A 72,089-nucleotide genomic window follows, 5' to 3' on the forward strand; every position below is an offset into this window, starting at 1 on the left:
GTGCTTTATGTTTTTGATATGTTATTTGAATTGTGATCATTGTTATTGCTCACCTTTCTTTTCTTGGATTTGCCTTCTCTATATTGTGGACCGCACCCTAGAATTTAACAACTTCAGTGTTTGTTATTGTACACATATGCATGTAGTTTTGTTGTTTAATCAACCGTGATATAGTGATATAGTTCTCTGACATAGTGTCATCTAAAGTTGCATACTTCACTTTATTATTCCTGACCCTATTTTATTAGTTATAGCATCGTATTGAATGTTTTTTTAATAAGATATATACAAATTGAATAGTTCTAAATAGTTAGTGTATATTTTTAAAAAAAAATTGTATATTGGAAAACACAAAAAACCGTTTGAATTAATTTTTTGAATAGGTAACTGGATTTAAATTTAAGGCATTTATAAAAAAAATCACATGTTGACAAAAAATATGAAGAAAAATACAACAAGTTATCCAAGCACATGTTGACCTTTTTAAATTTTAGATTTGATTAGGATTTAAGTTGTTTATTTCTTGATTTTTTCTTGGGTATTTTTTATTTTATTTTGAGAGTATTAATTCGTTTTTATCGTATTTTTATTGAATTTTCGGATTTTTATTTAATTCAGGATTTTATGAGTTTTTATTGTGATTTGCTAGATTTTGGTAGTTTTTATCTATCTTTATTTAGTACCTTTTTAAATTTTAGATTTGATTAGGATTTAGGTTGTTTATTTCTTGATTATATCTTGGATCTTTTATTTTATTTTTGATTTATTTTGAGGTTATTAATTAATTTTTATGGTGTCTTTATTGAATTTTTCAGATTTTTATATAATTTATGATTTTATAAGTTTTTTGTTGTAATTTGCTAGATTTTGATAATTTTTATCTATCTTTAATTAGTACCTTTTTAAATTTTAGATTTGATTAGGATTTAGGTTGTTTATTTCTTGATTTTTTCTTAATTTGTCTTATTTTTATTAAATATTAATTCCATGAAAAGGGAGCTGATCTGGTGCCGAGGGTCCACAGAGCTACCGTGGACACGCAGAGATTTGATGGTTGCTAGGTGAATTTGGCAGAGTTTCTCATTAGCTGCGGACTGCGATGATTTCTATGTTGTTTTCATTTATCACCTAAGAGAAGTGTGTTTACTTAAATTTTCAAACTCATGTAAGGATGTAACAGAAGGGGAAATTAATCAGGGACTGCTAAGTTAGTTACATGTTATTATAGTAGTTACTTAGTACTAGGACGAGATGAGTTATAAATAGAGGGAAATCAAATTAGAGGAACACATTATGTAGCATTATATATCTCTCATTAAGTATGTTCTTTAGTATCTAAATATATTGCTAAAGTATGGTATTGAACATGTCTTAAGCACAAGAGAAAGTTCTTCGTGCAACACACAGATAAAAAGTGATTGTTTGAACTTATAGGTCGAAATCTAATTTCTATGAGTGGTAAATAAAAAATCAATATGATGTCATTACTTTTTTTGATAATTTTTTGAAAGTTTTAAAAAGAAATAAATAGAAAGGCATGATAATTTGATGATTAAAATGTGTTGGCGGAGATTAAAAAACATTAATACATATATAGTGTATTTTTGTTTAAGTTAAACTATAGGGTTAAGAGTTCCCACGGGGATGAACATTTTACATGAGAATTCATGTAAAATTAACAGAAAAAGCTCATATGGGGCAAAAAGCTAGAAATAAACCAAGGTATTGATCCATGCCTCAAACACAAGAGAAAATTTCACCGTAAAAACACTAGAAATATTTGTTCTGGAGATGCACACAATTTTCTACTGCTTATTTTTCTGAAACCTAAAAGCGGCTGTTGTTTGTATTTGCGTATAATTTTCAATTGATATGTTTTAATTTTAAACTACTATAATGCTACCTACGTGAGATTTTATTTTATATAAAAAGTATCATTATACTTTTTTATACAATCATTATATTCTAAACTAAATGATTGATATTATTTTAATAGAAAAATTTAATATAATTAATTTTAGTATTGTTTTCAAAATTTTAAGAGTGTATATTTATATATGTTTATAACTATAATAATTGGATAGTAAGAAAAGTATGAGGAATAAAAAATATTAATACATATGTACTATAAAATTATGACATAAATTTTTTAGTGCTAACAAATTAGAGTTACGAGATTTCACGAGGATGAACATTTTATATGTAAACTGAAAAATTGTAGGAGTTAAAAAAAATAATTCATTTTTTCTATAACTTAAGTGTATTTTTAATAATTTAAACAATAATTATATATTTATGTATTGTTACATATCTAAAACACAAAAGCATTACCCTTTATACAACACGAGCATACATCTTCACAAACAAAATTCAGTTATACCTCACATATGCAAAACTTAAAGCTTTTGGCTTATTAACTTCTGTGTTTTTCAAAATCTTTATATTAGTTAATGAAGTGCATGCTTACAAATAAACTAAAATAAGTGTCTGAATTTGTGCTCTTTAAATATCTATATCTTTATTATAATTGATCTTACATTCTTAGCATCTTAAATATTTTATAATTTAAAATCCTAATCGATGTATCAAATACAATAAACAAATTTCCCGTGCAAATCGCGGGTAAAAAACACTAGTTCTACTTGAAAAGAAGAACTTCTATCAGGCTGATTTAGTGACGTGTCATTCCTATTTTAATTCTCAGTGACGTGTCATTCTCACATTAATTTTCATAAAAAAATTCCACGTGTCATTCTCATAAAAAAATTCCACGTGTCATTCCATTAGATAACTTCTCTTATGTTGTGTTATTTTATCTTGAAACCGAATTTTAAAAAATTTGCCCGAATTATCTAAGATTTACCTGGATTACTCCTTACTAAATTTATTTTCAAAACAAATCTTGAAACCTAAAATATATACTACTGAGATTATAAGCCATTAAAATTTTAAAAGGTTTTCCCTATTTTTAGATTATTAATTAAGTTTTATTGAATTTTCATTTTTTTTATTTAATTCAGGATTTTATGAGTTTTTATTGTGATTTGCTAGATTTTGTTAGTTTTTATATATCTTTAATTAGTACATTTTTAAATTTTAGATTTGATTAGGATTTAGATTGTTTATTTCTTGATTTTATCTTAATTACTTCTTTTAAACCCTTTTTTTCTATATCTTTACCAAATTCTACTTCAATATACAGCTAAAATATATACTACTGAGATTATACGCATTAAAATTTTAAAAGGTTTTTCCTATTTTTAGATTATTAATTAATTTTAATTGAATTTTCGTTTTTTTATTTAATTCAGGATTTTATGAGTTTTTATTGTGATTTGTTAGATTTTGTTAGTTTTTATCTATCTTTAATTAGTACATTTTTAAATTTTAGATTTGATTAGGATTTAGATTGTTTATTTCTTGATTTTATCTTAATTACTTCTTTTAAACCCTTTTTTTTCTATATCTTTACCAAATTCTACTTCAATATAGAGCTTTGATACAATAGTCCTCCATGATATAATGAATTTAAGCATACCTCAAATTTTAGGTTTGTATGATCAATAGCATTATGATCCAAAAGTTCGGTTCCAAAATCCCTTATTTAGATCAAGCTCTATATCAAGGTAGAACAACCTCTTTTTTTATAAGTTCCAGCCTTTACAAGATAGTGTCACTTTCTTCTTTATTTTCAGGTTCTCTACTCTTTTTGTTTACATGTTGTTTTCTTTGCCAAGACTGTGTTTATATTCAACTACTAATCCTCAATGATAGAAGCCTGTGGTTAGATAAAAGATAGTAAGTCAGGTTTTATTATTTCTCCCAATACAAATTTTGGAGCAAAATTGCTTGAAGCTTTAAATTTGACATGAAGCAGCAGAGTATATATGAATCCCAATGATGAAACTACATTGTCTCGGTTTAAATTCTCCCTTTATCTCATTTGTTATCAGCTTCTTTTCATGTTACTCCTCTAATAATATTTTTATTTCAGAGACTGGGTACGAGGAAGATGTTGATTGAAGAGGTAAAAAGAAATTTAGATAGACAGAAAGACAGAGTAAAAGAAGAGGATCATAGCCATTTGGACATAGTTATTTTCACAGGCTGAATTTGAGCATGCTTGAAGCTGCTCTAAGTAAGCTGTAAACATAAGATTTCCTTTATGTTTAATCCTTCATTAAATATATTTTCAAGTTGGTTGTATGAAGCTTGAAGCTTATTTGTTTGAATTTTGTAAATAAAAAAATATCAACTTGATTCATCAGTTTATTCTTATGAGTTAGTTTACATCACTGTGCTCTTTGTTATGCTATTTAAGTAGATTTGAGTGTCCAAGCAATCATCAACTAGATATTGATGGTGTTAATGAATGTATTGCTTGAAGAGTTTCAAGTCTTCAACTTGACCAGAGAGAGTCATAGATTCCTAATGCTTGAGTTGTTGAATTTACAGTCACATTTTGTGGTGGGTGGGAGTACTGTGCATCTGTATGGCCAATGTCAACCCGTAGATAGTCAGTTTCTATTTCTGTTCATTATTTTGTACATTTGCTTTAATTGATTAGTGAATTCTGTTTTGCAACCTTTTGAATGCAGGTTAATACTCATTGCATAGGAGGGCTTATATGTAAGAGCATGTTTAGATTTTGATTTTGCCAAAAATGGTGAGCTTCCTGTAATGAATTAGATTATGTAAAAATGTCAAGAATAAATTCTTCAAGATTGTTATGAATTGAAGGCAAATGCGTAGTTTAATATATATTAGTATATGTTAATAAATCAACAATTGAATGGCAGAAAAAGGAATTTGAAATGAAGAAGGGAGCAGCACGGGGCAGCAAGGCTGAGTTTAAATCTAAGAAGAAGCAAGTAGAGGAAGAGGTTTCTCAACTTTCTCCTAAGCTTAAGGAGAAACATACCAAAGAGCTGGTTGTATAAGGCTATAGCTGCAGTGGTAATCTAAATGAAAATGACAATTTGGACAGTTTGGAGAAGGTCATAGCTGGAGTATCTATTTTTATAGTCACTGAACATGCATAGGCGAGACAGAACCTCAACAATGCGCAGAAATAGAGTAGAGAATCCAAGCATAACAGAGTGGTATTATACATTCCTACTTCCTTCTTTCCCCATCATGTGACAATTATAATGTTATTGCTATTTCCAAATATTGTTGATTTTAAATTCAAATTTAATTACATTAGTTTATGACTTTAACTCTCTCACTTCAGAAACTCATTCAATTCCCTTCATTTTCTAATGATGATAGTAATGTCTTGCACGCTTCCACTTGTTGAATCCGCGTTACTCTTCAAAAGGTAATTTTAGCTCTTCCCTTTGACTTTCTAATGGACTTACATTTTTTATTTGAGTTCTTACAAGATTTCTTCGCCATTATTATTATGATTAGTCCAATGATTTATTGTATTGTAGTATCTGACTATGTGTCGTGATAAGGGTTATGGTAGTATAAATTTAGATTTTTTGTTTTACCCCCTTCACTACAACTTTTGCACCTTTCGCTGCTGCAATAAATGAGATTGTTAACCGGAAATAGATTAAACAAGTCAAAGTTGTAAAGAAATCATGTTTTAAAAGTTAACTAATGAATTTTCTGTACTAAATAAGCTGAAAAAAGATTGTTAGTAATTTTTGCTTAATATTCTACATTTTTTTTACTCAACTTCTAATATTTTTTACTTGAATTTCAGATGAGGACTCCCATCAAGGGCATAAATCTTGAGATTTAAACAAAGGATCTCTAAGAAAAGGATTTTCATGGATTTTATTGTTAAATGCAGGCTCTTTGTGTACTTCCAAATGAGCTAGATCTCTATTGATGATTGTAAGTGAAGTTTATTAGAAGATTAAGATTCTTCCGGTGGGAAGGTGCAGTAACATGTGAAGCTTAATTTCTAATAGATTGTTAGCACATAACATTTTTGGTGACTTATTAATTATATAGCATTAATTATAGAGCATTTACTACTGATTGCATAGGCTGGTGAATGTGTTATTTTTGTACCCACACTGATGAATTTGATCCGATAACGTTGCCAAAAAAACAAGGGTCATGGACATACACACATATTTATTGGTTATAGAAAATGAAGTTTGGTGATGTAAGTCATACTCTACTAATAAAAAAATCTGCCAAGACTGTGATTTGGAGCTCTAAGCCAATTCAATACATGTGTTGTTGTTTTCTTCAAAGTTTTTACTGAATAATAGTTAGATGATTTAGAGGATAAAAATTAATTTGAGGAGAAAAAGGGTGATGTTGATATAAAGTTTAGAGAGAATCCAGAGGAGGGGGGGGTGATTGCTTGAACAAGGAAGTTGTCCGTTGTTAGAAGATGAGTATTATGTAATGTATTTTAAGCTTCTCACTTGAGTAGAGTCTTACAAGTTTCAATATTTTTGTCCTTTTGCTATGTTTATATTAGTATAAATAATAGGTTTTTTGGACAGAGGGAAAGGGCTCTGGAAAGAGGGATAGTAACATTAAGACTCATACCTACTCAATCTTTGCTATGCTATTTATATTAGCATTTCACTGTTATTATAGCCACAGATCAGGAGGCGGAGAGTGTGAAACACATTCTTTCCACCTATGAACGTGCTTCCGGTCATGTGATTAACTTGGATAAGTCAATGCTTTCAATTAGCCGTAATGTGCCTCAGAATCGACTTTATGAGCTGAAACAGCTGTTGGGAGTTCAGGCCGTGGAAAGCTTTGACAAATATTTGGGACTTCCGACCATAGTTGGTAAGTCTAAATCTCAAATTTTTAACTTTGTTAAGGACCGTGTCTGGAAGAAACTTAAGGGGTGGAAAGAGAGATCTCTCTCTCGGGCAGGAAGGGAAGTTATAACTAAAGCTGTAGCTCAAGCTATTCCTTCATATGTTATGTCATGTTTTGTCTTGCCTAATGGTCTTTGTGCAGAGATTGAGAGAATGATTGCTAGGTTCTTCTGGGGTGGTGATGTGACTCGGCGAGGCCTCCATTGGACTACTTGGAACAACTTAAGTAGATCTAAATGTGATGGCGGTTTGGGTTTCAGAGATTTTAATTCTTTTAACTTGGCGTTGGTTGGCAAGAATTGGTGGAGACTATATACACATCCAGAGACATTACTAACACAAGTTTTTAAAGGGGTGTATTTCCCAAATGGTTCAATTTTGGAGGCGAAAAATGGGTCGAGACCGAGCTTTGCATGGTCTAGTATTCTGAGTTCTAGCTGGATCTTCAAAGAGGGTGCTAGATGGAGGATTGGCGATGGTCGCAAAGTGCACGTGAGGACAGATAAATGGTTACCACATGGCTGTCCCATAAATACCGGGATGATTTACTTGAGGAGTTTAATGTACACAGGGTTGGTGATCTTATTGCTTAGGGTGGGGTGTGGAACAAGGACCTTGTGGAGTTTGTTTTCTGTCCTCAAACAGCAGCACAAATTCTAGCCTTGCCTATACCCATGCGTGGTGGTGATGACGTGTTGTTTTGGCCTGACACGGTGAATGGCTCTTACACTTCAAAATCAGGTTATGCTTTTGTTCGAGCTTTCAAGGAGAGAACCTTGGCCTCCTCGTCTTCCTCCTCAGCTGTTGTGGTTTTGGAGCCCAGGTTATGGAAGAAGCTTTGGCACACCATGGCTTTGCCTCGATGTAAAGAGCTAGTTTGGCGAATTTGTAATGGCTTTGTGCCGGTGCGTAGCGTGTTGCGTCAGCGAGGTTTAGGCGTTGATCCTTCTTGTGTATTATGTGGAATGGCTGAGGAAACAGTAGAGCATGTGTGGATGGAGTGTGCTGTCACTAGAGCATTCTGGTTTGCTCACCCTCTATCTATGCGGCTGGACTTATTCACCTCTCTATCTGATTTTATGCACAGGTTTCTAGCAGAGGCCGAAACGGAGGTAGTGGTTGTGTGGCAAACAGGTTCATATGTTCTGTGGGAAGCCCGGAATAAGCTCCTGTTTGAAGGCCGTCGGTTCTCGTGCGAGGCTGCCTTGCAACGCACAGCCATGCTCGCAGTGGACGGTTTGGCGGTGGAATCGGTGCGGCAGCCAGCTGGGCTTCCCGCGACCTGGTCTAGGCCAGCTATGGACACAATAAAAATCAATTTTGATGCTTCTTTAAGAGGAGATTCTCGAGCAGGGATAGGAATGATTGCGCGTGACGGTGACGGCTTGGTCCTCGCGGCAGCGGCTGATTTTCCGGTGGGTGCTTCATCGGCGGTGATGGCGGAGGCATTGACATTCAGATGGGCGATTTCATTGGCTCTCCAACTTGGTTTTCGCAAAGTTTGCTTTGAGACGGATTGTCTCCAATTGTTTCAACAATGGAAGAAGCCACCTGACGGAGGATCATATTTATGCTTAATTCTTAAGGAGTGTGCTCTTTTTAGTCGTTCTTTTAATTCTATGGTTTTTAATTTTGTTAGACGTTCTGGGAACATGGTTGCTGATTTTCTAGCCAGAAATGCCTCCTCATTTGCCGGTTTAGTGTGGATTGAGGAGGTACCTCCTGAAGCTATTGTTTTTGTAATCTCTGATACTTTGGCGTCGATGCCGGCTTCAATTTAAGCATTATTGCAGTCTTTTCAAAAAAAAAATAGTCCCATTATATATATATTGTCAATTGGATCAATTTTTCAGTCTATTGTAAATTTCTTTTTATGTTTAATTTGTTTTCAAGCCAGTTTAGTCCAAAATAATAATCCAACTGTTTGCCATTGTTCCTGGTAGAGGAGGCTTTAATATAGAGTTTAGGAAGTAGGTAGATGAGGCTTTAATATAGAGTTTAGGGATATTTTGTAATATATATTAAGCTCTTCACTTGAATAGAGACTTATAAGTCTCATTATTTTTATTCTTTAGTTTACTTTTCTATTTGTCTCAAATAATAGTTTTATATTAAGTGGGATGATATGCTACATATATCTTCTTACCCCTAAGTTATGCTATTGTGTTTCTTTTTTTGGATTTTTTTAATCTGAAATATGTATACTCAATTAAGAATATACTGACATGTAAAATATAACATAAAAAATTACATTTTTGGTTAATTTTTAGATTCTTACTATAATAATATCACAAACAAATACATCAACAAAAATAATAATTTACGATTTCAAATTTCATCGTGCAACGCACGGGTAAAAAACACTAATTAGTATAATAGCAGTACTGCATGAAAGTTTAGAACCTCATACTTATAAGGTATTGGCACATAAGACATGTAGCATCCACCAGTACCACTTCAACCAAATATGAAAATGCTTCTAATAACAATGCCTGATACTTAAGGCCAGACTGAAACACTCTTACAAGCATGGTAGTCAGTATCGTGCGTATCGCACGATACGTATCCCGATACGATACGAAAATCAACCAAACGATACGTATCCCATGTATGTATCTTTTTGTGTTCGTATCGTGACATGTATCGCACATATCGCATGAGTATCGCACGATACGATACAAAAACAGTTTTTCAAATGCCGTTTCATCTTACTCCCCTAGAAAAATTAGGGAGTGGGCATTTAATTTCATTAAAAATTAGTAAATTGCTCTAAAAAGTGATGTTTTCTTTGATTCTTTCACCCTTTCACGTTCAACTTCACTTCAGCAGCCCTTTCATGTTTCACGTTCAACTTCAGCAGCCCTTTAATGACTTGGAATTAGGGAGTGGGCATTTAATTTCATCTCTTTGATGTTTAGTACTTTAGTTTGGCTTATGGCTTGGAATTAGGTTGAACTTGAACTTTGTGAGACTATTTTTCTACTTATGACTTGGATCTTTGATTATTTTGAACTATATTTAGATGATATATTAGTATATTATTTAATTTATGACTTAATTTTTTTTGTGTCTGTATCTTACGATACACGTTACGATACGATACGCGACACGGAATTAGGGTCTAGCGATACACGATACGTATCTCGATTTGACTACCTTGCTTACAAGTTACCCGGTGAGTTCCAATAGCAAGTTCGCATCAAATACAATTTTAAGCAGCAATCTTACACTAATTACAACACCTTAAACACACTGAAGAATCTCCATTCCTTAGTGGCCCAAAAATTTAATACCAATCCTTATAGGCGGAAAGAAACCAGCACAACCTAGCAACTAGGATTCATCAGCAAAAACTATATCAAACATATATATAAAGAGCAGACAAAGTATCCCGTGAACCATTCTGAATTTCTGATCATAACTACAAGTTGTAAACTTGGAATTTCTAAGAGTAGAGACAAGTTTGTAATTATCCAAGGGCATGGGAAAAAGTCAAAGATTGTCCATCATCTATTTGTAAGACTCAATAACAAGAGGAAAAAAAGGCCTGACATTGCAAATAGGGATAAACGTGAAAATCATCCCTGAACTTTGAGCGATATCTGATTTTCGTCCCTCGCCAGAAAATCTTCCTAAGGGCGTCCTCAAACTACGTTTTTTGGATGGAAACCGTCATTGCCGCCGATGAAGCTCCGGCCGCTGTCGCCAGGTGTCACTTTCGTGCTGACGTGTAATTTTTTTAAAAATAAAATAAAAAATAACATAATTAATTTTTAATTAAGGAAAAAGATATTTGGTACGACAAAAGCGTGCACGAACAGGCACGAGAGTGACGTGGCATTGTTTAGTCAGTTTTCGTTTCCCCATGAACATGCACTGAACCCTCCAGCATTGTTCCCCCTCCTCTCCCCACCACCATTCCAGCTACATGAAGAACAACAACGAGAAGCTCGGATCCAAGTGAACCAACTCTGCAGGAATGTGAAATTAGGGAGCGAACAACTCATGTTTCTGGAATAAGGGAGGAGAAATTTCAAAAAATTATGAAATTGAGAAATTAGGGTTCGATAACTATTATTCTCCCCTTTCTATTTCATAGTTCCTGGATCAAATATGGATAAAAGTTGAAAGCTCTGGAGATCAAATCGTTTTAAATCGTTCTGAGCGATGATTCTCCTTCTTTGGGTTCTCACAGTGGAGAGGTTGACCTTCGCTGCGGATTCGGTGTCTCTACTGATTCGATGGGGATAGAGGTTGTGTATGGTGGTTTGGAGGCTGAGATAATGGAGACCAGCGGCTGTTGATTTGATTAGCAGGGAAAAAGGCTTGAAGCCTTGGTCTATGGCGGGATGTTAATGGGTTTTCCGGCGGAGGTCTAATCCGTGCCTGCCCTTGGTGGTGATGGAGGACGAGATCTGCTTCCACAACGATGACAATGGAAGGTTGAAGGTGGAAGGTGATGTATTCAGATATGGGATCTAGTTGACTCGAGTTCAGATCTATTAGAGGAAAATAGATGTGGTGGTTCATGATCAGATTAGTGAATGGTGATGACAGGCGGAGGTCCGATCTGTGCGAGCTTGCTGTGGCTTCAGTGAAGCTTGGGTGCGCGGCGGACGGAGAAGCGACATGGTGGTCGGAGAGCTTGGGTCTGATCTGTGTTTTGGTTGTTATTTTTTTTTCTTTTAAAAATCTTATTTATAAATCATCATCGTGCCTCATCGTGCGCATTTGGCTCGTACCATATAACGCTCCTCTTTAATTAAACCCCAAAATATTTCCTAATTTAATCTCTAAAACTAACACTAACCTAACTTCTACTCCTAATAAAATCATATCAAAACCCCCATTTCATCTCTTCCTCCTTCGGAATTCAAAACCTAGAATCTTCATATGTTCAATGTTCTACATCATCTTCAATGATCTTCATCATCATCTTCACCATTAAGAACAAAAAATCCCAGAATATGAATTTAAAAAATTAAAAACTCAAAAATAAACACTAAAAAAAATACTAATTTCTCATCCTTGATAATCACCTTCATTCAGACCTGAGAAAAAGCTGAGAAATCAATCAAAACACTAATCTCACTCTTGATTCTTCTTCCTCTCAATCACTCTGAATCTATATTCTTCCCCTCCTCCACTCTGTTTTCTCCCCCTTTACTATTTCCCTCTCATCATCATCATCATTTTTTTCGGAACAAAAATTACGTTTCACCATTTGTTGTAAGGCTATTCCTAATTCATACTAGGATTCAACTTTACATGAGTATCTGTTAAGGGTATTGAAGTCTAAGAAAATTATAGAGGTATAATCCAATGCAAAATCAATCTGGTGTGTGGTGAGTTTTGTGATGAGGGATGCATTAACTTTTGAATGCTTGGCTTTAACCCCACAAAACCACTCCCTCTTCTCCCACATCGTCAACAACAGCACCTACACCTTTAGTGGACATACCCTTCACGCACCTTCCTTTTCCCTTTCTCCCTCTCCTCTGATTCGAAAAGGGAAACCCAGATCTGGTTAAACATGGCCTCCATCACCAAATCGGTTACCACCACAACCGACCTCGTAGAAAAAACGGAAGAAAAACGGGTTTTGAAGAGGAAAGGTGAAGGCTTGGGATTCGTAGTGGGTCTGGTGATGGTGGATTTGATGAGGGACATTGCTGGTTGCGAGAACGATCTGTAACGAGAATGCATTGCTGATGACAGCGCCACCCAGTGTTTGTATTAGGCAATGTTTAGAAAACCGGACCGGTCACTAAACCGGTCAAGCTAATGGTTTAAGGTTCAAAGGTCTAACCGGGGTTGAACCGGGGTCGAACCAATACTAATTAAATGATATTTTTAAGACTTTTTATATTATATGTTAAATAATATTTAATAATAATTATGATATCTTTGACTTAACAAATTAAAAACACATGATCGTACTGTTTCACTTCCCTTTAGGTTTAACTATTTGATAACAATGATTTGTGTGTATGCAAATAAAGGAAAAAATAAATCAAAGGCAGTTTTTTATTTTAAAAACAAAAAGCAAAAGAAATTGGTTTTGTAGAAGCAGACTCATTTTTTTCTTTTTTGTCAAATGACAACCCCTTTTTTAAGAAATAGTTTTTTTGATTGGTGAAAGTAGCTTTGTTAAAAAAAGCCCAAGAAGTAAGCCCATAATAAACCCTAAACATTAATGCACTCAAATAAGAACCTACACAGCCCCCAACCTCTTTCTCTCTTGTGCTGCGCAGCAACCAATTCTATTTCTCTCTGGTGCCTCTTCAACGTTTTCTCTCTTTGTGATAGAGGGAGGAGTCAAGGAAAAAAGAAGTTGTATCATCCTCACTTACAAGAGAGATGACATATTTCATTTTTCTTAATTTTTCTACACTGACTTCTGTGCACACCATCTCTGGGAAAGGAAAACTTTTATTATCCAGAAACCATTGATTTCACGAACCGAACTGAACCGGGGAACCACCGGTTTTCATCATCCGGTCAACCGGTTTTTACTGGTTTTTCCGGTTCTTAACCGGTTCACAGTTGCTCCGGTTTTATGGCTGTTCCGGACCGGTAGTGGCACCGGTTCCCGGTCGAACCGGTCGGACCGACCGGTCCGGTTCGGTTTTCAGAACATTGGTATTAGGGCTTTTAGCTAAGGACGGGGTTTAGAAATTAAATTACGAAAGATTTGGGGGGTTAATTAAAAATTAATTATGTTATTTTCTATTTTATTTTTAAAAAAATTACACGTAAGCTCCAAAGTGACGCCTGACCACGACGGCCGGAGCTTCATCGACGGCACCCTTAGGAAGATTTTCCGGCGAGGGACAGAAATCAGATCTCGCTCAAAGTTTATGGACGATTTTCACGTTTATCTCTTGCAAATATTATTCATATCATAGCTTTCAAGTTGAAAAGAACAAAACGACAATCAAAGTGGCTCACACAAAGATTCTGAATAGTGAATGCCTCCAAGCAAATTGTATTTTTCACTGATTTCTACTGCCATTGAATTCTTTATGTTCCTTGTACAGGACTCTAACAGCTGATTTCCCCTGTATTCTTTTTCGTCCATCTATTTCTATTTGCTATTTCATTGTGACAAGTTTCCACTTCATTTTGCCTCTCTGTGCTATATGAAGTGCGAGAAGAATCACATCCAATCCAGTTGTTGAGTGATCTTTTACTTTCATGTCACAAGTCTTCAATTTGAGCTAATAAAGATCTTTCTTCTATCCAATGGTTCATCATTAAAGAACCACAGGTAGTCCAATTTTTTTGGGGTCCATGTTAAGTGTTTACTACCTATTATGGCTTCAAATGTGGTTCTATTGGCTAAATGGATCAATATCCTCAAGTGTTGTTAATTACTTTCATGAGGTCCTTGTATCTGCTAAATATATAAACAATAAATCCTAAAAAAAGATTCTTCTGCTTCCACTCTCCACCAGCAACACAATTATGCTAATTCAAGAGTACATTCATATTTCACTTACTATATTATCTCAATATTTAGCAAATCAATAACCACAAACAATCATGTATCAATCTTTCACTTCTCTCATTTAAACTTGGGTTTACATACCCAATTGATTATCTGCAAAACATTTAACAAATAACAACTACAAAGGAGCTAGTAATTGAATCACAACACAAATTAATTCACTTTGTTGAAAATATATAGGAGCACAATTGCACAAGACATAAATTCCATGTCCTTCACAACCCCCAAAACTAATATTTGTAATATATATAAAAACTAAGTTCAAATGCAATCATCTAGACACAATCTGCAGCTACTAACTATCTCCTACCAGAAATTTTCATTTAAATAAAAGTTCACATGTCCTTGGATATATGGACAGTTCTTTTAGCATTTCAAATTTCTTTTGTAACGATGAGGAAGGCGCGGTGTATATGGTCATTGTCTGTAAAACCCTTGAATTCTGCATGATATATTTTGCAAAATGCAGCTGAAATCTCGTGCTATCATAATTTGTAATAGAACACTTTCTAAGCTGTGAAGAAAGGCATTCAGGAACAAATTTGGGGGAAATCCAAACCAGATTAGCAGACATCAACTCCATATTAAGGCCAAAATTTTGAAGCTTAGGGCACTGCTTGAGCATTGTAAGTACCGAATGCCACTTCATACCCCACCCCCAAGCGAGCTCCACATGAGTTAAATTGGGAAAAACTGGAATATCTTTAAGGGACTGCAAGAGTTAAAAAGAGAGACCAGATCAGAAACATTATTGGCATATCTAAAAAAATCAAAACAAGTTAAACACATATTTCTTATAACATATATATATATACACACACACACACACACACAAACCTCATCAGTGGCAAGAAATTCTACATTACAAATTGCTTCCAGAAGAATATCTAAATCATCAAGGGAATATATATCTGCCCTGACCAACTTAGATAACCCTTTAAAGTTGTTATTATTAGGAGGATCATAATCATCTTCGTCATAACCATCTCCAGGACAGTATGTATCGTTCACATGCATATACTCGAGAATTGGACACCCCGAAAGAAGTTCCCCAAGACATTGCCGATAGTCAAATCCAACATCCTCCAAATGCAGAGTTTTGAGTGAGGGAAGGTCCACAAATGAATATATTTCCACAAATAACCCCATCAATTTGAGATCAACCAGAGTTTTGCAGCTGATAGTGGAGCCGCTCAAATATATCAGTGAATGATCTATTGGTAAGGTTACCTCAATGTGGAGGTTCTTAAGTCCTCCACGTTGTGTTGCAGCTTTGACCCATTCATAAATATCGTCATCAGAAGGGCAAAAATCGGACTCAACCACACATTTGAGCCAAAAGCTTCTAATGGGTTGGTGCGAATCTCTGGCGCGAATGGTTGCGTATATGAAATTTTGAAACCAATGATAGGTTTTGCTGAAGTTTTGGAGGTGGCTTTGGTCGTCAAAGTAGAGACTAGGAACTGAGCGCCACAGCGGCTTCCACCTCTTTGAAACAAGACTTGTGACAACGGTGTCTTGGGTTGGAAGAAAAGAGAGAATGTGGCAAAGAATATCATCTGGCAAGGTGCTAATCCTGTCAACCATTGTTTCCAAGGGTTGGTTCTCTGTGCCGCAGGGTTTACTTGCAATGCAAAGTTTCTATGCGGTTACAACTTTGTATAAATTCTTTGTATTTCAAGAATTGGCCCATGGGCTCTAAATTCTTGAATTTGGAAGCTATCCCAACTTTCAGCAAATAAAAATATATTCATGCCATGTAAATCACGATTCTCTCATTTATAAAAAAGTTTTACAATCTTATAATTGATTTAGGTTTATTTTAAATTTTTTAAAGAATAAAGATACAAAAATCAATCTTAACAAAGGATCCTTTCAATTATAAAAAAACTGATGATGTCAAGTTTTATCTCATCATTGATTTAAAATAAAAGAAAATTATCAATGGTGAGATGATGAATTGTGTTTCAATTCTGTTTTCGTTTAGTTGTTGTTTTGTAACTGAACCTATCTTGTATTGGGTGAAACATTCCGTTTTTTTGGTACAAAACATTCCTTATCTTATCAATATAACTCATATTTGAATTCTCAAAAGAGAAAATCTTGGTGAAACTTGGGATCGTGAATTCGTGATCCTCTCTCAATTGTAAAAAAATTGACTTTCACCAACATTGATTTAAATAATTACTTTATTTATGAATTTTATCTCATTTCGGGATATCTCCTTGTTTTTGAGGATTTGTTATAGTTTTATGGTGCCACCTAATATGCACAACTTTTTAGTGGTGCAACCTTGCACCACTATACCAATTGTCCATTTTACCCTTGTTAAAAAAATTATTTTATAAAAAGAAAAAAATATTGGTATTACTGGGTGGATTTTGATGGGATTAATTTTTTGAGCAGAGATAAAATGGACAATTAACATAGTGGTGCAAGGTTACACCACTAAAAAGTGGTGCATATTAGGTGGACCCTAGTTTTATTATTCAAGGGTTTTGCTTATTTTTGGGATCTTTCCCTACTTTATAGGTATCTTAGCTTGGCTAAACGAAATTTCGAGGATTAATTTGATGTTTTGGAATTCTGCACTAAGCTCTTAGAAGTCTAGGAATAATAGCTCAAGTGGTAGCAGTTAGAAGACATATGAGTTGGGTGAGGGAGATATAGGGATCAATCGTTGGAGGGTGCAAATTATCTTACCGATATAAAAAAAAAGCTCTTAGAAGTCCACTTTGGCGATTGAATTAGGCTGGGGCATACGGGGAAGAATTTAGATCCTCTCCATAAAGTGTTTCCTACAGCACTATGCAGCAAAATCTCACCTCTTAATTTGATTTTTTCCTTTTGCCCGCCGGGATATTCATTAACTGTATGTGATGGACAATTAAGTAAGATCCAAAAACCTGTAGTTTGGTTTTGGCATTTTGTTAGCAGGGTGGACTCAACGGCAAAACTTGTTGAGAGTCAATGAGGTTTGTAGGGACATGGTCATGAACGGTGAGATAACATAAAGATGTTGATAATAAACTTCGAGGTAATCTAAGCAGTGATCGAGTCCTATGTTAATAAGATGTTGTAAACGTGTACTATATCATCTAGGGATGGCAATGGGTCGGGTAGGGTGCGAGTTTTGCCAAACCCAAACCCGAAATCAAAAACCCACACCCGCACCCGCACCTGAACCCGAAATGGGTGGTGAACTTAAACCCACACCCGAACCCATTGGGTTTCAGGTTCACCCGACCCGTACCCACACCCGCACACAACCTCAAACAAACAGCTGAACCCGGAAACCCGACCCGAAAAAGAACCCGAAGAATAAAACCCGACCCGGTTGCAACCCGGTCTAACCTTGGATAACATTACTTTCTTAGCAAATTTCATTGCTTTTTACAATCAATATTAGAAAAACATACACCTACTTATTTATATATTTCATAGTGACTCCACAATATTGTCAAGCACTCAAGCTTATTAAGCTGCCCTTCAGCAACCAGAAGTGCAAAAGCACATTGTATGTAAATTCATTAGGCTGACAATTATTCTCCACCATTTTTTTGAAGAGCATGATGACCCTTAGCAAGTGCCTCAATCATAGTATTATAAACAATCAACAAGACAACAACAGTCTTAATCTTCCCAATTACAAAATTCATGGGTCCTTAAACTTCCCAATTACATTTGAAAATCACAAGTAAAATAAAAGTGAGATAAACTCAACAATTCAAAGTCTTCAACATCAAGCATAAATCCAACACAAGGAAAAACTCAAAGCATACAATTAAAACAACAATCTTCAACAACACCCTCTTCCAAATTAAAACAACAGTTCTCAATAGCTCAATCCAATTATCTAAAGTCCACAATCTTCAACAGCAACCTGTTATATTCACGTTAAGCAGCTCATTAGTAATTTTTCTTAACGCAACATTGAAACAAGTTATTGTAATCAAAGTTAACAATAATACTAACCGTGTTATGCATTAAAGCATAGATGCAGTAGCTATTAATCATCAAAACGGTAACTCAAACCATCTATTATTTCAGCTGTAATAAGAAGTAAATCAAAATTAAATAAAACATCGAAGCTTAACATTAATAACATATTCAAAGCAAATGAAGAATAAAATACCTTCGTCATCGGACTCCATTTCATTCAATACCGTAGCATATTCTTGTGCAACACTAGAATTCAAATTCCCTACAAATATCCCACATAGAGTACCAAAGAATGATTAGTTGACAATATATCCGGAGTTGTGTTCACTTGATCCATTTTCCCTATAACATCAATAACAAAATCAGAAAAAGTAAACAACAATGTTTGATAAACAAACAAAAATTAAACTTATCTCAATTAAACTTATCTAAATTAAATATCACTTGTGTAGCAGCAATGTCATATTAATATGAATAGATGACAAGTACATAAATAGATAATTGCCTTGAGTTATTATTGCAAGCATACTAGCATAGAAAAATTAGGATTCTTTTCGGGTGCCGAACATTAGAATTAAGAAAGATAGAATGTTTGATAATAAAAAATGTAATCTAAGAATGCTGGTTTTTTACTTAACAAACATGCTGAAATGAGTGGAGACAATTGGAGAACAAGTCTCAAATCATTTTTCTTTTAAGGGAGAAACACATTTTAAAAAAAGCACAGTTCTTCTGAGAAGAATGATTAAAGTGTAGAATAAGGAGAATGCAAGAAAAAACTATGATGTTTTATGAAATTCAGTGCATAGTGTGTGAAGATTTTACCTTGATATACCAGACTGATGCAGACAATCTGCTCATAAGTAAGGAAGTTTAATGAACTTTGGCGGTAGTACTTGAGAAAATCAATCCAATGGTGCTCTCAGTTCTCCAAAACAGCTTTAGCTTCATCCCTAAATATTTTGCAAAGAACTTCATAACTCTTGTCCATCTGCATTTGAGAATCCAACAAAAAGGAAGAATGAATGCAAGCATACTAGCATTGAAAAATTAGGATTAGACCAGGTTTATATCTGTGTGGATAATCCTTCTCATAGACCCATACAGAAGAAGAAACAAAAGAAAATTGCAAATTCTGTTGTTGATTGAAACTTTGACTTAACTAAACCCAACATACATAAAGGAAACTAATGTTAGCCAAGACTTAACTACAAATAAAGGACAGCAACAAGACAAGAAAGAGAGACATACAACATGAAGAAACCAGAAGGGATAACAAAGAGCAGTGGCAATTATCCACAAGTATGTTACCAACTCTGAAGCTAAAAATAAGGAACCTAAAAAGGTGCTGCTCCCTTGAAATTGCCACGGTTATATGATCCAGCATCCCATCAACACATTGTAAAAGCCAGGTCTCTTAACCAATACTTAATTTCTAAGACAGAGCTTCTAAACAGATAGATGGGTTCGTGTGCCATTCATAATAGTAGCAGATTACCATGCTTAGTATTCATTATTGTGAAGAGAGCTCTGGGATTAAAGGTGCTATGCCCAAAAATTTGAGAAGATATACAAACAAACTTCACCACTGTGAAGAGAGCTATATTATGTAATGTAACATTGTAATTGCCATGTTACTGTTAAATTAATATGCAAGATGCTGCATATATTGTACTGCACAAGCAGAATACTTAGGTTGTTCATATTACATCTACAAATATTCTTTCCTGATAACCACTTCATAAAAAGAGCCCAGGACTCCAAAAACCAGCAAAACGAGAATGAAACAGTACCAAAAGAAAACAGAAAAAACGCAAGATAGCAAGGAACAAGGAAAACAGAATAAACAAAACAAGAGAACAGAAAAAAACGCAGCAAAAGCAACAAGACCACCGCTCGAACTGTTACCTGTCCCTCCTTGCCCTTTACTTCTTTATCAGAATGAATTTTGACAGGAAATCAGGATCTGGGTCTGATCCACAAAACCTCAGATGAAATCTTCCTGAAAAGAAGTGTTGAGGAACAATGAAACACGATTACACTGAGAAAGAGAGAAAGAGAGAATACAGTGAGAAAATTGCAACTACTCCACCTTGGACGGTGGCTCCGTGGACGGAAGAAGGAGAACGACGTGGAGGTGGAGGTGGAGGAGCAGGACTTGAAGAGGAGAACGGCGTGGAGGAGCAGGATTGGAAGAGGAGAACTGGAGAACGGCGTGGACGGAAGAAGGATTCGGCGTGGAGGAGCAGGACTCGAAGAGGAGAACGGCGTGGACTGGATTCTGGAACCTCAAACCTACTCAAAGTGTCAAACCCTAATTCTATTCTAATAACATATATATAACTAAGGATATATCTGGAATTTCACTTATACAGAGCCGGGTTCGGGTAGGGTTCGGGTGCGGGTTTGGCCAAACCCAAACCCGAACCCGAAAACAGTTACAGTGATCGGGTAAAACCCGAACCCGAACCCGAACCCGAACCCATTTAACTCGGATTTTCACCCAAGAAATCGGGTCGGGTCGGGTCGGGTGCCCATGGGTTCGGGCTTCTCTGCCATCCCTAAATTATTATCTTCTTGTGCTTATAGGAAGATTTTGCAATCCACTTTACTCTTAAGTTACAAAAGTTTTGAAAGTGCAAGGGAAAAATGCAATCTTGGAATCTAAGTAGAGCTTTTGTTATCTAAGTTGAGCTTTCATGAATGTCCTCTGTCACAGTTAGGGGTGGAAATAGGTAGGGCCGAGCTAGGCTTTGCGTGGCCTAAGCCTGGCCTCCATTCTCTTTTCGTGGCCCAAGCCTGGCCTGTGGCCTATCAATAGGCCAAATTTTAAGGCTTGGTTTGGCCTTTTATAAAGTCTAGCCTGACCTACAAGTCTACTTAAAAGCCTATTTAACAGAAAATTTCACCAAAAGAAGGTCATTAAGCCAGCGGGCCTATAGGCTAGCGGGCTAATAAGCCTTTTTATATATCATTGCATTTTCTTTTCAAATAAATAAGTTGTATATCATTGCATTTCAAAGAACAAAACATCAATTATTTAAAACAAACACAACTAAAATTAAATTATATATAATTAAATTATATTTATTTATATTATTAATAAAAATAATAAATAAGTAGGTCGGTCTATCAAGCCAAATAGGCTTTTTTAATTGTTTGGCTGACCTTTTTAGTTAAACAAGCCTTTTAAAAAGCATAAGTCTAACCTTTTTAATAAACGAGCCAGGCCGGGCCGAGCCTCAGACGAGCCGAGCCATAGGCCCTTGACGAGCCACCTGACCTATTTCCACCCCTAGTCACAGTCTCACAATATAAACCAACAATTATCTAGTCCACTCCTGATTACAATGATTGGCATTTATGGTGCAGCCAAATTTGGAATTCTGTGTGTAAAATGTTAGAAATCTGGTTGTGATAATCCTGGATAAAGTCAAGAATCGTGAGCGTCCACTTTCCGAACAAATTATTTCGACCCTATAATTGCCTGGGTTCACGAAATCTTTGTTGGGATAATACTTGACAATCAATCTGTTTCTTGGCACAAGAGAACAGATAAAGAAAGTAGAGATGTTATGGTTTTCGAATTTCTGTGTCTGTATTCTGTTTCTGTTTTTCTGTATCCATTCCTTAGGCTGCAAGTAACCTTATATAAGAGGTTGCACGAATGATCACAACTGTTCGAAAATAAGTCACAATCTTTCAAACAATTTCAAACTAGGGTCACAAACGTTCAGGGGCTCCGCCCCTTGGACCCCGGTTCGTATTCGCGGTCAATTATGCGTTGGCTCACCGAGCGTGCACTCCGCACTAACCTGACTCGATTCCGAGCCTAACGCGTAATTGCATCAGCCTATAGTAGATCACATTACTACTAAAATACATTGATGATTCTAAAATCACCAACAAATCCGCCCCATTTTAGTGTAATCCTTGATCTACTCAATTTGTATAAGAAAATATATACAAATTTATAACACACAGATATAACGATCAAACAAATGCATAAATGAAAATATCTTGCGATTGAATTTCCACTTTAGTACAAATACACATTCCAAATACTCGAGAATCGGGGTGTCTTTAAAGATTGAACCCGTCAACCCATTTGAATATCTAAAGATATTGTACACATATGTTTCTACAACACTCTACTACTCATACTTGACACTTTACAAGCCATGTGTCCTTATCCATTAATAAGCATATAGGTAGCCAAGTCCAAGCTTCTTGAAGCGGCAAAACTTCATGCTTACATAGGTGATCCTTTTAATCTTGCACCTGCATTTACAATTTTTCAAAAGAACCATTAAGAAGATATACTTCAACCTAGCCATCACTTGCAGGTCTGAGCACATACCTTGGGAAGATAAACACAAGTGCTCCAATCTCTAACTATGATCTTTCCACATTGAATTCAGCTTCTAACGTTGTATTAGAAGGGAATTGGGTATAACATAGCTAGTAGATTTAAATGGACTTCAATCCCATTCCAATAACCGACTTCTTCACTAAGTCTCTAGTTAACCCCTTCGTCAAGTGGTCAACTAAGTTTTGTTGCGACCGAACAAACTCAATGGATATCACCCCATTCAAGATTAATTCCCTAATCATACTATGTCTAACACCCAAGTGTCTAGACTTTCCATTGTACATTTGACTATAAGCCTTGGCCAATGTGGCAGCACTATCACAACGGATAGAAATTGGTGATATCGGTTTAGGCCATAATGGAATCTCATATACCAAGTTTCTTAGCCATTCCGGTTCTTTACCAGCAGCAGCTAATGCTACAAACTCTGATTCCATTGTAGAACTAGTTATACATGTTTGCTTCTTGGAAGCCCACGAGATGGCACCTCCCCCAAGCAAGAACACCCAACCACTTGTAGAGGATGAGTCTTCAACATTATTTATCCAACTAGCATCCGAATAACCCTCTAATACCGAAGGAAATCCCACATATGACAATCCATAATTCATAGTACCCTTCAAGTACTTGAATACCCTAGTTATCGCATGCCAATGATGTCTACTAGGATTACTAGTAAATCTGCTCAACTTTCCAACCGCAAAAGCAATATCCGGTCTAGTACTAATGATAGCATACATCAAAGAGCCTATAGCTCTTGAATATTCGAGCTGATCTACAGATTTACCTGTATTTGGCATCAGCTTCTCTCCCGGATCCATGGGAGTACTTACTGGAGAACAACCTTCATAATTAAACTTCTTGAGTATTTTCTCAATGTAATGAGATTGCGTAATTACAATCCCCTTATTCTCCCGTTTGAAGGTATGAAAAACGGTAGAAAGGGGGGGGGGGTTTGAATAACGTTTTCAAGATAAAGCTTCCACCTTAAAGATTTTGACAAATCTTTCGAGAACTTAAGTGCTAAAGATAAGAGATAGAAAAGCACACAAGGATTTTATCCTGGTTCACTTGATAAATCACTCAAGCTAATCCAGTCCACCCGTTAAGGTGATTTCTTCCTTCTTAGAATGAAGGCAATCCACTAATCAGGTAAGAGTTACAACTGCACTTGAAACCTACAAGTGACTAACAATTACACTGACTTAGCTCACACTAAGATTCACTCTCTTAGTCTTCTCTAGGATCCGATCAACCTTGATCTCCTAAAGGAAAACTATACAACTGTATATGAAGTTCTTGTTTACAAGGAAAGTGCTTCTAAAAAGCTTATAGTAAACACAATGAATTTCAGATGAAAGAAAGCTTAGAAGAATTTGAATTTGTCTTGCGCGTATGTGAATGCTTCTAGCCGCTTCTTTCAGTCTTCAGCCTCTTTTTATACTCCAAGGATTAGGGTTGAACGTTGCATGGGAAATGCTACCGTTGGAGGGCAGTTCTGGAAAATCCAGCTTCTGCTGTGTCTGAGACTGTTAGGTAGGTCGTCAGGAACGTACAGTTGCTTTTGTACTTGGATAGTGACTTGACCTTTAAACCTAGGAGACTTCTGATCAGGGGAATGCTTCATATTGGGACTTGTGAAGCCGGTTGATCAGAGTCAGAGGGAAAGCACAGATCCTCTGATCGTTGTATCTTCTGATTCTGAACTCAGAGGGAAGTACATGGTCTTCAGAGTATCTTGCTTCTGGACATCAGAGTTTCCACTATTCAGCTTCTGGATCTTCAGAGTCTTCTACACCATCAGAACATCTGAACCTTCAGTGATTCCTGGTTATCAGACTTTCTGGATCTTCAGAACTTCTAGTGACTGAGTCCACATCAGAGTTTGTATAACTTCAGAACTTCTGAAGCTTTTCCACTGTTCATACTGAACATGGTGAATGCGAAAGCGTTGCTTGGGACACTCTTTAAGCACAGTGCTTCTGATTAGTGTGAGATTGAATAGAGGTCAGAGCCTGTAAATAGCACACTCAGAAAAACACGTTAGAGTACCACAATTGTTCATATCAAAAGGTTAACTTGTAATCATCAAAACATAGAGTTGTACTACTAGATCAAAACTTGATCTTACACCGTTTAATCTTAATACCAAGAATAACATCTGCTTCTCCCATATCCTTCATGGAGAACTTTGATGACAAGAAATTCTTTGTTTTATCAACTTGATTTTGGTCCGTGCCAAAGATCAACATGTCATCCACATATAGACAAATAATAACTCGTTTACCGGATGTATCAAATTTGCTATATACACTTTTGTCAGCTTGGTTTAGAATAAAACCACTAGACAAAACAACCTCATCAAATTTTTGATGTCATTGCTTCGGAGCTTGTTTCAGCCCATACAACGACTTAACTAGCTTACACACCTTATGATATGATTTGGGAACACAAAGGATCGTCTTGAAAACCGGGGACAAAAGATAGGAACTTGACCCTAACCGCGACCTGCCGGTAGAACCAAAGTTATCAAAGATAAAAGGGGAACTTGACCCTAACCGCGACCTGCCGGTAGAACCAAAGTTATCAAGTTTAGTTCTTAACCCAAGAACAAATGGGAAGCTCTCACAATATGAGAAAACTCAATATCATTCAGATTCAAAAACTCCTTTGTTCCATACATTGAGTCCCTATTTATAGGCTAAGTGGGATGCTACTCTTTCCAATAAGTAATAATGCTCCCACTTACATTTAATAGACTCCACTAGAGATTTATAGCTCCACTAGCATTGGAAACTTGAGTAAAAACCCACTATTCCTAAAGATGAGTCAAAGGCTCATAAAAGACATTAAAAACCAACTAGGGGGAATACAAAATGTCATCAGAAAATTCACCACTAAATTAAATACGAAAATTCAAAAGAGAATAAAAATATTGGACTTATTTTGTAGTTATGAAGGTCCAATAATTATTAGTCTCTAATTTGTATAATTTCAGCTCATGAATGCATCTTTAACATGGAGATTGGGCTCTTGACAAATCTGTCTTCATGTTGGGTCCAAACCATCATTCTTAATTTGAAGGAAAAATCCTTGCAAAGCTTGATTCATTCCTTTAGGCTTGGACCTTGTAATTGGACATCCTATTCCTTGGAAAAGAGTCTATGAATGGGCTGGTCCGATCTCTATCATTCCCTCCCTCTTCGAGATGATTCGTCCTCGAATCAAACTCATAACCTGGTCAAAGGAACAACAATAATTAGTTAAAAAAAAAAAGTTGAAAAACTCTCTACTGCACAAAACTGAATTAAGCCTCCGGGATCGAAGACTAATCTTAAGCATGCTAGCCATTCAAGTAAGGAATCATATTCATCATATAAGAAACCACCATGATCAACATGCCAAACACCTTTCAAGAAGCCATATTGATCAAGATAGTACAACTTGTATTTGAGCATGAAATCACAATTGGAACCATTAGTCTCAAGTTCTCTACCCATGGCACATTCAGCTTGTTTAGTATTATTCCAAGTAGAGTTACAATCAAAATCAGGTGAAGATTTATGCATGTTCAGAACATCCTTGTTATGCAAATCATCATGTGAAAATGAATTAGTCAACGTATGCACATTAACATGTAAATCAGAAGAATTCTTCATGTGTATCAAATTTTCATGTAAATCATTAGGAACAACCACAACACTTGAATCAAACAAAGTAACTACTCCCTGCTCGGTCTCTTGAGGATTGCTCAAAATTGTTGGCTTCACAACTAATGGTGCACTTGGGATTAGACCAATCTGTTTCCTAGTTCTTAATGGTGATGTAAAATCACATGGATCTTGATCCTGCAGAATATGTTCAACACCACTAGACAAAGAAAAGTTATTAGAATCATTGGAAATCAAGGTTATTTCTTGACAAGAAAACACTTGACCATCACTGCTATTTTTTTCACAATCCTTTTCTTTTTTTCTCAATTCCTCATTCTTTTCACTATCAACTTCTTTTTCTATCAATTCTTCTTTCTTTTCACTTCTCATTTCTTTTTCTCTCAACTCTTCTTTCTTTTCATTTCTCATTTCTTTTTCTCTCAACTCTTCTTTCTTTTCATTTCTCATTTCTTTTTCTCTCAACTCTTCTTTCTTTTCACTTTCTCTCTTTTCCAATTTCTCATTTCTATCCTTCCTTATTTCTCCCTCATGCTCTCTCCTTCTTTCCCCTTCATGCCTCCCAGAATATCTTCCATATGAAGACTCCTCTTCTTTATTGTTTCGCCAAGGAGGGATCCCAGACCTTGATGAATGTGTTAAATCATCCAATCTCCTATTCAAGGCATCAAATTGTTCTTGAAAAACTTTTGCCAAAAATTTGAGATCAAGTTCTTCTTTTCCTCCTTTACTCATGATTAAGTGCTGCAAGAAATAGTAAGTAATAAAATCCTCACTCACACAATCTCACATGTTTACACTCAAAACATTTTAATCACTTGTGTTTCGCTCAATATTTGACTTTTTTTTTCTCTAATGATCTCACAACTCTTGCCTTTTACCACTCAGCTTCACCTTATGAGCTCTTAAATTAAGAACTTTAGGATGGTTCTACACAACAAGGAACAGCTAGAGTATGAAGATGATAACTTCAGTGATTTAAGGAAAATGAGAGATTAGGAAGGACACACTAATTTTTTTTTTAAGATAAATAGAAAACGAGAACAATGGCTGAGGTTTTTTTTTTTTTTTTTGATTTCTGGAAAGAAACACACTTAAATTCTTCAGGTCACAACTCTTTTTTTTTTCTTTTTTTTTTGTAATACTTCTTTTTTTTTCCTTTTTTTTTGTGCTTTTGGACCTGAACACTTCTTTTCTTTTCTTTTTTTTTTTGCACTTTTTTTTTCCAGCAGAGTGCAAATCACAAAAGACAAAAAGAATGAAGGAACACACGAAAACTTCAAAAAAAGATGATGAGAAGACAAGGGAAAGGATAATATGAGTAGGCTGTTTTTTTTTTAAATAGAATGAGAACAACAAAAAAAACGAAAAATAAAAACAAAATGGAGAAAAGAAACCTGGTTTTCAAGAGCCTAAGCTCTGATACCAAATGATATGATTTGGGAACACAAAGGATCGTCTTGAAAACCGGGGACAAAAGATAGGAACTTGACCCTAACCGCGACCTGCCGGTAGAACCAAAGTTATCAAGTTTAGTTCTTAACCCAAGAACAAATGGGAAGCTCTCTCAATATGAGAAAACTCAATATCATTCAGATTCAAAAACTCATTTGTTCCATACATTGAGTCCCTATTTATAGGCTAAGTGGGATGCTACTCTTTCCAATAAGTAATAATGCTCCCACTTACATTTAATAGACTCCACTAGAGATTTATAGCTCCACTAGCATTGGAAACTTGAGTAAAAACCCACTATTCCTAAAGATGAGTCAAAGGCTCATAAAAGACATTAAAAACCAACTAGGGGGAATACAAAATGTCATCAGAAAATTCACCCCTAAATTAAATACGAAAATTCAAAAGAGAATAAAAATATTGGACTTATTTTGTAGTTATGAAGGTCTAATAATTATTAGTCTCTAATTTGTATAATTTCAGCTCATGAATGCATCTTTAACATGGAGATTGGGCTCTTGACAAATCTGCCTTCATGTTGGGTCCAAACCATCATTCTTAATTTGAAGGAAAAATCCTTGCAAAGCTTGATTCATTCCTTTAGGCTTGGACCTTGTAATTGGACATCCTATTCCTTGGAAAAGAGTCTATGAATGGGCTGGTCCGATCTCTATCATTAGACTTAACTAGCTTACACACCTTATGCTCATTACCAGGCATTACAAATCCTTCAGGTTGCTTCATATACACTTCTTCTTCCAAATCACCATTCAGGAATGCTGTTTTGACATCCATTTGATGGATCACTAGATTGTGAATAGCCGCTAAAGCAATCAACAATCTAATAGTAGTGATACGAGCAACTGGAGCATAGGTATCGAAGTAATCAATCCCTTCCTTCTGTCTAAAGCCTTGGATTACCAATCTAGCTTTAAACTTGTCAATTGTACCATCGACTTTCATCTTCTTTTTGAAAATCCATTTGCAACCCAATGGTTTACAACCTGGTGGTAAATCAGATAATACCCAAGTATTATTTTCCATGATAGAACTCATCTCTTCATCAATTGCTTCTTTCCAAAAAGCAGAATCTCGAGATTTCACAGCTTCATCATACGTTCTTGGATCCTCCTCTATACTATAGCAATAATAGTATTGATTATCAATCTGATCCTTTGATCCCTCAACTAAATATAATTGAAAATCGGAACCATAAGATTTAGGTTTTCTAGCTCTTTTTCTTTTCCGAGGTTCGAGTGTCTCACTTGGTACATCAGTTGAATGATCATCCTTTATAGGTTCATCCGACTTAGATATAAGGTCCTTTGGTCTAGGTATAGAAGAGAAACAATTCTCATCAAATATGGCATCTCTTGATTCTATAATTGTGTTAATAGAAGCCGAGTCATTAGGTTCTATAACATAGAACCTATAGGCTTTGGAATGTTCAGCATATCCAACGAAGATGCAAGCTACACCATTTTCACCCAAAGTTTTCCTTTTAGGGTCCGGGAGTCTAACCACGACCCTGCAACCCCAAACACGTAGAAATGTTAAGTTGGGTCGTTTCTTATACCAAAGTTCATATGGGGTAGTCTTGTTCCTTTTATTAGGAACCCTATTTAACAAATAGCAAGCCGTTAACATGGCTTCTCCCCAAAACCCTTCACTCAAACCAGAATAGGACAACATGGCGTTCACCATTTCTTTAAGAACTCTATTCTTCCTTTCAGCCACACCATTTTGTTGAGGTGTATAAGGTGTCGTAGTCTCATGAATGATTCCTACGGATTGGAAAAATTCAGGATCATAATATTCACCACCTCTATCCGTACGTAATGTTTTAATCATCACATTCTGTTGCAATTCAACTTCAGTTTTATAAACTCTAAATTTATCTAAGGCTTCATCTTTAGAATGCAACAAATAAACATAACAGAATCTAGATGCATCATCTATGAAAGTGACAAGATACTTTTTATGTCCTAATGATGGAGTAGCATGCAAATCACATAAATCACTATGTATCAATTCAAGTATGACAGATTTCCTTGTTATGCTTTTAAAAGGTTGCCTAGTAATCTTTGTTAACATGCAAGTTTTACACTTTTCTATATTTGTATCAAACACAGGAATTAAATCATCTTTAGACATTTCATGCATTCTCTTATAGTGTACATGTCCTAGACGAGCATGCCATAAAGATGAATTGGTAACATTCAAAGAAGACATAAATATAGAACTAGAATCTTTAGGAACACCGTTCAAATTCATCATAAACATTCCATTATTATAATATCCAAATCCTACAAACACACCAGACTTCGATAAAACATATTTATCGGATTCATACACTTGCTTTTATCCAAGCTTATTCAATACAGGACCAGAAACTAAGTTCTTACGTAGTTTAGGAACATACAAAACATTAAACAAAGTAATAGTTTTTCCAGAACTGAATTCTAACACCACGCTTCCTTTGCCTTCAACAGGATCAAAGTGATGATCTCCCATGTAGAGGACAGATCTTTCTTCCACTGGAACAAAAGTCTTGAACCAGAAACGATCCTTGCAAACATGTGTTGTGGCGCCAGAATCAATCCACCACGCAATAGCATCATCCTGCACATAAAATGCTTCAGAAATTAATGAAACTGAATGTTTAATCAAAATATTCAAGTTATGAATTGATTTCTGACCTTGTTCTTGGGATTGGTCCTTAGACCCCTTTCCCGAACCACTTGCATTCGCGTTATCATGCTTCTTTCCAGAACGACAATCCCTCTTGAAGTGGCCTGTCTTACCACACTTCCAGCATTCTAGTTTCGGTTTCTTGTTAGAACCGAAACTTCCTTTGTTGTTCCTGAAAGCACGCTTCTTTCCTTTGTTTTTGTTGTTATTGTTCTTACTACCCTCCTCGATCATATTAACCGAGGGACCAGCAACTTCTTTTCCTTTTCCCTTGTCACTCTCCTGCGCTCTTAGAGATTCTTCTATGCGCAAGTGACTTCCAAGTTGGACCAAAGACAGGTCGTCTTTTTCATGCTTCAAATTGTGTTTGAAATCCTTCCATGAAGGGGGCAACTTGTCTATGATACTTGAGACAGATATTGTGTCATCCATCTTCAATCCGTGCAGTGTGAATTGTCCAAGAATTCGTAGAAGTTCATTGTATTGTTCCATGACAGACCTTGATTCAACCATTTTGTAATTGTTGAAATCAGTCACCAAGAACTTCTTACTGGATGAGTCCTCTGCCATGTACTTGGCTTCAAGACAATCCCACAATTCCTTTGCAGATTCCACATTTTGATAAATATCGAATAAAGGATCAGACATACCGTTAAGAATGTGTCCTCTGCATATGTAGTCGTCATTCTCCCACTTTGATCTGCTCCTTATATTTTCAACAGTTTCTTCCTCCAGAAGTTCAGGAATCGGTGTAGACAGGACGTATACCACTTTCAATGTTGTTAACAAGAAATGCATCTTCCTCTGCCAACGCCTGAAGTCTTGTCCAATTTCCCGAACTTAGTAGTCATCTCCTTGACAGCGCCTTCTCCAGCCATGATTATCACTAAATAATTTGTTCGTTTCTTAGAAATCTGGTTGTGATAATCCTGGATAAAGTCAAGAATCGTGAGCGTCCACTTTCCGAACAAATTATTTCGACCCTATAATTGTCTGGGTTCACGAAATCTTTGTTGGGATAATACTTGACAATCAATCTGTTTCTTGGCACAAGAGAACAGATAAAGAAAGTAGAGATGTTATGGTTTTCGAATTTCTGTGTCTGTATTCTGTTTCTGTTTTTCTGTATCCATTCCTTAGGCTGCAAGTAACCTTATATAAGAGGCTGCACGAATGATCACAACTGTTCGAAAATAAGTCACAATCTTTCAAACAATTTCAAACTAGGGTCACAAACGTTCAGGGGCTCCGCCCCTTGGACCCCGGTTCGTATTCGCGGTCAATTATGCGTTGGCTCACCGAGCGTGCACTCCGCACTAACCTGACTCGATTCCGAGCCTAACGCGAAATTGCATCAGCCTATAGTAGATCACATTACTACTAAAATACATTGATGATTCTAAAATCACCAACATAAAATAATTTCAATACTTTCCTAAAAGAGGAATGTGAAGTAGAAGAATTTATCATTTGTTAGATTCAATCATCTTGAGTCCTATACTCATTTCAACATATAAGAAACGAGTTTCTAAAGGAAAAAAATCCTGAGATTAATCTCTTCTGGGTGCACATTCATATTTCAGTTACTTTAACCACAAAATGAACACATATGTAAATCAAGTCCAAATAATTGTGCACAGATGATATATAACGTCAAAGGAGCTAGTCATTTAATTAAAAACACAAATGATGAAAATACATGACATTTAAGGACAATCGTTGAACAAGAGACAAATTCCATGTCCTTCAAAACACTAGCAGTTGTACTACATGTAGATAAACTAAGTGCAAATGCCATCTTTTAAACACGATTTGCAGCTACTAACTAGAGCTTGTCATTCATTTTCATTTAAAAGAAAGTTCACATATCGTAGAACTCCTTCGGCATAAGGACAATTCTTTTATCATTTCGAATTTGTCCTGTAATTTTGAGGAAGCTACAGTGCATATGGTCATTGTTTGTAAAACTCCTGAGTTCTGCATAATATATGCTGCAAAATGCTGCTCACTTTTGGTGCCTTTATAATTAGTAATGGAACACTTCTGAAGCTGTGAAGAAAGACACTCAGGAACATTAAAGGGGGAAATCCAACCCATATCAGTAGAACTCGCCAGCATATCAAGTGATAATTTTTGCAGCTTTGGGCATTTCTTGAGCATCGCAAGTACCAAATGCCAATTCATACACATACCCAACATCATGAGCTCCAGATGAGTTAAATTGGGAAAAACTGGAATGTCATCAAGGTACTGCAAAATTTAAAAAGAAAAATCACAAACATTAAATAGTGATATTTTCTAGAAATACAAACAAGTTAATCACAATTTTCTTTGGCATAATATATACAAAGTACAAACCTCATCAATGCAAAGAAATTCTACATTAGAAATCAATTTCAGAGGAATAATTGAACCAATGTCAGATATATCTGCCCTGATCAACTTAGTTAAGCTATTAAACTTTTTGTTACTAGTAGTAGAATTAGAATCATAGTATATAGGCTTAATTGCAACTTAGGTCCCCGACGTTTACCAATGCCACGATTTTGGTCCCCCACCTAATTTAATTACATGGATGGTCCCTGACGTTGTAGGTCGTGTGCAACGTTAGTCCTACCGTTTATTTATTAATGGAGGAGGCTTACGTGGACGTCCAGTTGGAGAGAGAAATGAGGTATGAGGAGAGAGGGAAGCACGTGAGTATCACGTGACCCTTATCTGAACCCATTATACCCAAACCCCTGACCTCCCTGGAACGAAGAAGGTAACGCGATTTAGATCCCTAGGGTTTCAGATTTGGGTATAATGGGTTCATATAAGGTTCACGTGATACTCATGTGCTCCCCTCTCTCCTCAGATCTCCTTTTTCTCTCCAACTAGACGTCCACGTAAGCCTCCTCCATTAAGAAATAAACGGTAGGACTAATGTTGCACCCAGCGTACAACGTCGGGGACCATCCATGTAATTAAATTAGGTGGGGGACCAAAATCGTGGCATTGGTAAACGTCGGGGACGAAAGTTGTAATTAAGCCTAGTATATATCACTCAAATGCATATACTCTAGAATTGGAGACCCAGAAAGAAGTTCCATAAGATATTGGGGTTCTGGAAACTCAACATCATCCAAATGCAAAGTTTTGAGCAAAGGAAGGTCAACAAAAGAAAATACATCCACGCTTAACCCAATCAGCTTGAGAACAAAAAGAGTCTTGCAGCTGAAAATGCAACTCTTCAACCTCACTGTTACAGAAACTGGACAGGACAGCTGGATGTGGAGATTCTCAACTCCACGCTGTAATGCAGCGCTGACCCATATAATAACATCGGAATGAGAAAGGTTACAATTGGAAAGGCAACATTGGAGACGGAAACTAGTAATTGGTTGGTGCGCATCTTTGGTGAGAAGGTTCTATATATGAACTTTGAAAAGCAATCATAGGGCCTATTGTGTACAGACATTTTGAGGCCTAAGGCGAGAATGTTAAATAGGCCTTTTTTCTACAAATTTTTTAAAGAGACTCAGTATATTATATAAAATATAATATTTTATATTAATCTTTCAGCTTTTTGAGTTGCAAAATCACAGTTTTATAATCAAGTAATTCTAACATTTCGCTTTCAATAGATAAATAAACTAAAAATAGAACCTGGAACGTGTAGACTGTAGAGACAGTGAAATAAATCGTTCCACCAATCCACCGCGTGCGGTTTGATGTAAGCTTTTAGAATTTAGAAAATCAATTTGTTCCAAGCCTTTAACTTTCAACAGAATAGAGATGAAGGGAAGGAGATGAAGTGAATTTTTTTTTTGTAAACCAGGAGTAGCAGAACGTCTGTCAGGGAGAGTTTGAAAGATTGAGAGAAAATTAGAATAAATTAAGGGTTAAAAGGAATAGTTTTAAAAGAGATGATATTTTTTTATTTTCAAAAAAAATATTTTGTAACTTCCCATTCTAATTGGCTAATTTTTAGGGAAGATGAATGATTCTTATTTATTTTGTTTTGGTCTACTATGAGTCTTTATTTCTGGTAGATATTTCCAATAAATCTTTTATATACTACTTATATTATCATGAATCATTCAATGCGTTTGCAATTTCCAACAGTTTCAATTCTTTTTTTTTCGCAATCAATGTACAACGGTCCAATTCATAGTCATCAATTAGGCCTCACTGTTCAGCAATTCCCACGTTTTCAATCTGTTTCCTCACGCCTCTGTTCGGTTATGTTTAAACAAAAACAAAAAATTGGGCCTATAAAATTTTTATTTTTGGGGGCCTTAGGCGGCCGCCTATTTCGCCTAAAGAGCAACACGGCCCTGTGTTTATGAGATAGCTTTGGTCATCAAAGAAGAGAATAGTAACTGAGCGCCACAGTGGCTTCCACCTCTTTGAAACAAGACTTGAGGCAACAGCGTTTTGATTCTGTCAACCATTGTTATTAAACTTCAGTTTTGGCATAGTTTTGACAAAGTGCTTGGCACTTGGTTTACATCCTTATTTATTTATAATAATATTTTCCCCCTATTAATGCACCCCACTCTCCTCTTTTTTCAAGTAATCGTTTATTATAACTTTCATTTACGGGGTATTGGAATGCTAATGAGCACAAGAAATGGGATATATGAGGGGATGCTGCATTCATATCCCAGCTCAATGCACTGTATTGCTTGATAAAGAAAAAAGGATTTGGCTCCGATCCTCTAAATGCTTCAAAAACAATTCCCAAAATAATAGGGGAATATTAATGATTTAAAATAAAAATAGTACTTAATTATTCAGTAATTTAAAAAAAATTGAATGAAATTAAATATTAACTTAAAAAAAAATTCTTTAAAAACTTTTTATATATTAAACATTTAGTATAATACTTCTTACAAAAAATGTATTTTATTTTATATTTTATTTTCAATAAATATCCTTGAAGCACCTCAAATTATATATGCAAACGTTGGAACGGCTTTTTTTTTAGATAAGCAAATGCAATATATTGAAGTGAAGTACAAGAAGTACTTCAACCCAATAGTACAAGAGAATGAAAAAGAAAAGTACAGGTTAATACATAAAAATACAGCTCCATATTCCTACTGAAAAAGAAACAAAACCCCATAGAGGCAAGACTCTATAAAAAATGTCTTATTAAAACCATACTAGGAAAACCCACTTGGATAAAAACCTAGATGGAAAAAGAGTACATAGATTATAGAGACACAGACAAAAACCTCCAAGGAGAACTAAAACACAGATTCTTAGCCTAATCAAACCTTCAATAGCCAATCCAAACCATCAAAGAACTTCAATTTTGCATTCCCTCCAGCTCCACCGTATATTCCACCAGGAAATACATGAAAGCTGTCCATTTTAAAAGCACGACACCCTCTGTATAATGGCAATGAATCCCCAGGCAGCACACAAAACGTCAACACATAGAATGCATACACTACATATCCTCCAAGCAAGCAATTGGTTCACCTACCCATTCAGTTTGAACAGCTGAATGTTAAGAAGTTTGACCACTTCTTCACAGCTTAACTCCAAAACTTCATTGATAATTGCTAAATATTATTTAATTCAATTTAATGTCACCATTCCCATTAATGCCATTTCGTTGATTTCGTTTATTATTCCAAAAATCACTTACACTACAAGAACAAGAGGCTTATAAAAAAAAACACTACAAGAACAAGAAAACTCACATTTAGCTATTGAAGTTTCTTCTAAATTATTTCCAAAATTTAATTTTTTTTTTATAAAAGTTTTGAATTTTATAGTGAAAACACTTACAACAGAGTTTTAGCGTCGATCAAGTAAAAAATACACTACAAGAAATGATGCGTTGAAGCTGAAGCTAATGAGCTAAAAATCGACGCTACAATCGATTTTTAAAAAGTTTTGAATTTTATACTGAAATGACTTACATCAGAATTTTAGCGTCAACCAAATCAACATTACACTACAAGAAAAGCACTAAAGTCGACGCTAATGAGTTGAAAACTAACTTTACAACTGATTTAGTGTCTGCGTATCGTCAACATCGAGGCAGGATGTTAAAATAATCGAAGTTAACTTTTTGCACAAACCTTTGGCATCAGTTTAGCAGACTCTAAGCCGATGCAACACATATGTCACGGTGGTTGACGCTGACATCATGTTGTTAACGTCGATTGTATAGATGGACTCTAAACTTTGTGATGTAGTGTCGGCCTTGATCGGCATTAATTAAGAAAATTTAGTAAAAAATTGAAATAACTGGACAACATAACATAAAAGTATAAAACTAATAAATTGAGAAACTTACCAAAACGATCTAGAGAAATGGGGAAAAAGACTCTCAATATAGTCTTGAATGCATTTGTAGAGAACACAAACCTTCACAGCCACCATGTGGGTGTCAAAATTTATTTTCCCTACAAATGCATATTTAATACCATTTTGAAAAAGTCCTTTCCCTAGTCTCAAATACATTTTGTTAAGTTTTTCAATTTATCAGTGTTACATTATATGATACGATTATTTCATTTTTTTATCACATTATATTGAACTATAGCTTCGGCGAATAGTTTATCCTTGCGGAGCTGATCGCAGTCTCAACGACGGTAGAGGTTGTGATGAGTTTGGACCTCTTTCAGGTGGTGATCTAGAGTGATTCACTTGAGGTGGTCCAAGTCCTTACTTCCTCTCATGTTTCCTCTCACCCCTATACATGGTGAGATTGTCTAGTCGATGGTACACTTGAAGGAAAATCACGATGTCATGCTCTTTGAACATACTTACAGGGAAGCGAATGCTCTGGCGGGTTATTTGGCTCATGTGGGCTTAGAGTTCCCTTTTGGGACGCATTGGTTGGACTTCATGTTTAGTTGTTGAGGTTGTGTCCTCTTTCTCTAGTTCTGCGTCATTGTAGCGTTTTTCACGGCTGACTCCTCTTTGTAAAAAAAAAAGTTAAATATTTCTATAATTTGTATATAGTTTTTTCACTTTTCATACAATACATCAAAATATTAAATTATTCTATGATTCCTACACTACAAGGTAAACGGTTCCATTAAAATGTACATTGGAGGTGGTTAGTTAAACTCTGTTGTTATGAAAGTCGAGCTGGGGGTGGTTTTGACCAACAGCTGAATAACCGCAGGTTGACAAGTAGTGGCAGCTTTTCTAACCGCCGCAAAAAACTAGTTTTTATGTTCTCATCAATGTTGGCAGTCTAAACCGACAGAACCTGTCACAAATAGTCATGTTCAAATTTTACTAGTCGTTGCAGCAGCCACAAGTGCAAAATTTTACTGGATGATGAAAATCTGTAACCATCTATCCATCCTTCCAATTTTATATGAAATGACAAGGCTTACACATTTACGTTAAAATAGTTCCTTTTTAATAGAATTTTTTGCAAGTGATGAATCCACATCCATAATTTACCTTGTAAGGAAAAACATGAAAATTTAGTAGTTACTTCATTGTGAAGATTCAGAGAGACAAGAGAAGGGGAACCTATATTCATCTTCACTAAACAAATCAAGCCATCATAATAAAGGATATTATATTTCCGGTATTGTATTTGCTGCTGTGTTGGCTGAAAAGCAGAAATTATCATGCACAAGAAAATGGCAAGTAGATTATTAGAATGAAGCTGTGTTTGGAGAAGTTTTGGGGTAAAAAAACGCATTTGGGATTTTTTTTCTTCAGAAGTTGATCTTCCCAGCCTCTAAGAAATGCACTAAAACTAGTCTCATTATCATAAAAAACTTTTGACTTCTTTAATTAAAAAAACACCTTTTCAAATATAAAAACTGAAATAAACAGGAGCTCAATTTTGTTCACTTTTGAAAATTGGATGGATGGTTACAGCTTTTCAGTTTTGCATTAAGATGCATATCATACTAATATACTATAAAACATAAGAACCAAAATCATCTTATCAGAAGACTTAAGTGCTTAAAGCAATGTTTTCTAGCAAGAATCAAATGAATCTGCAAATAAGGTGTACGCTTGTAAGAATACATACCAAATTACCAATAAAACAAAAGAGAAAAGAGAGATCACACCTGATTGATCAAATTTCAGTAGCAGCAAAAAAACTTTACCTCAATCCCCTTGATGTTAATTATCTGGTATGGTATTTCTGATAGGTCAAGCTTCTGCACAAAACTTTGCTGCATTGTGGCAAATCCAACGAGAAGAGGTTCAAGAAGATCAACAAGACAGCTTTTGACCTCAATCCCCTTCTTCTATCTATGATTTATTTCCACAGGGCTAGCAAGCAACAATCGATCATTAATCAAAGCACCAACCAGGACTGCATAAGAAAATTTTAAAAATAGATCGGCAAAGGATAATATGCAGGAAAGGAAAAAGTACAGTAGTTTATAAAATAGAACACACAAAATTAAATAGATGGCTGTGATATAGTGACATCCCAGCATGCAGAAAGACAATTACCTAGGATGGAAGTAAACAATACCCTATTGTTATGCATTTATCACCCCAAATCACCATCAACACATCTCTAGACATACTCACAATAGGCTTAAAGGAATGGCAGGACTTACAGGACAAGTAGGAGCTGCTGCATAAATGTGTCACAAATGAACTAACCTGGAAATTTCTAGTTAATAAAAAATACCTCCAAATTAACAGCAAACCTGCTAGCCACAGACCAAAAGATAAACTCAACAGACATACCACAGTTTTCAGCAAAGTAGGTGCCGGAGACTTAGCTATTTGAAAAGCAGGTATTAAACATTTTGGATCATTTTCTTCTTCCATGGATTCAAATAATTGTCGTAAATAAGATTCTCCCTTACAGAGGTATCAACAAATTTGAATGACAAAGCCCTTTTCATGATTAAGAGTAAAAACTAGCATATAATACAGATTTTATATTAAATGTGTAAGTAATATATACTAGGCTTTCATATTGACATTAGCAGTATGGTATGCCTAATCAAGCTGCCCATTGAAAGAGGAGACAAACCATTTCAAAGAACATATCAAGCTGCACTTAATAGGAAGAGAATATGCCAAATAGCAAACTATCCAAAGGAACTATGCTAACAAGAACACATTTAGGGAACCCTTCACCATGCCAAGCTCAAAATTCACAAAGACTATGCTAACATAAGGTCTTTTTGCCATGCCAATGAAACAATCCCAATTGGAGATCACACTTAATCAGTCTCCACACGTAAGTGAAAATTCCATGTCATGGCTAAAAAATCAATTTTGTCAGGGTCTCCTAAATCATTGATATTATTTAGTTAAATAATTCTCTTGCTTCTCAAATCCCTCCCTGACTCTCTTCCCTTCCCTTCCTCTTCCTCTTTTGTTTTTTATATTGTTTCTAAACAGTGGCTATCATATAGATTATGGAATTAATTGATTAACTAAAACTATCACAGGGTATATGGAATAAGATTTTCTGAAATATACTCATTTTTTTTTTGTTACTGTTCCGTACTAGGGAGATCTGACGTCGGAAACTGACAGAAAGTAAACCCTAGCAGAGTACTAAAAATATCACAAAAGGAATATTCTCATTAAATGTTCGAAAGGTGCTTTTTACAAGGGTTTGACCTCTCCTTTTATAGAGGGAATGGTCATAACGTGGACTTTCTCTGTACTTGGGCCTGACAATCGGGGCCCAAGCCTCTATACATATAAGACAAAACTAAAGGAATTCTTCCAGCTGGCGCGTGGACCCATCCAAAAGAAGGGCGGGCTTCGACGTTGTTCCACAAACCCCGCCATGGCTGCTTTCGTTCATCTAAATGCTCGATTTGGGCGGGAATAAGGGATACTTATGTCCCGCCCCGTCCACATGCCCCCAAGACATGAGGCTTAAGTAAGTTGAGTCGAAATGTCTTTATACGTTGCTTCGTCGCCTGCCTTTGTCATTTACCTCGTTCTTCTGATAATTGTGTCGCCGTTCTTTCATTTGTGTAGGTGACATGAGACTTAGGTTCCTTGAGCCGAGACGTCTTTACAGTATATCGCCATCCTTTGTAGTCATGGGCCTGTCGTCGCTTTCTCGCCTTTTCATGTTCCTTTATATGTCGCCATTTTTTATCTTTGTCGATACATTGCCGTTATCACACCTGTCAATCACGTCTTTTCAACTGACGCACGTATCCTTCTTTTCCGGGATTTTGTTATCATTTGCCATAAATGCAGTTGTGCGTCTCGAGGAGTTATGTCTTTTCGTTTCATACCTTTTCAAATTTCAAATCCCACGATCCCACGATCCCACGACCCTTCGCAGTTTTTCCCACTCATTCTCTCTCTTCCTTTTTCTTCTATAAATACCCTTTTCACCTTTCACTTTTCACTTTTCTGAAAACCTTTACTCTGAAAAAAAAACTTTTCATCGTAGCTTTCACTCTCTTCTTTGTTCTCCGGTGAACCTTGCTCACTCCGGCCGTCGTCATTGCGCGGTGCTCCCCCATCGCCGACGTTATCTTTACTCAATCCTCCGCTTCTTCCTCCGGTGAGTCCTTCCCCTTTCTCTTTTCTTGACACTGTGTCTTCTTCTTTCTTTGTGTTTGGACCTGTTCATCTTCTTTTTTATTTTTATGAAATTACCCAGCATGTCGACACAAAATTTTAGCATTTCCTCCTTAGAGCTCACTTCCCCTTCTACGGAGGGGGAAGTTTCTGCCCCCACCGTTATCGAAATACAATCCTCGCCCACCACTCACGAGGATTCCGGTCCCGCCGGCTCCGTTGATTCTATTCTCTCCTCTAATGGAGATTTGTCTTCACCCGAATGGCGTTCCAACGTGCATTTGGTTGAAGATAAGTGTCTTTGGCGCTCCATCTGGAGTAGCCTTGGAAGCATCAGTTCGCTTCGAATATCTTCTCAAGGGTTTACAAAGATAAATCCCGCCACCTCTAATAACGAAGATCACCTGTTAAATGTTCTTCCCTGTGGCGAGGATGATTGCGTTCTTTTACGCAAGGAACCTACTGATGAATCGCCCGATTTCTTTTTTGTTTATGGTTATTTTTTCCTGGATTTGAATATCAAACTCCCTTTCTCGCCCTTTATATGTCACGTTCTTACCTTTTTGAACGTGGCGCCTTGTCAACTTCAACCCAACGCCTGGGGCTTTATACGCTGCTTTGAAATTCTCTGTGAACATTTGAGTTGCACTCCCACCTATCCCTTGTTTTTCATTTTCTATAAGACAGTCACCACAAAACCTACATCTATCAAGTGGGTTCCTCTTTTGGCTCGCAAGAACATGAGCCGATTCACCGCCCTTAAAAGTCATTACAAAGTGTGGCAGAAAAAATATTTCAAAGTCATGGAGTCGCCTGAAATGAATAACTTGTTTCGAGATTCCAATAACAACCCTCTCTTCCCCTTTTACTGGACAAAAAACCCTCGCCGAAAAATATCCGTTTCATACGACGCCTTGGATGAATCCGAGCAGGCCATCGCCGATTACCTCCGCACATTACCAGTAATCTCTGGTCATGACTTGATTGAAGCGTCAAAATCCGGCACTTTAAATCAATTTTTTAGTAAGTTTATAATTTTTGCACAACTTGTTTTTCTTTTTGTTCATGTACCTCGCCTAATTGATGTTTTCCATGCAGCCACGATGGGAAAAAGCAAGGTTGATGCCAACCCCATCAAGATGAAGGAATACCTCGCCCAGTCTGCTGCGGCGGCGAAGAAAAGGGCCGCCAAGACTGAGCAAAAGAAAAAGAATGAAGGTACTTCGGGCTCTGATAACGTCAGGGACCCAACGCGCCAAAAAACTTCGAGCGCTGCTGGTGGTAAACCTCTTCACCAATCAACTCTTGATCCAAAAGGTCGTCCGACTGAGAAAAAGAAGGGGCATGACAATGTCCCGCCACCTCAACCGGATTCAGGCGCACTGATCAACCGCCCATCAACTCCATTCATCCAAGCTGGCCCTAGCTCAGCTATTGGTGGCGAGGCTCTTCCCCCTTTGCTGAGCCTATCTGATCCTTGCTTCAACGGATTGGATTTTATGAATCGTACCTTTGACAACCGGATTCACAAGGATGTTTCCGGTCAAGGCCCCCCCAACATTGCTTCTGTGGCGATCCATCATGCGCTCTCTGCCGCCAGTACTGTGGCGGGAATGGCTCAGTGCGTGAAGGAGTTGATAGCAACCAAGAACCGTTATGAAAAGAAGGCGGCTGATTATAAGACTGCCTATGAGCGAGCAAAAGCCCATGCTGAGACCGCCAACAAAAACCTGAAGGCTGCTGAGGAGAGGTGTGCTAAGTTAACTGATGACTTGGCGGCTTCTGACTTGCTTCTTCAAAAGACCAAATCTCTGAAAGAAACTATCAACGACAAACACACTGCTGTTCAAGCCAAGTGCCAAAAACTGGAAAAGAAGTACGAACGCCTAAATGCTTCCATCTTGGGGCGTGCTTCTCTCCAGTTTGCTCAAGGCTTTCTGGCGGCCAAAGAGCAGATTAGTGTGGTTGAGCCGGGCTTTGATCTTTCCCGTATTGGGTGGCTGAAGGAGATCAAGGATGGTCAAGTAGTTGGTGATGATGACATTAGCCTCGACCTCCTTCCCCAATTCGATGATGAAAGTGAGCCTGAAGAAGATGGCGAGGATGGGAATGAGCAGCACAAGAATGAGGATCACGAGAAGGAAGACCCTCAAGCTGGGACAAGCCAGGGCAACAACGCCAACAATGAGAACCTGGCTTGAATTTCTTCTTTTATTTCATGAAGTTAAAATTTTGCTTTGGGCATTGCCCTGTCTTTTATCATCATTCCAAATCATGTATGGGCGTCGCCCCCTTTGCCTTACTTTTAATGGATATCATTTTAAGTTCATTCGTTGTTACCTTGAGTTGTTACCAACTTTTGTTGTTACTTTGGTTTGCATACCTTAGCCGATTTTTCGACGAGGCTTGGTTTCTAGTGGCCACTAGAATTGCCAAGGCTTTTAACATTTGATGGCGACACTTTCTTATTCCGAAAGGTTTACTCGCAGTATTGCATACTTTGATACGATTTGCATTGCATGAACTCGTAATATAAATTATATTGAATTAAAAAATACAGGCGATTCTGTTGAAATAACCTTTTCATTAATTTTCTTTCACATGAGAACAATTGTCCCATTCTTTTTACATGCCGCCTCATTAAAAACCTCTCTAAAGAAAGGAAAAAAGAGTGCGGCTTCATTCACCTTTGGTTGTTTCTATTAACTAAAATACTGCTTTAGATGAGAGGCGTTCCATGTTCGTGGAACCTTTTGACCATTTAGTTGTTCCAACTTATAAGCTCCTCCTCCAACATCGCCTATAATCCTGTAAGGCCCGCCCCAGTTGGGTGAAAGTTTGTTGTGTTTATCGGGTATTGTATTTTTTCGGAGCACTAAGTCTCCTACCCTCATTTTTCTAGGCACTACTTTCGTTGAGAATTTTCTTCCAACCTTCACTTTTCCCGCCTCATTCCTTATGTGAGCCTCACGTTGTTCCTCGGGCAGCATGATTAGATTTGCTATTAAATTTTCCCCGTTGTCATTCTCATTAAACCGAACCACTCGCCAATTTTGGTTTTCAATTTCAACTGAGAGCATGGCGTCAGTCCCATAAGTTAAACGATACGGGGTTTCCTTTGTGCTTGACTGTTCAGTGGTGTTGTATGCCCAAAGAACGCCTGGTAGTTCCTCCGCCCAAAGCCCTTTTGCTTCATCTAGTTTCTTCTTTAAACCTTTCAGGATAACCTTGTTAGCCGATTCAGCTTGCCCATTGGTTTGTGGATGTTCTACAGAGGCAAATTGCATCTCGATTCCCATTTCTGTACAAAATTCCCGGGTAACATTACTTGTGAATTGTGTTCCATTATCCATTACTAACGCCCTGGGGACCCCAAATCTACAAACAATCCTTCGCCACAAGAAACTCCTGACCTTGGCGGCCGTTATAGTTGCCACCGCCTCGGCTTCTATCCATTTAGTGAAGTAATCAACCGCCACGATGATATACTTCATTTGTGCCTTCGCTACTGGGAATGGTCCCAAAATGTCAACCCCCCACATAGCAAATGGCCAAGGCGCCATCATGGTTGTTAACTCTTCTGGCGGAGCCTTGTGCAAGTCAGAGAAGACTTGGCATTTTTCACATTTCTTAACATACTCAAGACAGTCCTTCTTCATTGTCGGCCAATAAAATCCAGCTCTCACAATTTTCACCGCCAAGGATTTCCCGCCTATATGGCTTGAACAAACACCTTCATGGACTTCCGCCATTATTCCATGGGCGTTCTTGGTGTCAACGCATTTGAGCATAGGGGACATAATTCCCCGCCGATACAACTCACCATCCACCACTGTGTAAAAACTGGCTTCCCTTCGTTTCGCTCTTGTGTTCACATCGTCATCCTTTGGAGGGTTTTCTAGGAAGATCTTGATTGACTCCATCCAAGAAGGCTCGCCTTCAATTACTGACTTGACTGCTTTCAACTTTATTTCTACCAAATCAATGCTCGGGCGAGGCAGGGTTTCCTGAATGACTGTTTGGTAATTGCCCTATCTCCCTGTGCTCGCCAATTTTGCTAACACATCTGCCCTCTCATTTTGGCCCCTCGGGACATGTTCTATCTTAATTTCTTTGACCTCCATCATCAATCTGTGTACCACTTCCAAGTATTTGGAAAGTTGCGGATCCTTTACTTGGTACTCGCCTTTCACCTGTTTAACCACTAACTGCTAATCTCCCTTGATAAATAACTTTTGGACCCCCAGCTCAATGGCTAGCCTTAAGCCGGCGATCAAAGCCTCATACTCAGATTGATTGTTGCTCGCCTTGAACTCGAACTTTAGAGACTGTTCAATGATCATTTTGTCTGGACTTTCAATTGTTATCCCAGCCCCACTTCCAGTCTTATTAGAGGATCCATCCACAGATAGGACCCATTCTCCTCGAGTCTTCTCGCCTTCCGTGGGTGTTAATTCCGCCACGAAGTCGATCAAACTTTGAACTGTGACTTGGCCCCTTGGCTCATATTGTATATCATATTCTGACAATTCCACTGACCAGCTAACCAATCGCCCCGATAAATCAGGCTTCTGAAGTACTTGTCTTAAGGGGACATCAGTTTTAACTTTGACTTGGAAACTTTGGAAATAAGGCCTAAGGCGCCTCGCAGTTTTCATAATCGCCAATGCAGCCTTTTCAATTTTTTGGTACCGCAACTCTGCCCCCTGTAAAGTATGGCTCACGAAATATATAACTTTCTGCTTTTTTCCCTCTTCCTGGAGCAACACTGTACTCACCGCCTTGTCAGTAACTGCTAGATAGAGCACTAATGGAAAGCCTGGTGTTGGCTTGGAAAGTATTGGCAATGTGGCCAATGATTCCTTTAATTTGGTAAAAGCTTGTTCGCATTCCTCTGTCCACTGAAACTTTGAATTCTTTTTTAAGCATGCGAAGAATGGGGCCGCTTTGTCACCCGCCATTGGCAAGAAACGTGACAAGGCGGCCATTCGTCCTGTCAAACGCTGAACTTCTTTGACACTTGTTGGGCTTTTCATCTCGAAGATCGCCCTTCCCTTATCAGGATTCACTTCTATTCCTCTCGATGTCAACATGAATCCCAAGAACTTTCCTCCCTGGATCCCAAAAGAACACTTCTCAGGATTCAACTTCATTTGATATGTTCTTAATTGAGTAAACGCTTCCTTAAGATCGCCGCCATGATCACTAGCCCTGGCGGACTTTACGATCATGTCGTCCACATACACCTCCATATTCCTGCCCACTTGTTTTGAAAAGATCTTATCCATGAGCCGTTGGTACGTAGCTCCTGCATTCTTCAATCCAAAAGGCATTGTCTTGTAGCAATAATTCGCCTGATTGGTCATAAATGCTGTACTTTCTTCATCCGATGGATGCATCATGATTTGCTTGTAGCCCGAGTAAGCATCCATGAGACTTAAAAGTTCATTCCCCGACGCTCCATCCACAAGCTTATCAACATTGGGAAGTGGATATGAATCTTTAGGACACACTTTGTTCAAGCTTGTGTAGTCTGTGCACATTCGCCACTTCCCATTGGATTTTTTGACCATCACAACATTGGCGAGCCATGTCGGGTACTGCACCTCACGGATGAAGCGGGCCTTGATTAGTTTCTCAGTCTCTAATTGTACTGCCTTATTCTTTTCATCACTCATTCTCCGCCTTGGCTGGATGACTGGGGTCGCCCCTGGTCGAATAGCCAATTTGTGAGTGATCACATTGGGGTCAATCCCTGGTACATCATTGATGGTCCATGCAAAGAGATCCAAATTATCACCTAGCAGCGTGATCAACCTTTCCTCTTGTTCCTTTGTCAAACTGCTGCCAATCTTTAAAATTTTATCCTTAATTTGCACTTGCTTGGTTTCTTCCAGAGGTTGTGGGCGGAAATCATCAGCATCGTCTCTTGGATCCAAACTGAATCCCTCTTGCGGAAAGATTTCTGTGATTCTGTGACTTTCTTTGGCGGCCTTACGCCCATAAAGCGCCACACTTCTTAGATAACATTCTCTTGCTGCATTTTGGTCCACATGTAATACCCCAACCTTTCCATTGCAGGCTGGATATTTAACAGTCAAATGAGCTGTTGAAACGACCGCACATAGCTTGTTGAGGGTGTTTCGTCCCAAGAGTACATTGTAGTTGGCTCTGCACGCCAGGACTAAGTACTTCACTTGAAATTTCTTTACAAACTCTCCTTCGCCAAAAGCAGTTGGTATTTCCACATATCCTCGAACAGTGACACGGTCCCCTGTAAACCCTACCAAGGTTCCTTTATACGGCCTCAAGTCTGACTCTTTTAGCCCCAGGCGATCAAAGGCATCTCCATAAATGATATCCGCCGAAGACCCCTGGTCTAAAAATACTTTCTTCGTGACATAATTGTTAACCCTGATTGTTACCACAATTGGATCGTTGTCATGGGGAATCACGTGCGCAAAATCCTGAGGGGTAAATATGATAGGGGAGTGATTCACCCAACACTCGCTTTCGCTTGCCTCATGTACTGAGTGTACTGCCGCCACATAGCGTTTTCTAGCCTTACTTGAAATTGCACCCCCGCCAAATCCTCCTGCAATAGATGAACATTCCCCAACAGGATCGCCCAACTCTTCCACTATCTCCTTGCCTTTGCCTTTGTCTCCTTGGGTGATCCTAGCGACTTCTGGCGTTGCTGTGTCTTTAACGAAGTTTGCCAGATGACCAGCCTTAATCAAACGATCAATTTCCCACCTCAAATTTCAACAATTATCCGTCGTATGCCCCAACGCTTTGTGGTACTCGCACCACCTATTGGTATCTACATTAGCTGGCGGTCGCCGCGGTGGTGGCGGGTACTGCACAACATTTGTTTGCCCAACGGCCCTTAAAATGGTGCTTAAGGGCGCATTTAACTTTGTAAGTGGAACTGGAGCTGGCGTAGTACCATGCTGACCAGTTGTGGCTGCAGCGGGACCTTGAGAATTGCGGTGCCATGTATTTTGAAATCCTGGTTTGGAGTTTTGATATGGTCCCGGTCTTGGTACACGGGGGGTTTGTGCTACCCTGGTTTCCTTCCCCGCCTTAGGTTTATCCTGCGAAACCCCGCCGGAATGGGCTTCCTTGCGTCCTTCCTCTCTTTCTTGTTTTTTCTGATCATCCTGCTCAATTAATATGAATTCCTGAACACGAGCACGAAGGTCCATCATGTCTTTTGCTGGTCGCCTCGTCAAGTCCCGATTCAAATCACCCGCCCGAAGACCATTTTTGAAAGACGCAAGGCAAACATCCGGATTGCCCTCCTCCAGTTGAACCGCCATTTTACTAAATCGCGCCATGTAGTTCTTGAGCTTCTCCCCTGGCTGTTGATGTATGCTGATAAGATCAAACATGGTTGCCTTGGTAGTTTTATTGGCGGAGAATTGAGTTAAGAACTTTGTGGACAAATCAGTAAAATTGTCAATGGAGAAGGGCGGTTGACGGATGAACCATTGCATCGCCATCCCCTTGAATGTTGATGGTAACAACCTACACTTCACCTCATCTGTTGCTCCTCCAATAACCATTTTCGTGTTAAAATAACGCAAGTGTTCCATGGGGTCTGAGTCGCCTGAAAAGGCGTCCAATGCCATCGTTTGCAGATGCTTTGGTATGCCCACCCGTGTGATGGCGGGAACAAAAGGCTGGAATTCAACAACGTCTTCGGCCTCGAGCCGTTGTTCTTGCTTATAGTCTTGTCGCTGAGTTAAGTACTGCACCTGGGCTTGCAACTGCTCGTTCTGGCTTTGTACTTTTTGCAAAGTGTCCAACATTTGTTGCAAGGCCGCCGGAGTGATTCCCGTCACCACCTCTGGCGCTTTTCTCGGAACGCTGGTTTTGAGGTCATCCAGATTTACATATTCAGGCGGCGCTGATCGTCGCCTGACTCCTGGATCTGATCTAGCTATCAGATCTGAAGGTCTTCCTGGAGCTGCATTCACCAACGAGACCGGTGACTGCGCCACCGAGTGAACCCCCGCCGAAGAAGCCTCCTGCTCCGGCTCTTGAGGTACTTCGCGGTTGTTGTACCGTCCACCGCCGCGGCCGCCGTGACGACCACCCCTCCGGCGATGATCGCGGCGGCCCACACCACACGAACGAGTTTCCATGGATCTTAAAACGCACCTTCTATGTCAAGTAGTAGATCGAAGTAAGACCCACAGACGGCGCCAATGTTCCGTACTAGGGAGATCTGACGTCGGAAACTGACAGAAAGTAAACCCTAGCAGAGTACTAAAAATATCACAAAAGGAATATTCTCATTAAATGTTCGAAAGGTGCTTTTTACAAGGGGTTGACCTCTCCTTTTATAGAGGGAATGGTCATAACGTGGACTTTCTCTGTACTTGGGCCTGACAATCGGGGCCCAAGCCTCTATACATATAAGACAAAACTAAAGGAATTCTTCCAGCTGGCGCGTGGACCCATCCAAAAGAAGGGCGGGCTTCGACGTTGTTCCAGAAACCCCGCCATGGCTGCTTTCGTTCATCTAAATGCTCGATTTGGGCGGGAATAAGGGATACTTATGTCCCGCCCCGTCCAGTTACAATGAGGGGAAGAAAAGACCCCAAGCCTAAATCTGGCTAGCACCAACAACCAGGTTAAGACTAGGACTAGAATCCTTCAACAAGAGAGAATGACATTCCCCAAAAGGAGAATCAAACCAGTGAATTCCGAATTGAAGTTGAAGACCAAACTTGGCAATATAGTCCGCAAGTGAGTTGGACTCCCTATATAGGTATGCTGGAAGACAAGAGCTCCGTGCGCATTCTTCATGTTGATTATCTCAAGGATAATTTGAGCATAATGATGGTCCCTCATATCCTGTGAATGCAACAACTCAACCACCTCCATAGAATCGGATTCCATGATTACTCTGGGGAGATCCAATCCCATGATTGCTTCGACTGCCATTTTAACCGCCAACAACTCAGTGAGAAAGACATTAGCTGTGGCCAGCCTTCCCAAATTCCAGCAGAATCCTCGTATCCAAGAGCCATGAGAGTCCCGGAGTACTCCCCCGCAGCTAGCATCGATAGAGCTGCTCAACACCCCGTCCACAATCACTTTGATCCACCCTGCATCTGGTATAGACCCCAACGCGTAATCCTCCTATGAACTGGCAAGTCATCAAAAACCCCGTTGGGTCTGTTGTAATTAATCAGTTCATAGGCAGACTTAGTGGTGAAGATACCAGAAGGAGTCCCCGCCCACATACGTAACATTCATGTCTGCTAGGTTGCGGTGGGAACTTGTTGAACAATTTCTAGGGGAAGCAGAGAATTAAAGTTGGAAACCTTCCAGCCCCTGTGCATCTCATAAAAATCAGAGAGGGGTAAATCACCATCAGATTGCGGGATGTGGGAGGTTGCTAAGCTTTGCAAGATATGCCCAAACATAATCCATGGGTCTTTCCAAAATCAAATGCTAGTTCTGTCACCAACCCGCCAGCAAGTCCCAGTAATTAGACAGTCCCATGTTGAGCGAATACCACGCCAAGCAAGATATTCTCTACTGCACTTCTTAATCACAGGAAGGGTACTTGAGCGGAGTTAGGTTGATTAATAAGGCCCCATCCTAGTTTCATGAGGAGAGCTTCATTAGAATCAGTCGGACAACGAAAACCAAGGCCACCCTGCTTTATAGAACTACAAATGACATCCCAACTCACTTGGCTACTTCTTCTAGTCTCACTCTCTGAACCCCATATGAATTTCCTTTGAAGTTGGTCTAGTTTTTCTCAAACTCCCTTCGGAATCAACATCGTTTGCATGCAATACGTAGGTAACGCCGCCACCACGGATTTAGCAAGGATGATTCTACCAGCAAGGCTTTCCAAGATGACAGCCACTGCTGAGCTTTATCAAGAATAAAATCGTAAGTAGCCCGAGTTGGAGCCTTGTGGAGCAAAGGAACACCCAAATATTTACCAAGATCATTTGTAAGAGAAATTCCAGACAAACAGCTAATGGCATTATCTTCGCTACGGTTGACATTGGACGAAACAAGAATCCTTGATTTATCTTTGCTCACCTTCTGACAAGAGGCATTACAGAAATCATCAAGGCATCTCATCATGACATTCATCTAGCTGAAAGAGGCTTCCCCAAACATCAAGAGATCATATGCAAAAAATAGATGAGTAATAGGAGGGCTCCCTTTGGAGAGGTACATCGGTGTCCAATTAGAGTTATCAACCTCCCGTTGGATATGATGGGCTAAGCGCTCCATGCAAAGAAAAAATAAATAGGGAGACAGAGGATCTCATTGTCTAATGCCCCTAGTTGGAGAGAACCTTTCAGTTTCGCTCCCATTAAACATAACCTGAAAAAAACTTAAAGAGACACAGTTAATAATTAAATCACAAAATTTTGCTCCAACCCTACTTCCAACAGGGTGTCATGGAGAAAATTCCAATCAAGCCTATCATAGACTTTTTCCAAATCAATTTTCATAGCTACCCAGCCTCTTTTGCGCTTCAAGAACCGCATAGAGTGACCTCCTGTGCTACAATGATGTTGTCTGAGCTATGCCTCCCAGGGATGAAACTGCATTGGTTTGGGGAAATCAAGTGACCAAGAACCCCTTTTAGGCGATTTGCAATCATCTTTGTCAAAGTTTTATAGATCACATTACAAAGACCAATTGGTCTATATTGAGAGAGAAGATTAGGCCGGTCGATCTTCGGGATCAAAACAATAAGAGTGTCATTCACCTCTCTTATTTTTTCCAGACTCTTGGTGCAATCATGAATGAAGTTAACTACCGAAGAACCAACAATATCCCAATGTGACTGAAAAAATAAGGGATTTAGGCCAACAGGTCCTGGCGCTTTTAAAGAACCCGTGCTGAACACTGCGGCCTTGATCTAGTCAGCCATAATGGGACTCATGATATCTGAAAGTGCCTCTGTCGTGAGGCTAGGGAAAGCATCCTTCACGTGGTATAGATCCGGAACATCAGGACTAGTATATAATCTACGGAAAAAGTCCACTGCCATGCCATGAAGCTAATCTGGATCCGTGACAAGACATCCCTCATCATTGGTTAAAGCCTCAATTTTGTTTCTTTTACGCCGCACCATAGTCGCTGTGTGAAAGAAACGAGTGTTCTTGTCTCCATTATTAAGCCAATTAATCCGAGACTTTTGCTTCCAAAGAAGCTCCTCTCGAATTATGGAAGGTGGTCTGGATTAGCTCTAGATGCAGTATTAATCAAGACGATTCCGTGAAGTAGATCTTGTTTACTATTCAAAATTTCATTTTTTAGGGGAAAGTTAGGTGATCCAACAATGTATACTACACATACCTGTTCTTCCCTCAAAATTCTGGGCAATTAAACTCCAGTTCTTCGGACCATGTTGCTTAACAAGTTGTGACAACTTTTCGTCCTCAGCGATTGTCCAATGCAAACGATGACAAATCTTGCGACCCTGACCACCAGTTGATCCAGAAGCTTTCTCCATGTCAAGTACTGCGGATGACATGGTTGCTAAGGACACCACAGTTGTTTTGATTCAGGTCAAGAAAATTGAAATCCAAAGCAAGGAAAAGGGAAGACAAAAGGAGTCTTATATAAGAAATTAAAGGGGAGTACGAGGGACGGAGTGAAATCCATTGTCCCTATTTGGTGTCTCACTCTGTGTTCCACCAATCAAATTGTATTATAACATTTATAAAAAAATTCTTTTAGGGTTAAAATCGTCATACTCACGCTTTTATGATATAATTTGTTTATTTTTCTTTTTGTTTATAATTGGAAGTTTTAGAATTGATCATAAATATCTATTAAATAAATAAAAATATATTTATATTCAACTTTTCCTTTTTTAAGTTTTTCTAACAACATTCCTTTTCTAACTATATTCATTCCTTTTTAAATTGTACTTTATAACTATTATTGTTTGAATTACTATGCGTCATTCTTTATCTTATAGTTATTATAAAAGTGACATTTCTCCTTGTAAAAAAAAAGGCTTAATTTTCTATATCTAGTAAGTTGCATCCTCAATACACTGAAGTAGTTCATAACCATGCATAGTTATGAGCTGATGAAGATTACCGATCAGAAATAGAACCCTTTGTGATGTACCATATATATTGTTTTAGTTTAAGGGTCTACTAATTTGTTTTATATGTCACATGTCAATTTATTATTACTCTAAAATTAATGTAAATATTTGGGTTTCTCCTCACAATGTAACTAAAGAAAATTAAGATAAACATTTCACTAACTATATAGCCTGAATAACTCTTAAGAAAGAAAAGTAGGAGTTTTTAGTCCAAATAAAAATACTTTAATTCCTATAACTTACTCCTTCCTAAACTCTAGTGGGGGTAAGTTATCTAACATCTCTTTATAAAAATTACTTAGTTGGTGATGTGATATTTGTATCTTGTATTTTGGACTAATAGACATAACATGCTTGTGTCGTGTTATGTCTTTGACTGTTAATTTTATCTTGCATTGAGTCGGGACACTCCTTATACTACGTCCCTATTAAACTTATTTGACCTAGTATATATATATAATTTCAATTTATTGAGGTGTACTCAATTGTGTTTCTCATAAAGTACAAAGCAATGCTATCAAACCACAGTGCAACCACCACCAATTTTTTATATAAAATAACAAAACTAACAATTTTTTTCTAAAAAATCACGCGATAAAATATAAGTATCACATGGGTAGCAATACTAGTATTACTAATAATATTATATCAACCAAGAGTTTCCTGGCAGAACCTTTGCATGTGCACATCAAAACAGAAACTCTACCATAAAATCTAGAAGATTATTTTCGCTGTATCTAAAGTAAGAGGATGTATAAGAAATATCAAATGAATAAAGAGTTAACATTCAAATTATTCATAGCAACTTGAAACCAAAATTGAAAGGCTTAATCATATGATTGAGCTAAATGCAGTCATGCATAAATATATCCCGCAATAGCTAAAACAGTTCAAATGGAATATATCTGGTACTTAACCAAAAGTCACGTTCATATTGAATAATTTAAAGTACTACTTAACCAGTCATCAAGCTGAAGAGTCACCAACACCAATAAAATCATAGAAAGGAGCCTCATTCCTTTAAACATCATCATTGGACTCCTCTGTTTGTTCATTCTCTTGCTTGAGCTCCGCAAAAGAAGGAGTGCTCAACTTTGACTCTCCGGAGGAGTTATCATAGCTACTCACCACATCCATTTCTTTCCCTCCATCATTATTAGTAGCAGAATCAAGGTTCTCATAATCACTTGGAGAAACAATAATTGGAAGCGCGAATGCGGCTGCTCCCTGAAAGCTTCCAAAGGATGAAGGGTTTGAGTGAACAAGCTTTGAGCTTTCTAAAGAGTTGTTGAACATATCTCCTCCTTCTTTGCTCAATGATGAATCCCCAATATTAGGAGAACTTTTTGTGAAGGATGTCATAAGAATGGAACCAAAAAACAGTAGTAAGAAAGGAAAATATCATTAAGGTTAGACGAAAAAAAACTAATTAATTAATAAATAGAAAGAGGCAATATAAAATACTTTAGGACGCACATATAACATTTAAATAACTATTAATTGAAAAAAAATTAATTATCTCATCTTATTTTTAGCGTTGAATATCGTAGATGAAGAAAAATATGATTCGTACGTTAAAAGAATTTCTCTTTAAATAACTTTTAGTATCTAAAGAACATATTGTAAATAAGTAAAAACATGAATCATAGATGAATTGGTTTACCTCGATTCGTTCCCAAATGAAGAAGTGCTGGAACTAATGAAACAAGATTTCCTCTGACGTGCCGTTATTAAATGCCAATGATTCTTAAGTGCATTGTCCGTTCGACCTGAGAAGCTCTTGGCTATGAGTGACCACTTGGTCCCGTGAACGCGTTTAGCCGCGAGTAGCCTCTCTTCTTCTTCTGGTGTAAATGGACCTTTGTCAATTCGGGGATCAAGATGATTGCACCACCTTGTTCTGCAACTTTTGGCTGCGAAATATCACAATTCATAATATGTACATTAGAAAAGGCAGCTCCACTGTGGACCATGTTAAAAATCAATTTACCCACATAATATTTTTTTTAACTAACATTTACTACATATTTATTTACAATATAGTCCTTATTTGCAAAGAAAATATTTTAACTTGTGAAACATATATTTCTTTGTCCACATAAAAAAAGCACATGAGAAATATCAACTTCAACTCATGAGTTTTATGCAATTAGTACATAGATTAATCGAGGGGAGTCATAAACTAAAAGCTTTTATGTAAATAACTTGTGAAAATAAACTCATAACATCAAACTATCTGAAACACTTGCATGAACACTTATGCTATAAGATAAGCTCAAATAAACTCTTTACAACCGCGTGTGAATCCGCCATCAACTATGTATGAATATAATATATAATCCATTTTTAGACACTTAAACGTCTTTGTTGAATAATAATTAATTATTGTAAGTGAAGAGTTACATGAGTGTGTTATGTGTATTAGTAGAAACACTTAATGCTTACTGGAGTAATTAAGTAAGCATTATGCAACTAGTGACGACTTTTTGATAATTTTCATAGTCACTTATCATGTTATAAGCACATGTGTATGAGATGAAAAACAAAACCAGTTAAATACAAAAATAAAATTCAGCCACTAATTAATTCCTAGGTCTCTTACTCCAAAACTCTTTTAAGTTATACACTAACTTTAGACTGTCAATTCAACCTTTAATTGAGTGTGTGACTCTCTACTACCACCACTAGGATACCACCAACATAGTGCTATCAAAGTTGCAGATTCTTGCAACAAACAAAACCTAGAAGCATAAGATAGGAGATGAAGAATCATGTATTTCACAAACAACTCTTCTATAGACTACAGTAATGTCCAAGTTTCTCTGCTCAAAGGAGAAAATTATAATTGCTTGGTTGTAAAAATTGAATGGCAATACAACATGCACTTTGGTTTAGAAGAATATCAGGAGACATTGGAGCGAAGCAAGGGGAAGTCTTCATCTTCATTGTGACAACTAATCGGCATTCACTATGACAAAGAATACTGTTTTTTCATAGTCCGACCATCCACATTGACATAAAGTCTCACTTCATTTGAAATGTAATTGAAGGAGGAGATGCACAACTGATTTTCTATAGTTTAGGACAACAACCAAAAAATATTTTCATAAAAGCATTACCAAGAGGAAGATTTTAGAAACTTAGAGAAGCAATGGGAGCTAAAAAACAACACACATTAAGGAAGAGTATGTTGAGTAATGGTGGTTTAGTTAGTAGAAATTAAATATTGTAAGTTCAAAGTTACAAGATTTTATTGTTATTGATCTTAGTGGAAACACTTAGTGCTTAGTGGAGTGATTAAGCAGGCATTAAACAACTAGTGGTGAGTTTTTGATAATTGTAATAGTCAATTATGATGTTATATATACATGTGCATGATGCATAAAATAACAAGTGAAATGCAAAAATAATTCAGCTACTAAACAATTCTTCTTACTCGTAAACACCAGTAATTAAGTTATGCAGTAACTTTAGCCTATCAATTTATAGGACACTAATACTAGTAATTCATTGAGTCTGTTAGTATCTATTACCACCTCTAAAATACCACTAAAAATCTCATTTTTCTCCATGTATAAATGATATCTTATTTCACTAAACTCACTCTTATGATTTATCTTCCTTTATATCATTTTCTAAAGCATGGGTGTCTTGCTAAAAACATTTTCCTTGGCTTCTTAATGGAATCAAAGTTTGGGCCAAGCCATGCTGCCATAGCTTGAGGTTCATATTGCATCAGCTATGGAAAAACTTCAAGAAATTAGGAGGGATCCAAGAACCCGGCTAAAATCATGTAGGGTCAGAATCAACCCCGCTTTCCCACCTTCAACCTAAAAGAATACTAACTATCATCCCAAATATCATGAAATTCTCCAAAGCATTTTGTGTATTTATTCTTTTGTATCATTTTCACACATTTTGTTTCCACATTTCACTCTTTTCATTTAACATCATTTATCGTATATCTGGTTTCGCTATTTTATTCTTTTTTTAAATATCAAATGATATTATAATTGAAGAGGTCATAGACCATAGTACAATGATCATAGCACAATACACCTGCCAGTACATCATATGAGAACAAATCACTCCAACACCAAAGACTTGCAAATAAAACTACCACACAAACAACTCCTAAGCCATATGAATCCTATAGCCAAACATAACAGAGATGATAGTACAACTTTCCTCTAAGACCACACACAAATAGCTAATGCACAACTGAATTCTCATATCTTCCTGATACTATAGCTAGCTCCTTATCATGATAGTGGCCTCATGTCAATAATCTTAGCATAGTTCCCCTAACTCAGCTTCCAGTGCAAATTATAATTTTATTTTCCCTGTCATTCCATATCAAATTTGCTGCTACACCATCTCAGGAATTCAGATCAATCAGCTGCTAGCAAGACTGTCCTCCTTTCTTCGAGAAGCACCTAGATGGGAGCAGCAGCTTCACAACCCTTATTTTTGTATTCTTATTTCCCTTTGGGTGTTAGTGAATTGGGATGTAAATAAATCATTTTCCATCCAACTAAGATATATGGTTCTCTAATTATTTTATTATTATATTTATTTATCAAAAAGTATACCAGAGCTCCCCAATCCATACAAAGTGCAAGTAGCTGTTGCATAGCCAATAACAACCTAGAAAACATTTTTCTACATTCGTGTTCACAATTACACCAATCTGGTAAAGAGAGATGCCCGAAGGTGTTATTATAAATTATAACACAAACTTTAGTGTGTAGCACAACGAAACCAGTATACAATAGTTATGATTATTGAGTGAACCATTATCTACTTAGGAGATATATAGATAGATCTATACTTAGGTTAATCAAGACGATTCCTTGAAGTTGATCTTGTTTACTATTCAAAATTTCATTTTTTAGGGGAAAGTTAGGTGATCCAACAATGTCTACTCAACATACCTGTTCTTCCTTCAAAATTCTGAGCAATTGTAATCCAGTTCTTCGGACCATGTTGCTTAACAAGGTCTGACAACTTTTCGTCCTCAGCGATCGTCCAATGCAAACGATGACAAACCTTGCGACCTTGACCACCAGCTGATCCCGAAGCTTTCTCCATGTCAGGTACTACGGATGACATGGTTGCTAAGGACACCACAATTATTTTGATTTAGGTCAAGAAAATTGAAATCCAAACAAAGGAAAAGGGAAGACAAAAGGAGTCTTATATAAGAAATTAAAGGGGAGTACGAAGGAGGGAGTGAAATCCCTTATCCTTATTTGGTTACTCACTCTGTGTTCCACCAATCAAATTGTATTATAACATTTATAAAAAATTTCTTTTAGGGTTAAAATCGTCATACTCACGCTTAGATGATATAATTTTATATAAAAAGACATTTTAGGTATGCCATTGGAAATTTGGTAGTTTGTTTATTTTTCTTTTTGTTTCTAATTGGAAGTTTGAACATTGATCATAAATATCTATTAAATAAATAAAAATATATTTATACTAAAATTTTCCTTTTTTTTAGTTTTTCTAACAACATTCCTTTTCTAACTATATTCATTCCTTTTTAAATTGTACCTTATAACTATTATTTTTTGAAATACCATGCGTCATTCTTTATCTTATTGTTTTTATAAAAGTGACATCTCTCCTTATAAGAAAACAAGGCTTAATTTTCTATATCTAGTATGTTGCATCTCAATACACTGAAGTAGTTCATAACCATGCTTAGTTATGAAGCTGATGAAGACTACCGATCAGAAATAGAACTGTTTGTGATCTACCATGTATATTATTTTAGTTTAAAGGTCTACTCATTTGTTTTTTATGTCACATGTCAATTTATTATTACTCTAAAATTAATGTAAATATTTGGGTTTCTTCCCGCAATGTAACTAAAGAAAATTAAGATAAATATTTCACTAACTAAATAGCCTGAATAACTCTTAAGAAGGAAAAGTAGGAGTTTTTAGTCTAAATAAAAATATTTTAATTGCTATAATTTACTCCTTCCTAAAATATAGCGAGGGTAAGTTATCTAAAATCACTTTATAAAAATTACTTAGTTGGTGGTGTGATATTTGTATCTTGTATTTTGGACTAATAGACATAACATGCATGTGTCGTGTTATTTCTTTGACTGTTAATTTTATCTTGCATTGAGTCGGGACACTCCTTAAACTACGTCCCTATTAAACTTATTTGACCTAGTATATATATATATATATATATATATATATATATATATATATAATTTCAATTTATTGAGGTGTTCTCAATTGTGTTTCTCATAAAGTACAAGGCAATGCTATCAAAGCACAGTGCAGACACCACCAAATATATTTATAAACATAAAAAAACTAACAAATTTTTTCTAAAAAATCACGCGATAAAAGATATGTATCACATGGGTAGCAATACTAGTATTACTAATAATATTATATCAACCAGGAATTTTCTGACAGAACCCTTGCATGTGCACATCAAAACAGAAACTCTACCATAAAACTAAGATTATTTTCGTTGTATCTAGAGTAAGAGGATGTGTAAGGAACATCAAATGGATAAAGAGTTAACACTCAAATTATTCATAGCAACTTGAAACCTAAATTGAAAGGCTTAATCTTATGATTGAGCTAAATGCAGTCATGCATAAATATATCCTGCAATAGCTAAAATAGTTCAAATGGAATATATCTGCTAGTTAACCAAAAGTCACGTTCATATCGAGTAAATTTTTTTTGAAAACACAACATAATATTTATTAACCATAAAGAAATCCAAGAGAACACCCCTCTCAAGGTAAGGCTATAAGTCCAAAAACCCCCAAACACATCCCCCGTGTAGATTCAAACAATGCCAAGGGAATAAGCCTCATTAAAACCTTGCTAAGAAAAACCCTGTGGGAAAAAACCTAGCAAGGAAAAAGAGTACTCAAACCCAAAGCAAGTCTACACCAACATAAAATAAAACCCAATACATTACTTGAAAAGCTCAAAACAGCCTACAATGTCTTCACATCAATTTATTATATCAACCTTCTTTCTATCCAAGCTCTGTACCAGAAGCAGTTTTTGCAAAATCAAATGCATAGTTCTTGAGCTGCCTGCATCCTCCCAGTAATACCCTGTAGTCCACGTCCAAGATAGGTTACAAAGTACAAATACCTGTGCACACAGCAAACACATTATTCAAGTATATGAACACACACCCACCAATAAGTACTTCACCCACTTCTCTGTTACAATCATAATACAGGATTCAGTTTCTCAAACAAAAAAAAAATAAGTAGCAGAACAAAAAATAGCAGTCAATTCTTGTGTCAAAACAATTTCTGCATCACGCAAAGCAAGCCCACAGTGGAATCACCCTATCTCTTCCTCTTTTTGCTAAACAATCAGCCATACTGTTCCCTTCTCTTAGAATATGCTGAATCCCCACACAATTTACCTCCACAACCAACCTGTCAATACATTCCAAAACATGAAATAACTTCCAAGGTCTGTGCGCCTTTCTATTCACCCACCCCACTACTAAGGAGGAATCGCTCTCCACTAAGACCGAGCTAATTCTGAATTCCTGACAGAATAACAAGGCATGATAAATGGCCTGAACCTCTGCCTCATACGCCCACAAATTCCTGGTTGCCTTTGAAAAGCACCCCAGCACTTTCCTCTTATCATTGCGCAGAATTCCCCCCACCCCACTCACCCCCGGGCAGCCCAAGGATGAACCATCTACATTGAATTTAACCCTTCCCGCCTCCGGTGGCACCCACTCTTGAGCCAATCTGACCTTGACCTTTGACCTTTGTAGGCATCCGAACATGTTCATACCCCAGGACAAATTGATCAATGCTATAGGGACATGATCTCCACCACGCTTTCACCCACCAAGCCACTCTTGCCAAGCAAAAATCCCACACTGATTCTGGGGTAAAAGACACATTATTGAAAACACAATTGTTTCTTTCTAGCCAAATTGTCCAGCATAAAGCATATGGAATCAGACCCCATAAATCCTTATCAGACTTCCATCTCAAGCAGTCCCACTCCAATAGCATCCCCTGCACAGAACTCGGGACCACCCACGCCATCCCCTCCCTACACACGAAGCTACCCCACAACCTCCACACCATTTCACAATGTAAATTAAAGTACTACTTCACCAGTCATCATGCTGAAGAGTCACCAACACCAAGAAAATCATAGAGAGGAGCCTCATTCCTTTCAACATCATCATTGGACTCCTCTATTTGTTCTTTCTCTTGCTTGTGCTCCGCAAAAGAAGGAGTGCTCAACTTTGACTCTTCGGAGGAGTTATCATAGCAACTCACCACGTCCTTTTCTTTCCCTCCATCTTTATTATTAGCAGAATCAAGATTCTCATAATCACTTGAAAAAAAAATACTAATTGGAATAATTGAAAGAGCAAATGCGGCTGCACCCTGAAAGCTTCCAAGGGATGAAGGGTTTGAGTGAAGAAGCTTTGAGCATTCTAAAGAGTTGTTGAACATATCTCCTCCTCCTTTGCTCAATGAAGAATCCTCAATTTAAGGAGAACTTTTTGTGAAGGATGTCATAAGAATGGAACCAAAAAACATTAGTAAGAAAGGAAAATATCATTAAGGTTAGAGAAATAAAAAAACAAATTAATTATTAGATAGAAAGAGGCAATATAAAGTACTTTAGGACACACATATAACATTTAAATAACTATTATTTGAAAAAAAAATTGATTATCTCGTCTTATTTTTAGCGTTGAATATCGTAGATGAAGAAAAAAATGATTCACAAGTTAAAATAATTTATCTTTAAATTACTTTTAGAATCTAAAGAACATATTGTAAATAAGTAAAAACATGAATGATAGATGGATTGCTTTACCTCGATTCGTTCCCAAATGAAGAAGTGCTGGAACTAATGAAACAAGATTTCATCTGACGTGCCGTTATTAAATGCCAATGATTCTTAAGTGCATTTCTGTTCGACTTGAGAAGCTCTTGGCTATGAGTGACCACTTGGTCCCGTGAACACGTTTAGCCGCGAGTAGCCTCTCTTCTTCTTCTATTGTAAATGGACCTTTGTTAATTCGGGGATCAAGATGATTGCACCACCTTGTTCTACAACTTTTGGCTGCAAAATATCACAATACATAATATGTACATTAGAAAAGGCAGCTCGACAGTGGACCATGTTAAAAATCGATTTACCCACATAATATTTTTTTTTAACTAATATTTACTACATTTTATTTATGATATAGTCCTTATATGCAAAGAAAATATTTTACCTTGTGAAACATATATTTCTTTGTCCACGTAAAAAAAAGCACATGAGAAATATCAACTTCAACTCATGAGTTTTATGCAATTAATACATAGATTAATTGAGGGGAGTCATAAACTAAAAGATTTTATTCATACGCTAATGTAAATAACTTGTGAAAATAAACTCATAACATCAAACTATCTGAAACACTTGCATGAACACTTATGCTATAAGATAAGCTCAAATAAACTCTTTAAAACGGTGTGTGAATCCGCCGTCAACTATGTATGAATATAATATATAATCAATTTTTAGACACTTAAACGTCTTTGTTGAATAATAATTAATTATCGTAAGTGAAGAGTTCCATGAGTTTGTTATGTGTATTAGTAGAAACACTTAATGCTTACTGGAGTGATTAAGTAAGCATTATGCAACTAGTGACGACTTTTTGATAATTTTCATAGTCACTTATCATGTTATAAGCACATGTGTATGAGATGAAAAACAAAACCAGTAAAATACAAAAATAAAATTCAACCACTAAATAATTCCTCTTACTCCAAAACTCTTTTAAGTTATACACTAACTTTAGACTATCAATTCAACCTTTAATTGAGTGTGTTAGTCTCTACTACCACCAATAGAATACCACCAACATCGTGCTATCAAAGCTGCAGATTCTTGCAACAAACAAAACCTAAAAGCAGAAGATAGGAGGAGAAGAATCATGGATTTCACAAACAACTCTTCTATAGTCTACAGTAATGTCCAAGTTTCTTTGCTCATAGGAGAAAATTATAATTGCTTGGCTGTAAAAATTGGTTGGCAATACATCAGGCACTTTGGTTTAGAATAATATCAGGAGACATTGGAGCGAAGCAAGGGAAAGTATTCATCCTCATTGTGACAACAAATCGGCATTCGCTGTGACAAAGAATCATGTTTTTTTATAGTCGAATCAGTCACATTGACATAAAGTCTCACTTCATTTAAAATGTAATTGAAGGAGGAAATGCACAACTGATTTTCTATAGTTTAGGACAACAACCAAAAAATATTTTCATAAAAGCATTACCAAGAGGAAGATTTTAGCAACTTAGAGAAGCAATGGGAGCTAAAGTATTGCACACATTAAGAGAGAGTATGTTGAGTAATGGTGGTTTAGTTTGTAGAAATTAAATATTGTAAGTTAAAAGTTACAAGATTTTATTGTTATTATCTTAGTGGAAACACTAAGTGCTTAGTGGAGTGATTAAGCATGCATTAAGCAACTAGTGGTGACTTTTTAATAATTGTAATTGTCACTTATCATGCTATATATACTGCGCATGAGATGCATAAAATAATAAGTGAAATGCAAAAATAATTCAGTTACTAAACAATTATTTTTACTCTTAAACACCAGTAATTAAGTTATGCAGTAACTTTAGCCTATCAATTTATAGGACACTAATACTAGTAAATCATTGTGTGTGTTAGTATCTATTACCATCTCTAAAATACCACCAAAAATCTCATTTTTCTCCATAAATAAATAATATCTTATTTCACTAAACTCACTCTTATGATTTATCTTCCTATATATCATTTTCTAAAGCATGGGTGTCTTGCTAAAAACATTTTCCATTGATCCTTAACGGAATCAAAGTTTGGGCCAAGCCATGCTGCCATAGCTTGAGGTTCATATTGCATCAGCTATGGAAAAACTTCAAGAAATTAGGAGGGATCCAAGAACCCGGCTAAAATCATGTAGGGTCAGAATCAACCCCGCTTTCCCACCTTCAACCTAAAAGAATACTAACTATCATCCCAAATATCATGAAATTCTCCAAAACATTTTGTGTATTTATTCTTTTGTATCATTTTCACACATTTTGTTTCCACATTTCACTCTTTTCATTTAAAATCATTTATCGTATATCTTGTTTCGCTCTTTTATTCTTTTTTTTAAATATCAAATGATAATATAATTGAAGAGGTCATAGACCATAGTACAATGAGCATCGCACAATACACCTGCCAGTACATCATATGAGAACTGATCACTCCAACACCACATAAAACAAACTCCTAAGCCATATGAATCCTATAGCCAAACATAACAGAGATGATAGTACAACTTTCCTCTAAGACCACACACAAATAGCCAATGCACAACTGACTTCTCATATCTTTTTGATACTATAGCTAGCTCCTTATCATGATAGTGGTCTCATGTCAATAATCTTAGCATAGTTTCCCCAACCCAGCTTCCAGTGCAAATTATAATTTGCTTTTCCCTGTCATTCCATATCAGATTTGCTACTACATCACCTTAGGAATTCAGATCAATCAGCTACTAGCAAGACTGTCCTCCTTTCTTCGAGAAGCACCCAGATGAGAGAAGCAACTTCACAACCCCTATTTTTCTATTCTTATTTCCCTTTGGGTGTTGGTGAATTGGGATGTAAATAAATCATTTTCCATCCAACTAAGATATATGGTTCTCTTATTATTTTATTATTATATTTATTTATCAAAGGGTATACTAGAGCTCCCCAATCCAAACAAAGTGCAAGTAGCTGTTGCATAACCAATAACAACCTAGACACATTTTTCTACATTTGTGTTCACAATTACACCAATCTGGTAAAGAGAGACGCCCGAAGGTGTTATTATAAATTATAACACAAACTTTAGTGCGTAGCACAACGAAACCAATATACGGTAGTTATGATTATTTAGTGAACCATTATCTACTTAGGAGATATATAGATAGATCTATACTTAGGTTAGCTCTAGATGAAGTATTAATCAAGACGATTCATTCTCCAAAACATTTTGTGTATTTATTCTTTTGTATCATTTTCACACATTTTGTTTCCACATTTCACTCTTTTCATTTAAAATCATTTATCGTATATCTTGTTTCGCTCTTTTATTCTTTTTTTTAAATATCAAATGATAATATAATTGAAGAGGTCATAGACCATAGTACAATGAGCATCGCACAATACACCTGCCAGTACATCATATGAGAACTGATCACTCCAACACCACATAAAACAAACTCCTAAGCCATATGAATCCTATAGCCAAACATAACAGAGATGATAGTACAACTTTCCTCTAAGACCACACACAAATAGCCAATGCACAACTGACTTCTCATATCTTTTTGATACTATAGCTAGCTCCTTATCATGATAGTGGTCTCATGTCAATAATCTTAGCATAGTTTCCCCAACCCAGCTTCCAGTGCAAATTATAATTTGCTTTTCCCTGTCATTCCATATCAGATTTGCTACTACACCACCTTAGGAATTCAGATCAATCAGCTACTAGCAAGACTGTCCTCCTTTCTTCGAGAAGCACCCAGATGAGAGAAGCAACTTCACAACCCCTATTTTTCTATTCTTATTTCCCTTTGGGTGTTGGTGAATTGGGATGTAAATAAATCATTTTCCATCCAACTAAGATATATGGTTCTCTTATTATTTTATTATTATATTTATTTATCAAAGGGTATACTAGAGCTCCCCAATCCAAACAAAGTGCAAGTAGCTGTTGCATAACCAATAACAACCTAGACACATTTTTCTACATTTGTGTTCACAATTACACCAATCTGGTAAAGAGAGACGCCCGAAGGTGTTATTATAAATTATAACACAAACTTTAGTGCGTAGCACAACGAAACCAATATACGGTAGTTATGATTATTTAGTGAACCATTATCTACTTAGGAGATATATAGATAGATCTATACTTAGGTTAGCTCTAGATGAAGTATTAATCAAGACGATTCATTCTCCAAAACATTTTGTGTATTTATTCTTTTGTATCATTTTCACACATTTTGTTTCCACATTTCACTCTTTTCATTTAAAATCATTTATCGTATATCTTGTTTCGCTCTTTTATTCTTTTTTTTAAATATCAAATGATAATATAATTGAAGAGGTCATAGACCATAGTACAATGAGCATCGCACAATACACCTGCCAGTACATCATATGAGAACTGATCACTCCAACACCACATAAAACAAACTCCTAAGCCATATGAATCCTATAGCCAAACATAACAGAGATGATAGTACAACTTTCCTCTAAGACCACACACAAATAGCCAATGCACAACTGACTTCTCATATCTTTTTGATACTATAGCTAGCTCCTTATCATGATAGTGGTCTCATGTCAATAATCTTAGCATAGTTTCCCCAACCCAGCTTCCAGTGCAAATTATAATTTGCTTTTCCCTGTCATTCCATATCAGATTTGCTACTACACCACCTTAGGAATTCAGATCAATCAGCTACTAGCAAGACTGTCCTCCTTTCTTCGAGAAGCACCCAGATGAGAGAAGCAACTTCACAACCCCTATTTTTCTATTCTTATTTCCCTTTGGGTGTTGGTGAATTGGGATGTAAATAAATCATTTTCCATCCAACTAAGATATATGGTTCTCTTATTATTTTATTATTATATTTATTTATCAAAGGGTATACTAGAGCTCCCCAATCCAAACAAAGTGCAAGTAGCTGTTGCATAACCAATAACAACCTAGACACATTTTTCTACATTTGTGTTCACAATTACACCAATCTGGTAAAGAGAGACGCCCGAAGGTGTTATTATAAATTATAACACAAACTTTAGTGCGTAGCACAACGAAACCAATATACGGTAGTTATGATTATTTAGTGAACCATTATCTACTTAGGAGATATATAGATAGATCTATACTTAGGTTAGCTCTAGATGAAGTATTAATCAAGACGATTCATTGAAGTAGATCTTGTTTACTATTTAAAATTTCATTTTTTAGGGAAACGTGAGGTGATCCAATAATGTATACTCAACATACCTATTCTTCCTTCAAAAATCTGAGCAATTGTACTCCAGTTCTTCGAACCATGTTGCTTAACAAGTTGTGACAACTTTTTGTCCTCAGCGATCGTCCAATGCAAACAATAACAAATCTAGCGACCCTGACCACCAGCTGATCCAGAAGCTTTCTCCATGTCAGGTACTGCGGATGACATGGTTGCTAAGGACACCACAGTTATTTTGATTTAGGTCAAGAAGATTGAAATCTAAAGCAAGGAAAAGGGAAGACAAAATGAGTCTTATATAAGAAATTAAAGGGGAGTACGAGGGAGGGAGTGAAATCCCTTGTCCTTATTTAGTGTCTCACTCTGTGTTCCACCAATCAAATTGTATTATAACATTTATAAAAAATTTCTTTTAGGGTTAAAATAGTCATACTCACGCTTAGATGATATAATTTTATATAAAAAGACATACTAGGTATGCCATTAGAAATTTGGAAGTTTGTTTATTTTTCTTTTTGTTTATAATTGGAAGTTGATCATAAATATCTATTAAATAAATAAAAATATATTTATATTCAACTTTTCCTTTTTATAAGATTTTCTAACAACATTCCTTTTCTAACTATATTCATTCCTTTTTAGATTGTACCTTATAACTATTATTTTTTGAATCACCATGCGTCATTCCTTATTTTATAGTTTTTATAAAAGTGACATCTCTCCTTGATAAGAAAACAATGCTTAATTTTCTATATCTAGTAAGTTGCATCCTCAATACATTGAAGTAGTTCATAACCATGCATGTTTATGAAATTGATGAAGATTACCGATCAGAAATAGAACCGTTTGTGATCTACCATATATATTGTTTTAGTTTAAGATTCTACTCATTTGTTTTATATGTCACATGTCAATTTATTATTACTCTAAAATTAATGTAAATATTTGGGTTTCTCCCCGCAATTTAACTAAAGAAAATTAAGACAAACATTTCACTAACTAAATAACTTGCATAACTCTGAAGAAGGAAAAGTAGGAGTTTTTAGTCCAACTAAAAATATTTTAAATGCTATAATTTACTCCTTCCTAAAATCTAGTGGGGATAAGTTATCTAACATCTCTTTATAAAAATTACTTAGTGTTGGACAATCTGAAAGTGTATAGATATCTCCGGGTTTTAATATCGAATCCACAGGGACCGTGAGTGAGAATTATGGTGTAAGCTTGAAGTTTGTGAGTTTTGAAAGCAATAAAATTTCATATTTTGATTTGGTTGATTGTGATAAAAGGGTTTGCAAAATAAGCAAAAGTAAAGAGTTAAAATTATCAATTGATGGAAATGCTTTGGGTTATCGATCATCCAATCCTCTCTAGTCAACCTACCCTATGCATATGAAATCTTGATTCAATCCCTTGTTGTACTAGCCTAGTTACTCACTTATTGATTCCTCACATAAGCAATTCTCCAATACTAAAAACTAAGCCCAATGCCTTATGTACTCAGTCATTTATATGAGGATTTAGATCATGCAAATTCAGACAAAAAAACCCAACCCTTACTCAATTCCTAGTAGCAAGCATAGAGGGATCAAGTTCAACCCAAGTCACTAAACCACAACAATCTTCCGATATGATTATAGTCTAGCCTTTAGCAAGTGTGCACACAAGCTAATCATGCAATATAGAATTGAAATTCAAGGTAGATTGAAGAATAAAAGCATAGGGATAGGAATTAACAACTAGAGATTCATGAAATCACTTAAAGCCAAAGCTAAAACTAAATTAGCCACTCATGGCTAGGAAATCCATACAAGAAGAAATGTAAAGAAACCTGAAAATACAAGGTGGAAGCTTCCCACAAGCCCCAAAAGCATTTCCTAAGCTTCAATACTTGGTAAAATTATAAGAAAAAGTCATATCTCCTGAACAAAATGGCCTAAGGCCTTATTTATAGGCATTCAGGTCGAGCAGGGGCGCTCAAACCCATAAGGCAGAAGCTTGCTCCCCTCATCTGGAAAGCTGGCGCTTGAGCGTCAGGCATGGGTGCTTGAGCGCCAGACACACGTTCTGATGGTCTTTTAGGCTTCTTGTAACCCCCATGGACTGGACGAGACCTAGGGGCCCTCGCCCAGAGGCGCTTGCCTCAGGGCGGTGAGTGGGCCAGAGAGTTTGGGCCTTCCCGAGAGGCCCAACTTGTCCACTAAGGACGGTTAGGGGCACTAGGCCCAACCCCAAGCCTATAAATAGGGGGCGGTAACCAATTGTAAGAGACTCTAAGCTCATTGGAGAAATGAAAGCTTGAAATTCAGTTACTCTCTCTCTAAGCGGTTACGCTCTAAACTCTCTCTAGATTCTGGCATCACGATCCTTTCACTCTAGGTATCATACCTCATCTCTATTTTCTTGGATAGAACATTTGGCGCCGTTTGTGGGGATCGGTAGATTTCGATTCCCAGACTACGTGGATTGTGATTTCGTTGAGAGAAGTTTGATCTTTTGGAGAATTTTCTTTAATTTTCGTATTTCCGGTTGGATTCCCGGTTCGTGATCAGAATTTGATGACGACGCCGCGACGGAGATCTGGAGAAAAGACGCGGTTCCCCACCGCTCTGTGTACGAGGAAGGCAGCGACGAGAAGAGGTTCGTTGCGAAAAACCTAAGCAGTCGACTCCTCCTACGCCTTCACCGCCGCCTCCTCCTCCTTCTCTGACGCTTCCATTTCCCTCTCCACCGACCTCACCAGAGCGACGGGAAGCTCCGATCGCTGACGGAGATTGGAGGCGCCTGACTGGCAACATTGATGACATACGGCATCGGAATGATTACTTGCAGGAACAGTTGGAATATTGTCGCCTCGAGCAGTAAGACGAAGGAGAACGAGAAGCAGAGGCGGTCGCAGAGTTCGAACCGTTCTCCGCAGCAGTGAGGGAAGTGGTCATCCCAGACAACATGAAGAGCCTTGCTCTAGAAGCGTACAGTGGAGGAACTGATCTAAAGGACCATTTACTTTACTTTAGTGCGAAAATGGCGATAAGCGCAGCTTCCGATGCAGTGAAGTGCAGGATGTTTCCATCCACATTCAAAGGCACAACAATGGCCTGGTTCACAACTTTGCCTCGGGGGTCCATAGCGAAATTCCATGATTTCTCGTCCAAGTTCCTCATCCAATTCTCCGCGAGCAAGATCAAGCAGGTTACAATCGACGATCTGTACAATGTCCGTCAGTTGGAGCGAGAAACCTTGAAGCAATATATAAAGCAGTACAGTGCTGCATCTGTGAAGATCGAGGAGTTGGAGCCACGGGCCTGCGCCCGCGCCTTCAAAAATAGACTGTTGCCGGGAAAACTGAACAGCAAGTTGAGTAGAAGGCAATTGTGTTCCTCATAAAGTACAAGGCAATGCTATCAAAGCACAGTGCAACCGCCACCAATTTTTTTAATAAACATAACAAAACTAACAAATTTTTTCTAAGAAATCACGCAATAAAAGATATGCATTACATGGGTAAAAATTCTAGTATTACTAATAATATTATATTAACCAGGAATTTCCTGGCAGAACCTTTGCATGCGCACATCAAAACAGAAACTCTACCATAAAACCAAGAAGATTATTTTCGCTATATCTAGAGTAAGAGGATGTATAAGGAATATCAAATGGATAAAGAGTTGACACTCAAATTATTCATAGCAACTTGAAACCTAAATTGAAAGGCTTAATCTTATGAGTGAGCTAAATGCAGTCATGCATAAACATATCCCGCAATAGCTAAAACAATTCAAATGGAATATATCCGCTAATTAACCAAAAGTTATGTTCATATTGAGTAATTTAAATTACTACTTCACCAATCATCATGCTGAAGAGTCACCAACACCAAGAAAATCATAGAGAGGAGCCTCATTCCTTTCAACATCATCATTGGACTCCTCTGTTTGTTCTTTCTCTTGCTTGTGCTCCGCAAAAGAAGGAGTGCTCAGCTTTGACTCTCCGGAGGAGTTATCACAGCAACTCACCACGTCCTTTTCTTTCCCTCCATCATTATTATTAGCAGAATCTAGGTTCTCATAATCACTTGGAAAAACAATACTAATTGGAATAATTGGAAGCGCGAATGCGGCTACACCTTGAAAGCTTCTAAGGGATGAAGGGTTTGAGTGAAGAATCTTTGGGCGTTCTAAAGAGTTGTTGAACATATCTCCTCCTCCTTTGCTCAATGATGAACCCAATTTTATGAGAACTTTTTGTGAAGGATGTCATAAAAATGGAACCAAAAAACATTAGTAAGAAAGGAAAATATCATTATGGTTAGACGAATAAAAATAATAATTAATTAATTGATAGAAAGAAGTAATATAAAATACGGAAAAGGTTCTTTAAGAGTCTCAGGTCGCAGAAGTGCATGATAAATACCTCCAAATCCAAATACCGCAGAGAAAATTAAGTGAAGTACTCTAGAAACAAAGTATGGGAAGGTGTCTATAACCTCTCCCCCAGGACCGACCCCCCAACCTAGAGTAGCTAGATAATTGATAATTCCATTGCAAAGTTCCGCCTATGATTTTCACTCTCTGGTCTCCACTGTCTTCTCCCATGGCCAACGCCAGTTTCATGAATCCATCGCATGGTACTGCTTCAAGCCTTAAACCGTAGTTTTCCTCTTTTCCCTTTGTTTTCTCTCTTTGGTACCTCTTCTTTGCCAAGGACTCTGGAATTATTAAAGCCAGTCACAAATATTACCATCTCCTACTTTTTAAACAAAAACTCCAATGGTCTCTCTAATCAACGTGTATACATGTGGAAATTTTTTGCTGGCAATAACAAGTTTCCATCTTTTTAGGGTTTTTCTCCTAAAAGCCACAAGGAACACACCAATCAATTTTCTTATATCACTTCCATCGAATTCAAATCTTGGAGCGGAGTTTTGAACAGAGAAACAGGTTCAGTGCAGAGA

At 36.9% G+C, this 72,089-nt stretch overlaps 2 protein-coding genes and 1 pseudogene across 2 annotated transcripts; all 3 read right to left on the reverse strand.

The window, feature by feature from the left end:
- Window positions 1-14,635: 14,635 nt before the first annotated feature.
- On the reverse strand, window positions 14,636-15,903 carry LOC130732881 (putative FBD-associated F-box protein At5g56440). The gene is made up of 2 exons (XM_057584886.1): window positions 15,154-15,903; window positions 14,636-15,028 (listed from the first exon to the last, which is right to left on the reverse strand). The coding sequence occupies exons 1-2, from the start codon at window positions 15,901-15,903 to the stop codon at window positions 14,636-14,638; spliced, it is 1,143 nt and encodes a 380-aa protein (XP_057440869.1).
- A 16,218-nt stretch (window positions 15,904-32,121) lies between these two features.
- LOC130732899 (FBD-associated F-box protein At4g10400-like) lies at window positions 32,122-51,078 on the reverse strand (annotated as a pseudogene).
- A 3,004-nt stretch (window positions 51,079-54,082) lies between these two features.
- On the reverse strand, window positions 54,083-58,174 carry LOC130732905 (transcription factor MYB54-like). Its single transcript, XM_057584911.1, has 3 exons — window positions 57,997-58,174; window positions 54,726-54,975; window positions 54,083-54,404 (listed from the first exon to the last, which is right to left on the reverse strand). The coding sequence occupies exons 1-3, from the start codon at window positions 58,172-58,174 to the stop codon at window positions 54,083-54,085; spliced, it is 750 nt and encodes a 249-aa protein (XP_057440894.1).
- Between the last annotated feature and the right edge of the window lie 13,915 nt (window positions 58,175-72,089).

Source organism: Lotus japonicus, chromosome 1, assembly GCF_012489685.1.
Source record: "Lotus japonicus ecotype B-129 chromosome 1, LjGifu_v1.2".
In the NCBI taxonomy this organism is placed as follows: domain Eukaryota; kingdom Viridiplantae; phylum Streptophyta; class Magnoliopsida; order Fabales; family Fabaceae; genus Lotus; species Lotus japonicus.

What these genes read in the sequence shown, in the direction of transcription:
- LOC130732881 (XM_057584886.1), bottom strand. Translation starts at nt 15,903, where the DNA reads ATGGTTGACAGGATTAGCACCTTGCCAGATGATATTCTTTGCCACATT. An exon ending in AATTTCTTGCCACTGATGAG is followed by an intron (nt 15,029 to 15,153) that starts GTTTGTGTGTGT and finishes TAACTCTTGCAG; the next exon opens with TCCCTTAAAGATATTCCAGT.
- LOC130732905 (XM_057584911.1), bottom strand. Translation starts at nt 58,174, where the DNA reads ATGTCATCCGTAGTACCTGACATGGAGAAAGCTTCGGGATCAGCTGGT. An exon ending in GAATTTTGAAGGAAGAACAG is followed by an intron (nt 54,976 to 57,996) that starts GTATGTTGAGTA and finishes GATATTTCGCAG; the next exon opens with CCAAAAGTTGCAGAACAAGG. An exon ending in TCATTTGGGAACGAATCGAG is followed by an intron (nt 54,405 to 54,725) that starts GTAAACCAATTC and finishes CTTCACAAAAAG; the next exon opens with TTCTCCTAATATTGGGGATT.